Below are 72,089 nucleotides of genomic sequence, written 5' to 3'. Positions count from 1 at the left end.
TGCGCATTGTCCTTCTTTGTAATGTCCGCCACAAAATTAATTACTCTACCAAATCCTTCGAAAATAAATCAGGAAACTCCTGAATCATTTGAGTAATACTTTAGATTGGAAGTAGAAACAGAACGTACTTTGCCCTGTACCCGAATACCAAACATATCAAGTGAATCTAGCGCAGAAACTTTTTCACAGTCTCACGAACACAAAATCGTAAATGTCACTGTTCTTTTGGGAGACTGGAATGTGGCACGCAAACTACATGTACTAAGCGCTGGAATGTTCTGACCGTTATACACAGTACGTTTCATGCAAGATTTTGTTAACTGTGGCGATCCCAGCTGTTCTCAAGTGGCACAGTTAAACAATTTAACAGAAGCGCCAGTGTCTAACAGAAGTCGCACAAAGGTCACAAACACTTTGCTTGATTGTCATTTCACAGTACTTGGGTGGTGTGAAGGCACATCCTGGATTAGGTAATTACTAGTTCCGGTAGCCGATTTAGAAAAAAACTACATTCACTGAGTGAGGTGGTGCTCCGCACTTAAAAGAGCGAACGTGGCTAGAGTTCTTTTTCTGTTGCAGGTACACAGACTGTACATGAGCTGACTTCCCTCAAGCAGAGCGAGCCGTGTTCTGCGATGGGCCGGCCGGGGTGGCCGAGCCGTTCTAGGCGTTACAGTCTGGAACCATGCGACCGCTACGGTCGTAGGTTCGAATCATGCCTCGGGCATGGATGTGTGTGATGTCGTTAAGTTAGTTAGGTTCACGTAGTTCTAAGTTCTGGGGGACTGATGACCTCAGAAGTTAAGTCCCATAGTACTCAGAGCAATTTTTTTTTTTCTGCGACGGGCAGTTTTGTTGTCTATGAATGGAAAGGTTGCAGGGGCATAATTTCACAGCAGACCCACGCATTGACATTTGTTCACTCTGTCCGTGGTGCAGTGGCCGATTAGAACGTGATGGCCAGTCTGCAGCCTGTTTGTGTTACATTGTGGGCAGGAGGTACCTCAAAATTTTCCACGGCACTATCACGCGAGCCTTAACGTTCAACAATTTATAATACTTGTTTCAAAGTAGGATCAGAACGTACAACAATTTGTTCACGAATCCCACTGTGTGGCATATTGTACCTACCTGCATCAAGAATCATTTCATGACTATAGTACTGTCCACAACTGCATTGAAAATGACACTGTTGTGTCAAACATTGAAGTTCAGTTACCCTCTGACGGTACGTGTGTTCTGGCTTTTTCTGCAACGGAAATAAATTGTAATGAGCTGCAGCAATCTGTACCTGGTCCTCGCTATATTTAGTGAGGGCAGAAACTACGAGGCGTATTCCGAAAGTAAGGTCCGATGTACCAACTCTCCAGTACCCTCGTCGTAGAAGACAGCCGCCTGAACTTTTCGCCGATTCTCTACGCCAGGGCTTACCAACTGGCCGGTTTTGAGCGCGAGTACTCGCGTCTGCTCAGGCACGTGCTCGCGAGCAGGTGCAAGGTCGCGGAGTAGGGAGGGAGGGGAGGGAGGGGAAATGCGCGCGCACGTTTGAATGTGATCTCGCGTTCTTGGCAGATTTAACTAGCCATCTGAATGCTTTGAACATTTTACTACAAGGTAAAAATCTGCTAATTATTCATTTTATAGATCGAATACGAGCTTTCAAAATGAAATTGACACTTTGGGTGAGTCAGCTGGAAACAGGAAACCTAGCTCATTTTCCTACATTATCATCCATGCAAGATTTTCACAAGGACTGTGAACGTTATTCACATAGTTTAGTTGATCAGCGCTTTTGAGATCTGACAGCTCTAGACAGTGATTTTGATCTGTTCTCTTCATATTCAGCGAATATTTAAAAGATTCGTCCTGAGCTGCAGCAAGAAATTATTGACCTGCTGTGTGACAGAGAATACAGAGACAACTTTCAGAACAAGAAAAACATTTTGGAATTCTACAGACACTTCCCTCAGGATAGATTTCCTCGTTTGCACAAACTGGCGGCTACAATAATATCAATGTTCGCTTCCACGTATGTTTGTGAACAACCGTTCTCTGCAATGAAATGTAACAAGACGCACTTGAGAAACGAATTGTCTGATCGAAATTTAAACTGCACGCTGCGCCTAAAATGCACAAGAACAATTACTCCGAACATAGACGCAATTGTAAACGGCAAAAAGTACTAGATAACCGAGAATCCCACACTTCAGTGACACCTTTTATTGTGTAACAGTTCACAAATTAATGCGACTGTAGAGGCATACACTAAGCTAATAAAATTATGTGGGAAGTGTACATTCTGCTTTATTTGTTTCATTTGTCGCAGTAATAATTCGTGAGTGATATCCCTGCAGGTGGCCACGGATTTACATTGACTGGCGGCAGCCGTTGTGTGCTCCACGTGACTTTCCCCACTCTCCACTCTGGTCCAGTAGTGGGGGTAGCGTGCTCGCGCTGCTCCGTGCTCGCGCCTTGCTGCTCACAGCTTGCTCCGCGAGCACGTATGTTGTGAAGCCCTGCTCTACGCTGATCTGTAGTTCGTTGTCTGTGCTAAAAGGTTGACTTCATAGCCAGCGGTTCATGTCAGCAGAGGTTAAAATCAGAGGGAGCAAAGTCTGGGCTGTATGGAGGGTGATCAAACACTTCCCATCGAAAACGTTGCAGGGGTGTCTTTATGGCACCTGCACAGTGCCGCCGAGAACTGCCATGGAGAACGAACTGCATGACAGTTATATTGTGTGGGATGCATAAAATCAGGCGAAATCTCCCACTCATACTTGGCGGGAGACACTGTTTCTTAGGCACCTCTACGTGTTCACTATGTGCTCAGAACTGAAGAGACCGACGTGACGCGATTAACGGACGTTCTAGAGACACTGTCCAACGCATCTACGCAAAGCTTTATCGGATTTTTACTGTGGTTTCTATTTCGCGACAAATCGGACCTTACTTTCGGAATACGGCTCGTAAATGTTCAAAGTATGCCAACTCCGTCCTATTAGTCAGGAATGACTTCTGAGCAAGGCGGTTTAATCATGTGCCGGCCGTTGGCAAGAAATAAGAATGTTTTACAGCACCTTGCACTTGTTGTGTAGCACAATGAGCGCCGGTCTGAGCATTCTGTTCGTGCCATTTGCCTTCTTGTTCATAGGAAACTCGGAATGGTGGAAAGCATGGAGGTGGTGCCGCGGATGTGGCTGGGTGTTGTGACGGAGTTGATGCAACCGCGGCTTGCGCATTAATGAGCCGCCGCACAACCGTCACTCCATGCGACATTTGGTGGCTCTGAAACTGAATAAACTGCATTACATCAAAGCCAGCAGCAGCCTGAGGCTTAGGCAGTTTAGAGACCATTTTAATGAGAGGGGCGCCGTAACGATGTTATATAAACAATTCAGATACACCATTAGTAGCAACGCGCCTTTGAAAGAAAAGAGAGAAATATTAGTGACGCGCTGTGACAGGCGAAGGCAGCGTTGGTTCTGGAATACTCATCGCCAATTGTTGTGTCGGTTACTGTGGGAGTGTGCACGGGCAGAAACAAGAAAGGAGAAAAAATTGCCATGGCTGGTGGCAGGAATCCAAAATGATCTGTACCTAACACTTGAAGATAAATGAACACTTTATTTACGGAAATAAAAGAAACTTATCTTCTTGTGCCTTCTACATGGACGTACTTTAGGCTATTACTACTCGCAGAGCACAGAATAAGTGTCGTGTTCGCATTACTCAGCACTGATGCTCTCGAAGACTGCGGCCGAACTGGGGCCGACAAGCGATGGGTGGCTGGTTAAGTCAGCGTTGACAGAGGTTACTAAACTCTCTCCTCCATGAGGTGTGGTGCTGCCGATTCTTTCCAATGGTGCGGTGTCAGCGTTTCGCGGCGCTGCGCTGGTCGGTTTGCAGTCGATGCTTTTAGACTGTACACATGACTGCAAGGGCCCTTTCGAATATTTCCTGAACGTATTCGCCTTTTGATGTTGTTATTTGTGTTATATTGTGCGGGAGAGCTGTGTTGAAATGTTGATATGTACGATGGAACACTGTAAAGTAATACACACATGGTTGTAGAACGGGACCTAAATGACCTTGACAAACACGCCAGATAGGATGTGTAAGGTACCTTTCCATCTATAAGCATGCAATGTTTCAATTCTATAGTGTGTTTTGAGTAGTGGCAGTAGGGAAACGTGTTCTAGTTCTGTGTCAACCCGAGTTAAACAGTGTGTTGTTATCGAATTTTTAACTGCTAAGGGACTGACTCTTTATGAGATTCATCAAAGTTTAATAGTTGTTTATGATGGTGTTGTAGATAGGTCCACTGTAAATCGCTAGGTAACAAAATATCCTGGTTACGAGCCTGTAAAACTCGTAACAAATGAAACACGGAGCGGACGTCCGATCACTGCCAGACACGATAAACAACGCAAATCCGTCAACTACATGATGCTGAATGACAGGCGAATCACTCAAAAGTGTATCGCAGACCATACCGGAATATACAAGGGACGTGTCAGCTTCATTATTTTAGCAATTAGGATGCTCCAAAATCGGTGCACGATGGGTGCCACGCCGTGTCACAGACGAGGACGAACAGCGGCGACTGGAGCGCTTTGAAAGCAACTGAAGAAGCTCTGCCAAACGTTGAGACTTATCTGACTCCACGCTCTCCTTACTCCCCCGATATTGCGCCTAAGGATTTATATTTTTTACCTGTACTGAAGAGAGACCTCAACGGAAATCAGTACACCTGGGACGATAGGGTGAAGGCAACTATCAATTCCTGGGTTCAAGAAAAGTCGGAAGAATTTTTCATTGATGAAATACAAAAACTTGTTACACGTTGAGAAAATGTCTTATTCTTACCGGTGACGATGGAGAAAAATAAATATACGATTTGAAAGCTTAGGAACTGTACTTTAATATTCCTTTCGCTCGATCTTTCTGATTCTCTTTGTTCGTCTTCTACATGCAAGTGTGCATCTTTTTTCCGCCTACTCTCCCTGTAGCTTTGTAACCTTTCTGTACATATAGCTATTTGCGTGGTTCTAAAACAAATAATGTATACGACAAATAAATACACTTGAAGAATGAACTTAAGATCGAAACAGATTTCTTTCGCTAATTTAAGCACTAACTTGGCTTTCCCCCCTGCGGGTTCTGGGGTAAGAAAAGGCCCGCGGTATTCCTGCCTGTCGTAAGAGGCGACTAAAAGAAGTCTCAAACGTTTCGGCCTTTATGTGATGGTCCCCTGTTGGGTTTGACCCCCATATCTCAAAATTCTTCCGAAGAGCGAGCCGATTGGGGAAGGGCGCCTTACTTGGTGCATTGTGTCCATCGTGCGTTGAGACCTTTCGCCAGCTTATTCGTCGTTGCATTGCACTCCTGCCCGCTCTCCATCTCTTGGGAATGGCTACGTTCCTGCGTGCCTTTTCCGCCATGCAATGTGCAGTGCCGCTTTCTGGACTGACGACGAACGTGGACTACTTGTCACCTAATATACAACACGGTAGCCAGTCCGTTGTGGTGGGGCCGCCATGTATCCTGTTGGTTGTACCCCCTGACAACAAAGTGATTGCTCTGCTGATGCCTGCGCTGTTAACTCCCCAAGTATGCCAAGGAGTAGATGCCTATCTCACTGTGGCATCGGGACTCCCGGCAATGACCATCCTGCCAGGTGCCCTTGCTGAGGCTGGGTGGCGCCCGTGGGGAGGGCCCTTCGTCGGAGTGGGTGGCATCAGGGCGGATGACCAGCAATGAAGCGTGGTACGTCATCTATCGCTAGTGGCCAGCCGCCATCAGTCTCTAGGCGTTCTCGGGCTCAATTTAAAGCTCAGAAATACGATCCGTAAACGTTCTCCTCCCTGGCCACACCGTGGGAGGAGCGTAAGTCTCAGGATGGCAGTGACTGTTATTTACCGCGGTCCCTAGTTTGTACGAGAGCTGATGGGAAGTCTTTCATGACCACAAAGCCTCTGTTCTTCGTAGAGCATTTAGAGGACAAGTTTGGGGAGGTGTAGGGCTTGTCCAAAACTTACTCTGAGTCAGTTTTGATAAAAACGGCATCCTCTGCCCAGTCACGAAGGTTACTTGCTTGTGAAAAGCTGGGGGATGGTTACCATCACACCACATAAGAGTCTAAATATGGTCCAGGGTGTTATTTTTTATAGGGACCTACTTTTGCAGTCTGATGACGAGCTGTGCCGCAACTTAGAGCGTCGAGGTGTTCATATCGTGCCGGCCGGTGTGGCCGTGTGGTTCTAGGCGCTTCAGTCTGTAGCAGCGTGACCGTTACGGTCGCAGGTTCGAATCCTGCCTCGGGCAAGGATCTGTGTGATGTCCTTAGGTTAGTTAGATTTAAGTAGTTCTAAGTTCTAGGGGACTGATGACCACATATGTTAGGTCCCATAGTGCTCAGAGCGATTTTTTTTTTGTTTATTTCGTCCGGAGCGTTCATTGGGGTCCGAGGGATAATCAGGTTTCTACCAGTGCCTTCATCTTCGCCATCGATGGTGATACATTACCGGAGAAGGTCAAGGTGATGGTTTACCGGTGTGATGTCCAGCCCTATATCCCTCCCCCGATGCGGTGCTTTAAGTGCTGGAAGTTTGGCCATATGTCTTCCCGCTGTACTTACAGCCTCACATGTTGAGATTGCAGACGTCCATCACATTCCAATACTCGATGTGCCCCGCCTCCCATCTGTGTCAGCTGTGGAGAGCACCTTGCTCGCCAGAGTGCAGGATCTTACAGAAAGAGCGCAAAATGAAGGAATATAAGACTCTGGACCGACTGACCTATACTGATGCTAAGAGGAAAAATGAACGACTGCATCCTGTGCGAATGACTGCCTCATATGCCGCTGCAACGACAACTGTGTTAGCCCCATCTTTTCTGCGAATGCCAGTCGGATCGCCGAACCATACAACACATGCCGTCTTTCCCCATAGGGTGCACCACTCCACCTGTTGCTCCTGCGCCACCTACCTCGGGAGCAACACCCCCCCCCCCCCCCCACACACACACACATATCGTGGATGTCTGTCTCCACTTCTAAGCTGGAGAATTGTCCACCTTCTTCGGGCTTCCATCCCTTGCAAGGGGTCCCTTGGGTCCCTCTCTTCCCTGGTTTCCAAAAGCGGGAAGGCTGACGCCCGACAGTGGCATAAGTGCCTACAACCAGCTGATCGTAGGGCTTTGCGATCCTCCTCCGTCCCGGAGTCTGAATCAGAGAAGCCCTCCCAGCCAGTGAAACGCAAGGAGCAGCGTGAGAAATCCAGGAGGAAGACCTTTAAAGCCAAGGAACTTGCGGTGACACCCACCCCACCGTCGTCGTCGAGCTCTGCGTCTGAGGATGAGGTGGAGATCCTGGCGTCCACTGAGGACCTCGATCTCGCCGGTCCATCAGACACAATGGATAGCACTTACACAGGTGCTCAATCGGTGGCAGCAGGTGACCCAGCGGCGTAATCTGCCTCACCAGTCCCTTCACGCCTTTCTCAGCCATGGACAATATCATCCTCCAGTGGAACTGCAGCGGTTTCTTCCACCATCTTGCTGAGCTCCGACAACTTCTCAGTCTTCACCCTTTCCTCTGCATTGCTCTTCAAGAAATTTGGTTTCTGGCAATGCGAACCCCGGCCTCCGTGGCTATCGTGGTTATTATAGGAATCGGGTAGCTTATGAAAGGGTATCTGGTGGTATCTGTATCTACGTCCTTCACTCCCTTCACAGCGACTCTGTCCCTCTACAAACACCCTTAGAGGCTGTCGCTGTTCGGTTGTGGACGCCACAGGCTGTTACTGTCTGCAGTCTTTATCTTCCACCGTATGGTAATGTCCCACAGCATGTCCTGGCTGCGCTGATAGCCCAATTGCCGCCCCCCTTTGTGTTACTGGGCGACTTCATCACCCATAACCCTCTATGGGGTGGATCAGTGGCAACAGGCCGAAGCGCCACCGTTGAGCATTATTGGCACAGCGCGACCTTTTCGTCTTAAATGATGGTGCCTTCACACATTTCAGTGTGGCACATGGCACTTACTCAGCAATCGACCTTTCGTTCTGCAGCCCTAGCGTCTTACCGTCTGTCCAACGGAGTGTGCATGATGATTTGTGCGGTAGTGACCATTTTCCCATCTTCCTTTCACTACCCCAGCGTCCCTCCCCTGAACGCTTGCCCAGATGGGCATTCAGCAAGGGTAACTGAGAAGTGTTCTCCTCTGCTGCCCCTGTTGAATCTCTCCCCCATGGTAACATCGATGTAGTGGTTGAGATACTGACTACAGCGATTGTTTCCGCTGCAGAACGTACCATTCCTCGTTCGTTAGGATGCCCCCGGCGAAAATCAGTGGCTTGGTGGTCGGCGGAGGTCGCTGACGCCATTAACGTGCGAGAAAGTACCATCGTTCCGGTGCTGAAGCCTGGGAAGGACCCGCTTAATGTGGATAGCTATCGGCCCATCAGCTTAACAAACGCTCTGTGCGAGCTACTGGAACGTATGGTGAGTCGACGGCTGTGTTGGCTGCTCGAGTCTCGGGGTCTCCTGGCTCTGGGCCACAGCGGCTTCCGTCAGGGCCGTTCCACCGCCGATACTTTGGTCTTCCTTGAGTCTGCAATCCGCACTGCTTTTTCCAGGCGCCAACACCTCGTCTCCGTCTTTTTCGACCTCTCCAGAGCATATGACACGACGTGGTGGCACTATATTCTCGTCACATTGCACGGGTGGGGTCTCTGGGGCTCTCTGCCCATTTCTATTCAGAACTTTTTATCTGTTCTGACATTCCGCGTTTTACTTGGCTCATACCATAGTTCCCTTCATAATCAGGAAAACGGCGTTCCAAAGGGCTCTGTATTCATTGTGCCACTTTTCCTTGTGGCCATTAATGGCCTTGCAGCAGCAGTAGGGTCGTCTGTCTCACCGACGTTTTATGCTGACGATTTCTACATCTTTTTCGGCTCCTCCACCATTATTAGTGTTGCGGAACGCAGGTTGCCGGGAGCCATACGTAAGGCGCAGGCGTGGGCCCTCGCCCACGGATTTCACTTTTCTCCTGCGAAGACTTGTGTTATGCACTTTTGTCAGCGTCGCACTGTCCATCATCACCCTGAGCTCTACCTTCAGGATGCCATGCTCAGAGTTGTTGACACTTCCCGTTTTCTGGGATTGCTGTTCGATGCCCAGCTTACATGGCTTCCACATATTCATCAGCCGAAGCGTCAGTGCTGGCAGCATCTGAATGCCCTCCGCTACCTCAGAAACACAACTTGGGGTGCAGATCGTAACACGCTGCTGCGGCTCTACAAAGCCCTCGTGCTGTCCTGACTCGATTATGGGAGTGTGGCGTATGGCTCAGCGTCGCCCTCAGCGTTGCAACTGCCGGACCCCGTTCACCACTGTGGGGTTCGACAGGCGACAGGAGCATTCCGCACCAGCCCTGTTAATAGCCTACTTGCTGAGGCTGGGGTTCCTCCACTTCGCGTCCGGCGTCAACAACTCTTAGCTAACTACGCTGCACACGTCCGTTGTTTGCCCCGTCACCCAAACGACCGTCTCCTTTTCGCTAATGCTGCAGTCCGTATCCCACACCGGCGGCCGCGATCAGGACATACAATTGGGATCCGTGTTTGGTCACTCCTTAGTGAACTCGAATCTCTGCCTCTTCCATCTGCTTTCCAGGTCCGCCCACATACACCACCTTGGTGTATTCGTCGGCTGCAGCTTCGGCTGGACCTCTCAGGATGTCGAAAAGATTCAGTTCCTCCTGCAGTCTTGCGCCGCCAATTTCTTGCTTTCCTAGACGCATCCCGTGACTCGGAGAGTATCTATACCGATGGCTCGATGGTTGATGGCCATGTGGGGTACGCTTATGCTCATGCGGATTATGTAGATCAGCGCTCCTTGCCGGAAGGCTGCAGTGTTTACACCGCAGAGCTAATAGCCATTTTTCGTGCCCTTGAGTGTATTCGTACCAGTACTGGAGAGTCCTTCGTCATTTGCAGTGACTATCTCAGTAGTCTGCAGGCTCTTGACCAGTGCTACCCACGCCATCGCATTGTTGGTGCCATCCAGGAGTCCGTTCACGCTCTTGAACAGCGTGGACATTCGGTGGTGTTCATATGGACCCCGGGACAAGTTTGGATAGCGGGAAACGAACTCGCCGACAAGTTAGCCAAAGAGGCTGCCCGCAAACTGACACTGGAGATCGGCCTACCGGCAACTGATCTCCGATCGGTGTGGCGCGTCGGGTCTTTGGGATTTGGGGAGACGATTGGCGCACTCTGTCTGCACCCAACAACATGCGGCGAGTAAAGGAGACCACGACTGTGTGGGAGTCCTCCATGCGGGCCTCTCGCAGTAATTCTGTTGTTCTCTGTAGGTTCCGAATTGGTCACTCTTGGCTGACGCATGGTCATCTGCTGCGTCGAGATGACCCCCCTCCCCCCTAATTGTCGCTGTGGTGAAAACATGATGGTGGGCCATATGTTATTGGAATGTCCTCTTTTAACCGCCCTCAGGCGAACTTTTAATCTCCTAAGTGATTTATCATCTCTTTTAGGTGACAATGTCTGTATGGCAGATCGTGTTTTAAGTTTTATTCGCGCAAGCGGCTTTTATAGGTCCATCTAATTTTATTGCGTCGCCGTCTTTTGTGCTGTATGTTTTACTTTGTTTTGTGTTGTAATTCGACTCCACTCTAATCTTTTAGGCTGGAGGTTTTAACGTGTTGCAGAGTGGCTGGCTCATCCGTTTATTTTCGTGATCAGCGAGTCACGGTTCTCTGCTGCACAGTTTTACTTCTTTCTGCCTTTCTTCTATAGGTTGTTTTTGACGCTGTGCTCCATTTTCCATGTTGTCTTACCGTTGACTTTAGGGCTTTTCTTCCCCCGAGATTTTTCCTTTTGTTTTAGTGCTCAGCCTGACTGGTGGATGGTTTAAACATGCTCTGTGTGTTTATGAAACAAGGGACCGATTTCCTTTGCAGTTTGGTCCCTTTAATCTTTAAACCAACCAACCAACTAACTTGACTTTCACGAAAAAGAAAAAAAAATCTGTCCATCATCAAACTACAGTATAAATTCCGGTTCATTAACTGCTTGGTACGTGTTTACAATGAAACTGACCAAGTAACCATCGTATGCTTGCTCTTGGTTTCCGAAGTTAGGAGGGTGGGATGACCTCTGTTCCAAGTATTAACCATCGGTTCGGCAACCAGTAAGAGTTTCCCGCATCTGAGTCGCTTACTAATAAAAATTGTGCTGCAATTGATTATTAACAATTATAGCTCACATTAAAAGAAATTGCGTGGTATTACAAATTTATAAGGTTCAGACGTCAGGATGGAACAAAACACTATCCATAAGACTACCACACAGTAACTGTCGCCACATACCTGTTGGAAAGATCATTTTTTGGCTGTGCTTTTTGCGATGGAAGTTGCGAACGGGACACAGCAATATATATGAATTTGTTTAGCGACAAAGCACGTGTGGTAATTTCGTAGAAATGACAGTAGACACGTACCTTCTGTAAAGGGAATCTGGCTGATTTCAAATAAGTTCTCTTTGTATGTCCCTTTCGTTGTCGCTTACGTTCTTTTGTGCTAGGGTATATGAACGAACGATCTCCGGGCGAGTTGTATAACAACGAAAAGCAAACAATCGGTTTTTGCCTTAGTAGGGCAAACCTTCGTAATAGTGCACAGCAGAACAGACTGGAAACTAACATGCGAATAAATCTTAGTTGCCTATTTGTAATTAGGTCATAATGGTCCTATATATTAGAACGGCTAGGAATATATATTTTTAACGTTTGAAAATATGAAGTATCTATTTTTCCAGTACTAATTGTGGACGCCTATTCCTAAATGGCGCTATTAACTGCAATAGAAAACTGCTGGTAATGCCAGAGTGAGGTGCCTGACAGTTCAGGGCAGGCAGTACGTGCTGCAAGTGATGTGTGGCTGAACTGCTTTTGCATCATTACCCCTGTTCGTTATTCCAGTGCCATTACTCAGTGTCTCGAGAGAATGCAGAGCTTCACTGTCTCCCGACAACGGAATGCAGCACGGATTAACTGGCTCCAGAGAATGCGGAAATGCACTGTAGTAAAATTGCTACACCCAGCTTGCAGTTACAATTCTGAAGGAAGTAATAACTAAAAACGGATTAGGAAATTCTACTTTTTATACGAAATTAATCAGTTAGCATCCAAAATTAGTAATAATCATCGCCCACTATATTTCTCATTGATAATTAATAATTATTAAATAGATATAGTGGGAATCAGTGAAGTTCGCTGGCAGGAGGAACATCTGATTAGGTGGAAGCACGATTATAAATACAAAATCAAATAGGTGCGTTTAATAATTAATGAGAATCAAGGAATGAAACCATGAACAGCATAGTGAACATGGACGATAAACATTTTAGACAAAACGCGAACAGAAACTGTAGGAGGTACTGAATAGAATTGGGGAGACAAGAAAATCGTGGCACAACATGACTAAAGGATCGGTTGATAGGACAAATTCTGAGGGCATAAAGGAGTCGCAATTTAGTATTGGAGGGAAGTATTGGGGCCAAAAATTCATAGAGGGAGCCCAAGAGGTGAGTACAGTAACCAGATTCAGTAGGGTGTACGTTGCAGTAGATATTTGGAGACTAAGAAGTTCGTACAGGATAGAGTAGCATGGAGTGCTGCATCAGAGCAGTCATAGGACTGAGGACCACAAAAAACAGCAATTAATAAATGTTTCTGTACAATATAATATCTATTGTGGAGTGTAGGAGGTGACACACACACACACACACACACACACACACACACACACACACACATATATATATATATATATATATATATATATATATATATATATATATATATCACAGTGATTCAATTTCGCTCTGATCGTGTCGTGTTACTGATAAATATTGCAGTTGTAAGTAGTACTGTAACCTACACCACTATCAAAGTTAGTATGCCCAACGAATTTTGTCTGGTGTTAAGAAAGGTTATTGTTAGAAAGTTGTGTGGATGAATGTCCACGGCTTTCTCTGAAGTGAAGTTCACACATGCCTGCTTGTGTGGCAGAGTTTCATGAGGTAAATCATCCTCACGTTTGTATTTGTGTGTTCCGTTGTTGTTTAGTGATGAATCTAAAATGGTTCAAATGGCTCTGAGCACTATGGGACTCAACTGCTGTGGTCATCAGTCCCCTAGAACTTAGAACTACTTAAACCTAACTAACCTAAGGACATCACACACATCCATGCCCGAGGCAGGATTCGAACCTGCGACCGTAGCAGTCGCACGGTTCCGGACCGCGCGCCTAGAACCGCGAGACCACCGCGGCCGGCTAGTGATGAATCTAAATTGACCGGCATTTTCGGTAACTCCCTTACATGATTGGTGAGATGAATTACGACTGCAAGTAAATAATATTACGTGGCACGATGTGGCACCTAAAGTGTGTTTCTCTTGTAGTATTTATAAATCCACTCAGATATAGATTCTCTGACAACTGCAACGCAATTGCTAATTTGGAGTGAAGTGGGGTGACAACGGTCCTGCGTAGCCTAAAACAATTCTCAGACACATCATTTTATCTCTATTACATTGCATTAATACACTGAAGATCCAAAGGAACTGGTACACCTACCTAATATAGTGAAGACCCCCGAGAACACGTTGAAGTGACGCAACACGACGTCGCATGTACTCGACTAATGTCTGAAGTAGTGTTGGAGGAAATCGACATTGTGAATCCTGCGGGGCTGTCCGTATATCCATAAGAGTACTAAGGGGTGGAGATCTCTTCTGAACAGCACGTTGCAAGGCATCCCAGATATGCTCTGTAATGTTCATGTCTGGGGAGTTTGGTGGCCAGAGGAAGTGTTTAAACTCAGAAGAGTGTTCCTGTAGCCACTCTGTAGCAATTGCGGACGTGTGGTGTATTACACTGTCCTCTTGAAATTGCCATAGTCCGTCGAAATACACAAAGGACATGAATGGATGCAGGTGAACAAGCAGTAACCTTACATACGTGTCACCTATCAGAGTCGTATCTAGACATATCAGGCGTCCCATATCACTCCAACTGCACATCCCCAACAACGTTAAAGAGCCTCCACCAGCTTGAACAGTCCCCTGTTGACATGCAGGGTCCATGTCTTCCTGAGGTTGTCTCCATACCTGTACACGTCCAATCACTCGATACAGTTTCAAACGAGACTCGTCCGATCAGGCAGCATGTTTCGAGACATCAACAGTCAAATGTCGGTGTTGAATGGGCCCAGGCATGCCGTAAAGCTTTGTGTCGTGCAATCATCAAGGGTACATGGTTGGTTCTTTGACTCCGAAAGCCCATATCGAAGATGTTTCGTTGAATGGTTCGCAGGCTGACGCTTGTTGATGACCCGACGTTCAAATTTGCAGCAATTTGTGGAAGAGTTGTACTTCTGTCACGTTGAGTGATTCTCTTCAGTCGTCGTTGGTCCCGTTCTTGCAGGATCTTTCTCCGGCCGCAGCGTTGTCGGAGATTTGATGTTTTACCTGATATTTACGGTAAACTCGTGAAATGGTCATACGGGAAAATCCTCGCTTCATAGCTACCTCGGAGTTGCTTTGCCCATCGCTCGTGCGCCGTTATAACACCACATTCAAACTCACTTAAATTTTGATAACCTGCCATTCTAGCAGCAGTAATCGATCTAACAACAGCACCAGACACGTGTTGTGTGATATAGGCTTTGATGACGATAGTACCGTATTCTGCCCGTTTACATATCTCTTATTTGATTACGGATGCCTGTACCAGTTTCTTTGGCACTTCACTCTACAAGATCCATTGAATAACTAACCGGAAATACAAAACTTCGCCTAAGTTTGTGTCTGTTTGTTACTTTTAGTGGTGTACTAGAACAGTTATCAGATGGGTGTTGCATGCCTGCTTCAAGAACAGGAATTAGTGAAAGAAAATGGTGGCACTCTGGCAGGTTTGCACTAACGTGGAGCGTTGGAGTGTCGTTAGATTTCTGTTAGCTGAAGGCTTAAATCCAGACGAAATTCATCGTCGGATGACAGAACAATACGGTGACTGAGATGAACATAAGTGTAAAAATGTACAAAGAAGTTCAATTCAAGGGTAACAAGTGTGGAAGTTTTGGCATACTCAGGACGATCAGTCGGTGCAGTCACGGGGAACAACATTCCTGGAGCTGAGGAGTTGATACGCAGAAACAGGCGTTATTACGTTTGATTGATGTTTCAGCGACGATGAAATAAGTGTTGGATAAGCTCACTATATTGTACAAGACGTAGCCTGTTTTTCAAGATAGTTCATGTGTTGAGGGTTCCAAAACGTTTGACACAAAATATGAAAGAAGTGCGCATGGATGGGTCCTGGACGAACTGACGTTCGTCTGCTTGCTCTACCCCACGTAAGTCCCGAATCTGGCACCTTCAGATTATCACATTTCTAACCCGTTGACAGAAACTCTGTGTTTCAACGTTCGGTAACGGTGAGGAAGTCGAGGCAGCAGTGCATAACCGATTACGCAGACGCAAGTGGACCTGGGAAGCATGTCCAGCGCTGCAGTAAACGCATATAATTTTTTGTAGATTACGTTGAAAAATAAATAAGTGTTGTATCCCGGATAAGATCCAAGTGTAGTATCTGTTCTTATCAGCTTCATATCTGATACGATGACGGAGAGTGGGGACTTGTTCTACCTCTGCAGCTGGTTAGCACATCACTGCAGTTACTAGTAGTAGATACTTCAAAAACAAAATAACCGATTTTTCACTGAATGATCCTTTTATTTCGGTGTGTTACACTACAAGGCATACTATCTTTGAATATAACACTTTTTATAGAAGAAATATCTATGGGACCACTCAGTTAATTATTAACGTCACAGCAGTTTATCCAAAATCTTCTATGACCTTAGTTTGGTTTTTGTGTAGAATAATAGTAGTATTAAGAAACAGATGGTATCTTATTAACCTGTAAAACGGGTTATGCGTCAACAGCAGCTACTAAGATGCTAAAATCTGTTCAAAATAGCTGAACACCAATTGTACTTCATAACGTTAAGCGCAATCTTATTTAAATGATCCGTTACTGCACTATCGGCGGTACAGATACTAAGATCTTCTACCACTTTTACACTCGCGACTACAATAAAGAAAAGTTATAGCCCTCCGATTTCCAAATTGTTACTCATATTCCCTGCATAGTTCGACGTAGTGGATATCCACTGTCACAAACGATCTGCCATAGGTCAAAATACACGGAATTTTTATTCAACCCAAAGAGTTTAGTCAGCGGAACGCAACACGCATGCCCACGCAGTTACCTCATTATTGATGGCCGAGAGACGTCAAGTTTATTGGAGCAATTAACAGCACCAGCAAGTGCGTAACTTCCGCATTGTGCAGGTTCGTTCTCGAAAAAATATTGGACCATATGCCTTCATCCAGAGAGCTTTCCTAAATCATACGATTCGATGAATCTTTTTCAATCCCAATTTATTTTTCAAACATTGTTTCACATACCTATAATGAATGGCATAATTTATCTTGCCATTGAGTGTCGAAAATAATTTCCTTAATTTTTTACTGTTTGATGACGGTGCTATTTTTTTCGCATATAAGGATAAACCTGAATGTAAATGATGAGAAATTTCGGCGTATTCAAGAGCTACTTCCTGTAGGTACCCTGAGGTAGAATGACCTGTTATTTTCAGATGAAAATTTTTGATGATCTCGTAACAAAGTCATTCACAACTGATTAATATCACGTAGCTATGAAGCTACTCACAGAAAGATATATCATGTAAAATTCATCCATGTTTTCGTCATAATCTGTCATGAATCTGTTGCTGCCTATTCCATGTCCCGAAGAATAGTTAACAGTTCCACCTCTGATGCCCCGTTCTACAAACTGCAGTTTTTCTACATCGGTTATTACCTGCAACTCCTCTTTGGCGATTTTCACCAGAGCGTCCCATACGAAACCAGATACGGTAATATAATGCGCAGGGTCAGGTTCACACCGCTTAAGACCAACAACGCGCAAGTTTTCGAAGAGGCTGACGAGGAGCAACACATCAAATTTTAAATATAAATCGGAATAGTCCCTAAGTGTCTTACAACTGTATGCGTTCCACATACGGCATGCTCTATGGTTCTCAGCCTCTGTTATTGTTTCGCCTATTAACAAACTCTCAAACTTGTCGGTTGAAGACAAATAGTCTTGATTGATTCATTGCTTACATTTTCGTGTGGGTCAGCTGCTAACTAAATTAACTCGTGATCGTCGGAAAAAGAATGTGATCTCATTAACATGAAATCAGCTGGTTTCAGGGAAGAGGAACTCTTTTCAAGGGAACATATCTGAAAATTTTATGGGGCCGTGAGTCATAAATCTGTGTTGCATCTCTTGTTTTGATGTATTACAGCAGTGGTTCTCGACGTCTCTTAGACCATTGCCCCAGAGTGCAATCACACAAGTGCCATCACGCTTACCCCATCCCTGCCATCGCTTGCCTGCCCTCCCCCACATTATCACCAGCTTCAGCACATAGCTAAACTGTAGAATGAAAGACTTTTCTTGGAACACTTTCATTTTGAAAATGATGGAATATGAATAATATTTAATATGTGTGTGTTTGTATTTGTGTGTGTGTTTTGTGCTCTGCTAGAATGAATGACGAAGGCATTGGTGGTGCATCGCAAGTGCTAGCCACAAGTTCTTCTCAGTAAAGGAACCTAAGTATCCGCAGTGAGGGTACACACTTGTTACAAAACATCCTGCCCCTGCATTACTCCTCTCCATTGCGGCACTTACTTGACCTGCACACTGCAACCCCATTTAAAATCAAACAAGTTGAGATGTGCGCACTTCACTTATTGTTCGTAAATCACTTGATTGCTTATGAACCGAGAGAAATTGGAATAATAATAATACTGTACAAGCACTATAGTATCGCTTAATATTGCTGTGTTGTGCTGTCAATTAATTCGTTTGTCTGTTACGAACCGAGTAATGAAGTAGTTTCTGGAATTGTGCATCTATAATCTGTAGCTTGGAGAAGACATTTTATTGAGATATTTAGCATTTGTTATGTATATGTCTCACTGTTATCATCAGTGATGTACGGGACAATGTACGAGGTATGTGTGTAGTGGGTGGACTATGTGAGGAACCTATAACCTCCACCGCATTAATGCTGCCAATTGAGAAAAGGTAATTATTGATAGCTTATATAATCAGAATTAGGGTCTTACAAAATTGTGATAGTAACAATGATGTTTCGAAAATAATTTTTTTTCGTGAGTGAAACGGAATCGAATCGTTTTGCTTGTACCCTTCAGAAAATTTCATTCTACCCCTCAGTGGCTACTTACTCCCAGGTTGGGAGCCACTCTTTACAGGAACACTCAAGTGTGAAAGACTTATATCTTCTAAATTTGATGGTATAATGCAAACACGACCCGAATTCAACCTAATTTCTTCATGATCAAGAAATACCAGTCATAATTGCTCAGATGGTGAAACACAGTATAGTGATGTTGTAACCGAACCCACCGATTGCCACGTGTGACCGATTAGATAAATTATTAAAGTAGATGAAACGAGAGTAATAGTACTTTATCAAAATTTTTCATTCCAGGGTAGATATTTCTTCTTATCTACACTGCCATACACAGTGTACGATTGTGGTATCACGTGAGAAACCGAGGAGCCGCCAGCACCACTCGTCTGCAGACTGTTAAATGTCCAATGCCATTTCTCACGATGTCATAACATTGACCACGACAGTGTTATATAAGGTGCCTTATAGCTTCCTGGTCCACTTCAAATAATGTCCTGGAACTCGTTGAAGCTATTTTATAGAAGCCCATAAAAACTTCTTCAACTTGAAGATATTTATCAGTATTTCTGAAATATACGGAGAGCTGTTCCTTTACTGACATTTCAGAAGTCACATCTACATCTCCTTAATGTATTTAACAATGTTTTGCTGTACATCGCTGGTTAGCAACGAGATAATTTCACTCAATATATCGTAATAAACCCACTCGTATGAAGTTCGCTGCAGCCAAGATTTCAAGTAAGGAGCATCTTCTGCCCAAAGGAGCAGCAACTGATGAACGTTTGATGTCGCCGATAGGCACGATGTTGCAATCGCAGTCTGTGCTTTGTTTAATGCAAGAGTGGCGAATGGATCGTTCGTACCTCTCGGGTGCCAGAAAAAGAAAATGTAGTTGTGATATTCTAAAGGAACAACTGCGGTGAAAGGATTCATTAAGTAAATTTTTAAACCGAACTGATATTGCTCCTGTGAAAGTACGGTGTGTAATGAAAGAGCGTAGTGTCATGAAAGCATCATCAGCTGATAATGCAAGTAAGAACTAGCGGCTGATGAAAGTATTCTACTAGAGGAAACACCTTGTGACCGAATTACTGCGGAAGAAACCGGAGCAGACCACTATCACCAAGAAGAAAAAAAAGCCTGAGAATGGTAACGACATTCTAAATATCGATGATCTTAGCGATGAGGGAACATGGACGGATATTATAAACGATAGTTTTAGGATATGAGCAATTCAGAAAGCACTGGACATTAGTGGAAAAATGTAAAATTTTCTCTCTGTAGCGGGATAAGAAAACATTTTACAATTTTTTTTTTGCTTCCATCGCCTTCCAAAAGACGAAAAAGTTAAATGAAACTTTTAGGTGGAAATTCTCTAATTAATTCCAGAACCTGTATGTAGCAACTTTGGTTGCACAAAATTTGGTCAGTTGACCACATTTTCGATTGCACTAGGGCAAGCTTCATCGAAACTGTGGTAAACTGACAAAATGATATGCAACCGAATTCGCTTTATGTACGTTCTGTAATTAAATAGCGTACGGTTGCTGCATGACAACCAATAAAATGTTTAGAATTAGAAATTCTTTCATTTTAAGTGCACATTCGTATATTTTTGATGAATATTCTACTTCTTAACGTGTACCTTTTCGATAATTATGTGCACATTTTAATGCGTAAATGCATACATTTAACTGGGCAAAGCCAGCTGGCAACCTAATCGGGATGGTAGCAACATTCGGAAAAAAGGATGTAAGATTCAATATTTTTTGGTTTACTTATTCTAGGATTGAAGACAACTCTGTAAGCTGAAATGACATGTTTAATGTCGCAATATTAGCACAAAAATACACGCTTTTACACAGTTTTCAATGTGACAAAAAAAACCGTTGTCAGGAGAATGCATCTCGTCAACATCAAAAAGTGAAATAATCCTAAACACAACAATATTAAATATTAACGCTCAGAAGGTTACATTATCCTAAAGACGACAATGTTAAAGTTTAACTAGAAGTTTCTTTACAAAATGGTTCCTACACTTACATTATGATTTTGGTCAGTACTACGAAAATCGTGCAACTACCGTTCAAAGTTCTGTACTATTTTTAGGATGACAAGCAAGTCTACGGTGGATGGTTAGTTAAGTGACAAACTGAGCAAAAGATTGCCCAAGGTCGCTTGAGTTTACAGTGGACACAAGCTGGTGAACCAACAAGTTTACGCCTCAGCACGTGGTATTTACCTTAAGCAGCGATGAGCTGTCATCTGCTAGGCCGCTCTTTTCCGCTGAAATTCCTATGAAACTAATTATATCTTTGCTAAATTTTCCAGTAGAAACTTTCCCTATATTCCTCCTTATGTGAGAGAACATGTACTCATCCCCAGTCCTAGAATGTGGCGATATATACAGCAAAGCAGTGTTCATATTATAATTCCCTCTCAGTTCTCACATGAACGATTAATTAATAGGCTGGTTTGTTTCTCAACAGCTGGAGCTAAACGCTTCAACAGCTAATTTCTAGCTGGATATCAGGCACTCTGAACGCAGTGTCCACACAAATTGCTCCTCTGTGTCGTACAGAGCGTTATGCGCTCCATTCTGCACTTGACGCCAGTTTAGAGAAGAGTCCACGAAAATTTCCATCTTGTCTTAACATAGCCGAACTGTCTCCCCACCTGGGTTCTTTTGTTCTTTACATCATAGCTTTTTTCGCCTAATAGGAGCATTCCTCATATTTTGTGGGAACTCTCTCTACCAATCGCATGGTCCCTACCATTAAATTGCGTCTTTTCTCCTTACTAGGGCATTTCCGCAATTCGGACGTTTTTTACCCATTCCAGATGCCTAAATGCATACATTGGCTCTCTCATGTGTGTACCACTAGCTGGACACGTGTTCGAAAATGTGTCACTGGTCTTCTTTCGTATCCATTTGGAATTCTGAAACGCAGTATTCTAAAAGCTTTCTTTCCTGTCCTCCCTCAGATGGGCCGTTGTACTCGCTCCCCACGTCTGAGTCACCTGGTCGGATGTTGACTTTCCACCTGGGATACCCCTTTAAGTGGTTTCTGTGGTACCCCCTGTAGCGCAGCCTTGCCTCTGCGTTGTCCCTCTGAATTCCTAACTAAAATTCTTCTCACTGCTTGTTTCACTTTCAACTCAAACACACATTATAGGAATGGTGTATTAATTGCCGTTAATTGAATGTCATCCCTTTTTGCATTACATAGTGCAAGGCTAATTTGCTCATTATCGCTGAATTAACTTAGGTGACATATTCACCTTCCTGTAGCGATGTAGAAAGCTCTCATGTAATGTTCAAATTGACCTTCATTTATTCTGCCACCTTACATTTCCTCCTTCTTCCCGATTCAATTTTGTGCTGGGTCAATCAGTGGTTGAGAAATTAATTGAAGTCAATCCAAAATTGGTGGCAACTGCTGTCTATAGCAACTGACGTATTTACTGACCAACTTCTTATTTTAATATTTTGTATAACATGAAATGTATTTCGATTCAGTCTCATTAATTTTCTAGTTTATATTGTACTCGATTTCTTGTTTATGGATTTGACCTTTTAAGTTATTTTCTGTTTTACTTTTAAACTTTAACATTCTTATTAAATTTTTGCTTTTTTCTACAATTCTATTTAACTAACGTAAGGTATTTTTTTTTCTAAATCGTTGTCCACATTTTATTTTTAATTATATATTCAAGCAATCTGAGTTGATATATAATATTGTGTCATAACTATAGTTTTTCTACTTTAATACTGATCTGTTTCTTGCTTCCTTGATTTATGTTAAGTGATGATTGATATGTATTGAAGTTGAGGAAACCTTCATTTGACATTATGCTCCCCTTTTATAATATTTTTTTTTCATATCAGTTATAATTTAAGCAGTTTAATTACTTACACTAAAGCTATATGATCTATAACTCAACCAGTCCCATGACTTTACAGGCATACTCCTATAAATGAAAATATTTAAAGTCCCCAAAACTCTTAGATCTATGCATTATAACTCTACAAGATATTCAAATTTGACTTTACAAACATACTAAATTTCTAATCCTACTATTTATATTACAAAATTTTAAACTGACATCATGGAATAGCTAAATCCTTTCATATTGATCTATCCTATAATTTTAATTAACACATTAGAGTAGAATCTTAATTCTACAAAAGTTTTAATATTAGGTTTTCTAACTTAACATGTTGAAAAACATATACAATACAAGAAAATATTTTTCACATGTCAAGAAAAAAAACATCGTTAGTAAATATCTATTGCTAACACCTAAAAATCTTCAGATTCACATATTTTAAACACAATAAATAATTCACCATTTTTGTATAGTAGTCTGTCACACACAGTTTTTTCTTCTACATCTTTAACATGGTTTATTAAAAATAGTCTTTTTTTTTCTTCAAGTTTTTCGATGTGTCTCCATTGAACATGGAATGATGAGCGTTTGTGTGCGTCGCCATGTCTGTGTTGAGCACGGAACGATGCTTGGTATGTGTCTTGCCGTGTTTCCATTCAGTATGGAATAACGGTCGGCAGAGAGAAAGGTTGCCGGAGGTCTGAGCATGTCGTGAGTGCACGGTTGCCTTTGTTTCATGTTACATATGACCATTGTGACACTGTACTAGAGATCCCTTTTTTAGCAGCATTAACTTTTCTTCATCTTTCGTCGACTCTTTATTTAGGTTCATCGTTGGTCACTTCGTCTCTACGTATCCATACGATTTGTTACCTCCAGTTTTTCGGTATGACATCTGAAGGTGTAGCAATTTGTCATAAAGATCATCGGATGTTTATGTCGTTAGGACATATTAACAGAATCTTCCATCGGTTCTTGATAGAACAACATTATAATAAATGAAAAGCACTATTGAGCTTTTGTTCTACAATATTACTTTTATTGTTAACCGGTCTGAAGATGGCCTTGTAAGCCGAAAACCGGTTAACAATAAAAATAATATTGTGGAACAAAAGCAAACTGGTGTTTTTTATTTATTATCGTTAGAACAGTTAAATTGGATTCTCATTGGTAGTTAAATCCAATAATGGTCTTGTTTGGGAAGGAATTTAAAATGGTTTCTTGATCTCTTCTGGTCCAGGCTCTTCCTTCTTCCAAATCTTCTGCATTGCATCTTCTGTTCTTGGTGCATCTTGCTGTCTTCTCACTTGTATCTTCGCTCTTCTCTGGACCAGGAATTACGATTGAAGACCAGTTTAACCTCGTTCTCGTTTAATTCGTCTTATGGCGTCTTTTTGCAATTGTTGTGAACTCTTAATTGTAATCGGTTCTTCATCTAGATAAGTTGAACATCCTTCCATCATTTTCTTGTTCTGTCCCATGAGTGTTCAGGGATTGTTTCGCCGTTGTCGAATTTCGAATGGTCTAATAACAGTTTCCGCTATTCTGCACACTGAGCTACAGAAATGCGTTTCTTCTTCTTCCTGTGATGAATCTAAGTCTTTGCTCGTCCTCACCGTAATATGTCCGTTTCTGTTCCGGTTAGGTGGACATTCATTATCTCTTCATATGCTGCTTTGAATAGTTCACGATAAAAGTACTACGTATCGAACACTTTCGCAACCATTGTTATAACGCTTGTGTGTGGTTTTCATATGAATAAAGCTCACGTCATGGTACATGTTGATTGTATCCAGGATGCGTTGTAGCTCTCCAAACTTTTCCACACAGGAGCTATCCTCTAGGAATGTTGCTTCCACCAAGGCCTCTTCTTTCGTCATCTCGTAGCTAACGTACCAGCCTCATCTTCATCATAATGTTTAGTAAGAGTGAAATTGATGATGATAACGGTTAATAAGTAAGTGACTTTGTAATTTTATTTCTTTTTTAGTCATCGCACCTTGACTCCGACTCCAGTGTCCTTTTCTCTGCAATTCTGTCTTTTTGTCCTTAGCTGTAACAGAACCTCAAAATACAGTTTGTCTCTGCTTTGTCTTTTGCCTTTCAAAAATCTTCTCTATTAATCTGGTGCATTGTTTTTAAAGCTTAAAGTTCCTAGAATGAGATTTTCACTCTGCAGTGGAGTGCGTGCTGAGATGAAACTTCCTGGCAGATCAAAACTGTGTGCCGGACCGAGACTCGAACTCAGGACTTTGGCTTTCGCGGGCAAGTGCTCTACCATCTGAGCTACCGAGGCACGACTCACGCCCAGTCCTCACAGCTATACTTCCGCCAGTACTTTGTCTCCTACTATCTAAACCTCACAGAAGCTCTCCTGCGAACCTGCAGGAGAGTGCATTCTGGACTAGACGCCACTTAAGAATAGAGTCCATGAGAGTTTCTCTTTTGTCTTACTCTTAGCCAAACTGTCTCCCCACCTGGGTTCTTTCGTTCTTCATGTCACAGCTTTTTTCGACCAATAGGAGCATTCATCTTTTTTGTGGAAACTCTCTCTACCAATCGCATGGTCCCTACCATTAAATTACGTCGATACTGGCTCTTTTCTCCTTCCTAGAGCGCTTCCGCCAATCGCACGCTTCCCAGACGCGTAAATGCATAGAATGGCTGTCTTGTGTGTGTACCGCTAGCTGGACATGTGATCGAAAATGCGTCGCTGGTCTTGTTTTGTATCCATTTGGAATTCCGAAATGCAGTTTTCTAAAAGCTTTCCTTCCTGTCCTCCGTCAGGTGGGCTGTTATACTCGCCCTCCCTGTCTGAGTCATCTAGTCGGTCATTGACTTTCCACCTGTGACAACCCATTAAGTGGTTTCTGTGGTACCCCGGCAGCGCGGCCTTGCCTCTGCACTGACCATTTAAATTCCAAACTAAAATGCCTCTCGCAGTTTGTTTCACCTTCCCCTCGAACATGCGATTTAGGAACGGTGTCTTAATTACTGTTGATGGAATGTCATCCCTTTTTGCATTACATAGTGCTGGGGAAATTTGCTCAAGACCGCCCACTTAAGTTAGGTGCCGTATTCACCTTCCCATTGCGATGTGTAAAGCTCTCATGTAAGGTTCAAATCTGACCTTAATTTATTCTTCCACCTGACAAGGAAGAAAAATAAGAGAATAACGAAGGTATTACAAAAGCTACTTTATACAGTATTCTAACAATCCGAGATTAACACGTTTTACCCCATATAAAATAACACTAAATTAAAATATGTTTTTACCAAGAAGTCCTGAGCCCATGCAAAGTCTCTGGTACGATTGTCCATAGACTCAGACGATCATCAGACCATCATTTTCTTTGAAAATGAAAATACACAAACACACTAATATACACTCCTGGAAATGGAAAAAAGAACACATTGACACCGGTGTGTCAGACCCACCATACTTGCTCCGGACACTGCGAGAGGTCTGTACAAGCAATGATCACACGCACGGCACAGCGGACACACCAGGAACCGCGGTGTTGGCCGTCGAATGGCGCTAGCTGCGCAGCATTTGTGCACCGCCGCCGTCAGTGTCAGCCAGTTTGTCGTGGCATACGGAGCTCCATCGCAGTCTTTAACACTGGTAGCATGCCGCGACAGCGTGGACGTGAACCGTATGTGCAGTTGACGGACTTTGAGCGAGGGCGTATAGTGGGCATGCGGGAGGCCGGGTGGACGTACCGCCGAATTCCTCAACACGTGGGGCGTGAGGTCTCCACAGTACATCGATGTTGTCGCCAGTGGTTGGCGGAAGGTGCACGTGCCCGTCGACCTGGGACCGGACCGCAGCGACGCACGGATGCACGCCAAGACCGTAGGATCCTACGCAGTGCCGTAGGGGACCGCACCGCCACTTCCCAGCAAATTAGGGACACTGTTGCTCCTGGGGTATCGGCGAGGACCATTCGCAACCGTCTCCATGAAGCTGGGCTACGGTCCCGCACACCGTTAGGCCGTCTTCCGCTCACGCCCCAACATCGTGCAGCCCGCCTCCAGTGGTGTCGCGACAGGCGTGAATGGAGGGACGAATGGAGACGTGTCGTCTTCAGCGATGAGAGTCGCTTCTGCCTTGGTGCCAATGATGGTCGTATGCGTGTTTGGCGCCGTGCAGGTGAGCGCCACAATCAGGACTGCATACGACCGAGGTACACAGGGCCAACACCCAGCATCATGGTGTGGGGAGCGATCTCCTACACTGGCCGTACACCACTGGTGATCGTCGAGGGGACACTGAATAGTGCACGGTACATCCAAACCGTCATCGAACCCATCGTTCTACCATTCCTAGACCGGCAAGGGAACTTGCTGTTCCAACAGGACAATGCACGTCCGCATGTATCCCGTGCCACCCAACGTGCTCTAGAAGGTGTAAGTCAACTACCCTGGCCAGCAAGATCTCCGGATCTGTGCCCATTGAGCATGTTTGGGACTGGATGAAGCGTCGTCTCACGCGGTCTGCACGTCCAGCACGAACGCTGGTCCAACTGAGGCGCCAGGTGGAAATGGCATGGCAAGCCGTTCCACAGGACTACATCCAGCATCTCTACGATCGTCTCCATGGGAGAATAGCAGCCTGCATTGCAGCGAAAGGTGGATATACACTGTACTAGTGCCGGCATTGTGCATGCTCTGTTGCCTGTGTCTATGTGCCTGTGGTTCTGTCAGTGTGATCATGTGATGTATCTGACCCCAGTAATGTGTCAATAAAGTTTCCCCTTCCTGGGACAATGAATTCACGGTGTTCTTATTTCAATTTCCAGGACTGTATATGCTGCTGTAAATCAAATTCAACCGATTTCCAGAAATGTACCTCTTCGGTGATACAGGCATTTGCGAACCTGTTTGCTAGGTAGGTATGCAATAGGGTAGTCATGGCAGGCGGTGGTAACAACAGAGCATCTGAAGTCGTTTGAGGTCCACCCTATCTATATGTTTATGTTTCAGCCTCATTCATGTGGCTGTCAGTGTTAGAGCAATATAGCTGACTACACGTTTGCAGAATACACCAACGTGATACTTCAGTATGGCGAAGCTCACAGTAATAGAAAAGCTGCCCATTGCCTTTATCAAGATCCTCCACATCACATACCCTCTCCCCACAGTTTCGTAACGGCTTCGCGAAAGGAGTAGCTTCACCGATAGCAGGGATCACTGTGGTGCTCCAAGGAGAGGAGTTTAAGTGTGAACTACATTGTTTGTCATAAGTGATTAAGTTTGGTTATTAATGAGTGGAATTTTGGGGCAAGTGATGTATTGAATCACAAATAATAAATTAGTTCTAAAAGTGGTTACGTTACTAATATGTTCTCAAATGACTGTAGCACAGAAATAATGCGCTTCCGGACATGGGTTCTGTGCTGGCGTAAGCTGCCACCAGCACACCAGGAGGCAATGAGGTTGAGAGAAGATCGACAGAGGTGAAAGATAGTTTCGCAAGAAATGCGCTGCCAACGCCCTCTCGACCGCCGGTATTTAGATCACCACCTCGGACTGGAGAACCAGTAAGTTCTAGTAAGTCTTCCAGTGAGTCCAGTCGTCAGTCGGAACCCACTGAGAGTCGCAGTAGCGTTTAGCTCAGCCTCTAGCCCAGAGTCAGTCAGTACCTAGTGACCAGAGCTGTGTACATAACGGACTTATGCTTCACCAGCAGAGTGGCTAACGTGGGCAAACAGAAGAGCTTGTACCACAACACCTGGGCTATTTTAAGTAAAGCAACTTCATGTTCTTATCTATGAGGAACCCTGTTAATTCATGCATTCAGTTTGTGTTATAGGAAGAGGATACCGGCCACGAAACATACTCCCCTGTCTTGCCATGGAACGAGCCTATAGTGAAACGAGAGGACACAAAAGGTTTCTCTTCAGAATATTATCTACTAAGTCTCCGATACAAGTCCAGGAAGTTTGTGAAGGAAATTTTAGAGCACTCTCTATGTATATACTCCTAAGAGTCGTCAGCAGCATTTTCATTGGTGTTTCGGTAGATATTTGTAATTTAGTTTTTGCAACGTGTAGCTGGAGCCAACCCGAAAAGTACTGCTGCTCACGTCTTTCATGGTACTCCTAGCGCCGATTTTTGACTATTGCTGTTAATAAATATCGATGAAACGAATAACGCACTAGACTAATTGGGGACTGCTCATGGAATGGCCAAGTAATATTTGTAGTTAAAAATCATTTTGTTTGTAATAGGAAACAAACCGACACTTTTCATCGACCAGTGGGGATCGTTTGTAAGTTTCGATGAGCAGGATTCGTTTGGAATGGCTCTAACTACGTGTTGGATGGAAATTTCAAATACCTGACACCAGACAATATGCACCTAACGACTCTTAGGAGAGGCACCTTGTATATATATATTCATATCAGTTATACATAAATACGAAATAATAGAGAGGCGCCGAATATATGTATTCATAACAGTCATTCATAATTACGAAATAATACAAAGTGAAAAGAAAAGTTCATTCTAGAAAGGTAGTAGAAAGGCCCCGAAATAAGGTTCGAATGGGGTTCTAAAATTCCTTAAAAAACCCGAGTTCAGATGTTGCGGTTGATAATGAAAGCAAGACTGAACAAAAATCGAGACACGTTCATGGGTTTTGTCGATTTGGAAAGAGGGTTTATCAATTACATATGATGCAAGATGTTCGAAATTCTGTGAAACACAAGAGTAAACTACACGACAAGACAGGAAACATACAAAATGTACAAAAACCAAGGGGAAACAATCAACCTGGAAGACCAACAAAGAAGTACCCCGATTAAAAACGTTGTAAGACAGAATTGTTGTCTTTCGCCCCTACTTTTCAATCTATACATTGATGAAGGAGTGACGGAAGTAAAGGAGAGGTTCAAGACAGGGAGTAAAATTCAGGGTGGAAACATAGCAATCATGATATCGCTGATGACACTGACATACGAATGTGAAAAACAATTATTGCTTCTCCTGGATGGAATATGAACAGTCTAATGAGCACAGAATATGGATTGAGTGAAGGTCGGAAGAAGATAAATATAAAGACATGCAGCAGAAATTAGAGAAACGAGCAAATTGACATCAAAGTTTCTGCTAATGAAATAAACAAAGATAAAAAATTCTGTTAGCTTGGAAACTAAGTTATCCATCATGCATAATACAGACTGAAGCGAGAAACGAAAATTTGTTACCAAAGCAGGTATTCAAGCACGGATCTCGTACCGAGCGAGGTGACGCAATGGTTAGCAGACTAGATTACCATTCGGGAGGACGACGGTTCAACCCTGCGTCCTGCCATCCTGATTTAGGTTTCCCGTCATTTTCCTAACACGGTCCAGGCGAATGCCGGGATGGTTCCTTTGAAAGGGCACGGCCGACTTCACTCCCTAATCCAATGAAGCCGATGACATCGCATTCTGGTCTCTTTAGCCAAACAACCCAAATCCCCCCACCCCCCATCCCGATCCCGGATCTCGTGCTCACTGGGCAGATGGGCTACTACTACGCCACTTTGGCAGAATCGCTCGGCACAGCTGCACGGGTTACCGTTACACGCAATTCCTCCAGAAACCAAATTCCGATTTACGCCTCAGCCCTCCTGGTATATCCCCTAAACCAGAAATGCATTGCAGAGGCTCGCCAACTGTATTGGAATAGCATCTCAGACTCGAAGGAAACTGGTTTCTTGCCTGAAACCAAGGTATAGGTGCTTTAAATGAAAAATTTATGTGGTTTCAGAGACCTTGTCTGAAATATCTTTGATGTATGTATGCAGATGGAAGCGATGAATGAAAATTTGTTACTAAGGCCAGGATTCGAAGCAGAGTCCCCCGTTCATTAGGCAGACGAGCTGACCATTACACCACCCTGGCACAGTGCCATTGCACAGCTAAACTGACTACCCTAGCACGTCTCCCTCCACAATTCTAATTCCCACTCGCACCTCAGCCCACTTGGTGTCTTCCCATTCCGTTCGATGCTGAGATACTATTCCATTAGAGTTGCAGAGCCTCTGCAATGCAGTAGGGGGAAAACTAAGAGGGGTGAGGCGTCGATGGGAATCTGGAGGTGTGCTATGGTAGTCCATGCAGGTGTGCAAAACCGCTGTGCTAGGGTGCTCTAGTGGTTAGCAGATGTCCCTTGGCAGCAGGAGGCCAGAGTACGAATTGTGGCCTTGGTATGGACAAAGAGGGTATTCCTGGCCAAGCAAAGTCTACTGGTATCAAACGTAGGCCTTCATTTGAGGCAGATATTTCTGAGAATGTACGTTTGGAGCACAGCATTAAGTTACAGTGAATCTTGGACAGTGGAAAAACCTCAACAGAAGACAATGCAAGCGTTTGAGATTACAGAAAGTATGTTGAGAACTTAATGGACTGATAATATAAGAGTGAGGAGATTGTCTGCAGGATCGTGGAACAAAGGAACATAAGGAAACCACTGGCAACAAGAAGGGACAAGATGACTGGACATGTATTTCGACATCAGGGAATAACCTCCATGGCACTAGAGGAATCTGTAGAAGGAGTATTACGGAAATACATTGATTTGAATACATCCAACAAGTAATTGAGGACTTACAGTGAAAATGTTTCCCTGAGATGAAGACGTTAGGGTAGGATATTATTGGTGGGCCACATCAAACCATTCAGAAGACTATTGACTCAAAAAAATTTAAAAAAAAAACATTTTTTGGAGGTACGTGGGAGCAGGCTAGAAGAATGGGCGTTAGAAAAGTAGGATCATCTGTTGTTTTAATCGTTTTGGAGGTTTAATACTGCACTATGAGATGAGGAGGACGAGCACGTGGGTAGAGCAGGAAAGTGGTCTGGCTATAATTCGACACCATATCAGTACTACACTGTGATTAGTTGGTTGAAAAAAGATGAGGTGGTATAAAATACACAATTGTCCCTGGTTGCATATAAGGAGAGGAGGAGAGTTTTAAATCTGCCATTAAAACAAGAAAGCCGGCCGCGGTGGTCTCGCGGTTCTAGGCGCGCAGTCCGGAACCGTGCGACTGCTACGGTCGCAGGTTCGAATCCTGCCTCGGGCATGGATGTGTGTGATGTCCTTAGGTTAGTTAGGTTTAAGTAGTTCTAAGTTCTAGGGGACTGATAACCACAGCAGTTGAGTCCCATAGTGCTCAGAGCCATTTTGAAAACAAGAAAACTATGTCAGCCATCTTGGATATCACACAATGTTTGGTTGGAGAAAAGAAGTACTGCACTGTGTGGTTGGTTGGGAATACCGGAGAAGGACTTGGTTTTCAATTTACCAGAAACTCAGTTGGCCTATTTCCACCATACTGGATTTCTTTTCATTGGTTGTTTCATTTTTAATACTATGATATGTCTGCTCAGAGACAGAGAGTGAGGATGGGTTTAAATTTACAACTTGTGCAATAGGGCTATATCCGACAATTAGGATTTATAATTCTGTGATAAGATTGAGTGGAGACAAGGAAAGTCGTGGCTCCCCCCGCTCCCCGATCCCACCTCCCACATGTAAAGTAACGCTACGGGACTTTGTATGCTATTTTGGGTTTATAAACTGTGCTATGGTATGCCGAAGTAAGTAGGCGACGTGACGTTCCACGGATAAGATCTAATATTGCACTATGATTGGCTGGGGATAAGAAGAGTGTGCCACCTCCCGCTTGCAAGATGGATGAAGTCACTGCCCCTGCCCCTGCTTGTAGGCAGCAGCAATGCAAGGGTCAAAGTGAAGCATAAAGTACTAGAGCAGTCCACTGGCGTACATCCCATGTATGGTGTGGTTTAGAATGTTTTTGTTTTGGTGTTTCAGACTTGCATGAGGAAGGTTGCTTCTTAATCCACATCTAAAACCTACCAGTATGTAAATACACTACTCACAATTAAAATTGCTGCACCACGAAGATGACGCGCGACAGACGCAAAATTTAACCGACAGGAAGAAGATCCTGTGATTTGCAAATGATTAGCTTTTCAGACCATTCGCAAAAGGGTGGCGCCGGTGGCGACACCCACAACGTACTGACATGAGGAAAGTTTCCAACCGATTTCTCATACACAAACAGCAGTTGACCGGCGTTGCCTGGTGAAACGTTGTTGTGATGCCTCGTGTAAGCAGGGGAAATGGGTACCATCACGTTTCCGAAGTTGATAAAGGTCGGATTGTAGCCTACCGCGATTGCGGTTTACCGTATCGCGACATGGCTGCTCGCGTTGGTCGAGATCCAATGACTGTTAGCAGAATATGGCATCGATTGGTTCAGGAGGGTAATACAGAACGCCGTGCTGTATCCCAACGGCCTCGTATCAGTAGCAGTCAAGATGACAGGCATCTTATCCGCATGGCTGTAACGGATCGTGCAGTCACGTCTCGATCCCTGAGTCAGCAGATGGGGACGTTTGCAAGACAACAACCATCTGCACGAACAATCCGACGACGCTTGCACCAGCATGGACTATCAGCTCGGAGACCATTGCTGCGGTTACCCTTGACGCTGCATCACATACAGGAGCGCCTACGATGGCATACTCGACAAGGAACCTGGGTGCACGAAAGGCAAAACGTCATTTTTTCGTATGAAGCCAGGTTCTGTTTACAGCATCATGATGGTCGCATCCGTGTGTGGCGACATCGTGGTGAACGCACATTCGAAGCATGTGTTCGTCATCGCCATACTGGCGAATCACCCGGCGTGATGATATAGGGTGCCATTGGTTACATGTCTCGGTCACCTGTTGTTCTCATTGACGACACATTTCAGATGTGTTACGACCTGTGGCTGTACCCTTTATTCGATACCTGCGACACCCTACATTTCAGAAGGATAATGCAGGACCGCATGTTTCAGGTCCTGTACGGGCCTTTCGGGATACAGAAAATGTTCGACTGCTGCCGTGGCCAGCTCATTCTCCAGATCTCTCACCAATTGAAATACGTCTGGTCAATAGTGGCCGAGCAACTGGCTCGTCACAATACGCCAGTCACTACTCTTGATGAACTGTGGTATAGTGTTGAAGCTGCATAGGCAGCTGAACCTGTAATGCCTTCCAAGCTCTGTTTGACTCAATGCCCGAAGTATCAAGGCCGGTATTACGGCCAGAGGTGGTTGTTCTGGGTACTGATTTCTCAGTATCTATGCACCCAAATTGCGTGAAAATGAAATCACACGTCAGTTCTAGTAGATTATATTTGTCCAGTGAATACCCGTTTATCATATGCATTTCCTCTTGGTGTAGCAATTTTAGTGGCCAGTAGTGTACTTTATGTAAAAGCATTAAAAAAAACAGCGTTTAATCTTTATATCCTGTTTCATGACAGCGCCCACCCTACACTGCTAGTCGGACGAAGGCTACGCTGCTAAGGTTTGGTTGGGAAACCCTGCAATATCCTCCGTAAACCCCAGGTCTTCCACCGTATGCTTTTCATATCATAGGCGAGCTGGGAAAAGACATGCGTAGATGTTGGTTTCAGTTGGACGCGGGAGGGCAAGAGTGGTTGTGGTTGTGGATCCATCAGTGGCCGATCGCTTTCTACGAAACAGCACCTGATCGTCTCGTCTCCCAGTGAGATAAATGTATGAACACCTGTGGTTATTACTGTCGAACGGCATCATTCCATTGTGCCGTTGTGGCATGTGTTCGGATTTCATTTGACAGCCCGTCATCATCGAGCTGTGTCTCTTCGACGAGTCACACAGGGTCTGAATTTCTGTGGAAGTGACAGTAAAACTGAATCTCAAACCATACAATGGACAGGCCTTGTAACAAATGACATTAAGGAAGGACGAGTAACACGACATACCAAACAGAAAACAATCCGAAAATCCGTAACTGGTTAGCTCGTGCGGCAGAAAAACCAAAGGAAGTCCAGGTCTACTGTAGAAAAAGAGCCGTTAGTAATATAATGAAAATAATGTGCACGTAGACAAAATCTAGAACCAAAATCTTGCAAGACCCTACAGTCACGTATTTCATGCCAGTGTTGGATACTTCCTGTCTCACTCCTTTCGTGTAAAGACCAGAAAAAATTACGGTTTTTGTTCCTTTATACATCTATTTACTTCGTCATTTCTACCGTACAGTTCTCCTTCAATTCTAGATGTCTACATTTACTCAAAAATCATTCTCCAGAATAGAGTCGTCTTTCATCCAACGATTCCCACTGAACTTCCCTGAACAGCATTGTAGAACTTTCCCATGTTCTATAAAGAAGTCTTCTACCACAACTTCTCTGAATTTGTTTAATGTCTCCTGTGATGTCTGCTTCATAAAGGGTTCTAATGCTAGAGAAGGATTTGACATAGCGTTCCACGAAACCCCGGTGTTCCGTAGAAGGTGAATAAGTGCTCCGTGAAAAACTGTCACTAACATAGAGTTTCGTTTTACACATTTTAACCATACTTATTTAATGGATGCAAATTTCATAATCGACCGCTGTAGGCACCATAAAACTTCACTTGCACCTAATTACCATTAACAGCAGACATTCCTTCCAGCTTATATTCTTTATAAAAATACCTTATACTCTGCTGTCGTCTTTAACTTGGTCTCTTCCTCTTTTCACGCAAGGTGGGATTTTGGAGTTTTCATTACTGGAACAACAACCAACATATGCCATCTAACCCAGTTGCTAAGGCTACCTGCCTGCCTGCATGTGGAGTTCACAATGTCATCCCTCCTTTACTCATTCAGTAGCTGTGTAGCAACAGTCTCCATATAAGTTGTTTCATAATCACTAGTAGGAATAAGCAACACTTTTCAACAAGTACGCACTTTCAAGAAACCCATCCGATCTCCGGGCAGAGGTTCTAATCCTCCCTCGGGCATGGGTTTGTGTGTTTGTCCTAAGAATAATTTAGGTTAAGTAGTGTGTAAGCTTAGGGACTGATGACCTTAGCAGTTAAGTCCCATAAGATTTCACACACACACACCCATCCGATCTATAAGGCACGACTGCGTTGTCGGCACAGATTGAAGATGGTTGGAACTCATTTCACCGCACCTCCAACCCACTCAACAATTGCGATCTCTTTTTTGCCTTCGTTGTGCGGAGCAGAAGGCTACTTAGTATGACGCGACAATAGTTTTGACAGTGTTGTTGATAAATTCTTCATAAATATGAATAAAATACGTCAACAGAACAGTTGTTAAATGTTGAGGACACAGACTTCTAAATTATGGAGGAAATTAAGGCCAGAAAAAATAATCCACTATAAGCTTTGCCGAAATTCCATGTGCAGTGTGCTGAATACTATATTGTTTGGAGTATGACTTGGTGAATAACACATTTATTTACAGAATTTTTTCATTGTCCTTTGCTGAGGTTCTGACAGTCAATGTAGCTGAATAATTCTTCCAGATGATCCAAGTCAGTTGAGAATGAAAGAGGGGAACTGCTGATACACTTTGTGATTCTCCATTGAGTTGGTTCATGTTGAAAAGATTTACATTAATGCATAGTTTGGAGGTTAAAGAGAGGAACATGGCGAGAGAGAATTTGTGACAAGTCAACTGCTACACGTGCTATTGAAGAAGAAAGAGATACACAAACCGTATTTTTTTTCAAAACTTAGCATTAAAGACCATGTATTGCATACAAATAGACCTACATAACTCAAAGCGAATGATACAGACTGATTCCTATTTGACTTCCTAAATTCGAATAAGTATTCACTTGAGAGCTGGATTTACTGTTGTTAATACGTGATAAAATTGTGTATCCTGCAGCTGAGTTTTCACACTGTCTTTCTGGTGCAAATGATCTGACTTACATGTCGAGAAAGCTATTGGCGGCGTGCGGCGCTCCGAATTTGCCCGAAGCACAGGTGTGTACATGGTGTTATGTTTTCGACTGTTGCCAACCTCAGCGATCTAACAGATGTGGCGCTATATTGACGAGTACGTCAGTTCAGAAATATGTAACGTAATGGCTGTGTCTGAACATTAACGTCTCTGGCGTGCTTTCACGAAATTTCCTGATCCCATCTGTAATTTATACAGCAGTTGGTGAGGCGGGTGTACGGGTGATCGCCACTGAAAGAGAAACAGAGCAACCTTCCCCTCTCACGTCCGTTCACCACTCGGAGGCCATGTTCTTCCTCCACTTGCTCCACTCTCTAGAGGCCGAACCTTAGCTTGATAAGTTATAGACCTATATACATTTGTAAACGTATTACTTAAAGCGTAAAAAAAGGCTTTTCAACTAAATGTTTCTCTTTGTTACACAATTTAATACTGCTGAAAGCTATTGATGATTTCATGGTTAAAGAGAAGAACTTTGAGGAGAGGAAGTTGCGGTAAGTGAACTGATAAATCTGTTACTGCAGAAGAAAGAGTTATACTAACCGGGATTTCTTCAAAAAATAATGTATAAAGACCATATGTCGCGCACAAACAGACGTAAACGGAAACGTGATTAAAAGTATTTAAAATGTCGGTTCAAGTGGACTGACGAGCCTCATGCTTGTATTGCAATGTGTATTTTATGTCAAACAAAGCTCGCAAACAATTCTTTAACCCCAGCCAAACCTCGTACACACTAATAAACAATGCATTCTGATAACAAAACAAAAAATATTTACTTTTCTAAACGACAGCATGACTCGATATGAGAGTTTAAACCTGAAATAATTACTTTTGAAAAAAGTGAAAATGAAAATTTAACAGAAGCATCTCACATGTAAGTTACGGTATATCGCTTAATAGTGACGTTCATTCAGTTGGAGAAATAACGTATTAAGCCATGTGTAAATGACATAGCATCATCCTCAAAGTTTGCTCTACAACCAATACACCCCGCGTCCTGGGGATGGATAAGTCGCTGATTATTAAAGATATTTTTTCTAACGGTATAAAATTAATGTTTATCTTTAAATGAAGTGGGTTAAAATCAAATACTAAGTTTGGGTAAAGTATGTAAGTTCACTAAAGCCGTATTGATGGAGAAATTGTGTTCCGCGAATGTAATAGGATGGGAGGCGGCAGATGTCTAGATAGAAGCACGAGGGAAGGTAGAGAGCGGGATCGTGTTGGTGCACTTCCGTCCTTCATGGGTCTGCAAACTGAAGATGCAGAAGGCAGATCCCCACTCCACCCCACTACGTTAGAAGAAACACGTAAAAGGGGTTTCACAAAGTTATACGGGTCTTACAAAGCGCATCTTAAGGAGCACTGCCAACGCAGTGCAAATATGTGTCCGGGAATTGTTATCCTGCACAAAACGGCTTAACTAATAGAATTCACATATGAGCTTCTAACGATATTAATGCAGGTAATGCATATGGACAGAATGTACGAAGAATCTGTGGAGACTGTTGAACACTGCTAGAGCAGAAATTGATTCCTAGTCATCTTCTAAGGGAGCTGTAGTGTTCTTCCGGGACACACATCTTCCCTCCTTCCGGAGCGTTACTCGATTTTCAGTTTACAAACAGACTGTACCTCCCCAGTATATCCTGACCAGTTCTCTTATGTGAGGAGCCAATAATTTCACTGAGAATGTTATGAAGCAGTGAAGTTATGTTATTAATTGCGGCCCGCATCTCGTGGTCGTGCGGTAGCGTTCTCGCTTCCCACGCCCGGGTTCCCGGGTTCGATTCCCGGCGGGGTCAGGGATTTTCTCTGCCTCGTGATGGCTGAGTGTTGTGTGCTGTCCTTAGGTTAGTTAGGTTTAAGTAGTTCTAAGTTCTAGGGGACTTATGACCACAGCAGTTGAGTCCCATAGTGCTCAGAGCCATTTGAACCAATTTTATTAATTGCGTCGTTATTTGCTGTTTCTAAGTCACCCACCCTTTCCTACGTGTTCAGTTTGTAAGTGTGCTGTTGTCAGCAACCTGAGTAGTGTCGGTGAGAAGGAGATTGAATTGGTAAATGTTGCACCTTGCTGCAGTCCATCGCTGACAGCGTATTGTAACGCTGTGTAATTGTGTGGCAGCCCCTTGGTGGTGAATGAATGAATAACCAGAAAATTACTCCACCTCTCTCGACAAAAGTGCGTGATTGCTAGGCAGCATGAATCTTATCAAGTAAGGAATCTGGCACCTGTACTGGAGCTGCACTCAGTGGAGCCACTTACCACACATCCACAATATACCTTCCAAGAAGGGTATGAATATGAATGGTGGAATGGGCCTGATCATGTTCCCGTCTACGAAGTGCATTCAAGTTCTAAGGCCTCCGATTTTTTTTCTCCGGACTGGAAAGAGATAGAAACATGCGCATTGTTTTGAAATGTCAATACGTCCCAGAGATGGCAGCACTGTACGGCAGATGGAATTTTACCGCCAGCGGCGTGAATGAGAATTGTTTTAAATACTTAAAATGGCGACGTTTTCCTTACTTGAACAGCGTGCAATCATTCGTTTTCTGAATTTGCGTGGTGTGAAACCAATTGAAATTCATCGACAGTTGGAGACATGTGGTGACGGAGTTATGGATGTACCGAAAGTGCGTACGTGGGTGCGACAGTTTAATGAAGGCAGAACATCGTGTGACAACAAACCGAAGCAACCTCGGGCTCGCACAAGCCGGTCTGACGACATGATCGAGAAAGTGGAGAGAATTGTTTTGGGGGATCGCCGAATTACTGTTGAACAGATCGCCTCCAGAGTTGGCATTTCTGTGGGTTCTGTGCACACAATCCTGCATGACGACCTGAAAATGCGAAAAGTGTCATCCAGGCGGGTGCCACGAATGCTGACGGACGACCAAATGGCTGCCCATGTGGCATGTTGCCAAGCAATGTTGACGCGCAACGACAGCATGAATGGGACTTTCTTTTCGTCGGTTGTCACAATGGATGAGTCGTGGATGCCATTTTTCAATCCAGAAACAAAGCACCAGTCAGCCCAATGGAAGCACACAGATTCACCGCCACCAAAAAAATTTCGGGTAGCCGCCAGTGCTGAAAAAATGATGGAATCCATGTTCTGGGACAGCGAGGGCGTAATCCTTACCCATTGCGTTCCAAAGGGCACTACGGTGACAGGTGCATACTACGAAAATGTTTTGAAGAACAAATTCCTTCCTGCACTGCAACAAAAACGTCCGGGAAGGGCTGCGCGTGTGCTGTTTCACCAAGACAACGCACCCGCACATCGAGCTAACGTTACGCAACAGTTTCTTCGTGATAACAACTTTGAAGTGATTCCTCATGCTCCCTACTCACCTGACCTGGCTCCTAGTGACTTTTGGCTTTTTCCAACAATGAAAGACACTCTCCGTGGCAGCACATTCACCAGCCGTGCTGCTATAGCCTCAGCGATTTTCCAGTGGTCAAAACAGACTCCTAAAGAAGCCTTCGCCGCTGCCATGGAATCATGGCGTCAGCGTTGTGAAAAATGTGTACGTCTGCAGGGCGATTACGTCGAGAAGTAACGCCAGTTTCATCGATTTCGGGTGAGTAGTTAATCAGAAAAAAAATCGGAGGCCATAGAACTTCAATGCACATTGTATAACAGTAATCTGCTGTTATGTATTGCTTTACTTACATTGAAATATCTGAGGTTCTAGAACACTCTGTTGACCTACTACTTCTGTTACAGAGGGAGATGAGTTAAGGCTCTGGGCCACTTTAGATTTTTAATGTACTGACACTAGGGTGATCAATTTGATACCCGTCATGCTCGAAGGTATTCCAGACCGAGCTACTCGAGGCAATGAAATTTACATTGTCATATACATACTGACAGAATATCACATTGGGAAACGGCTGTTTAGTAAATGGTTGACAGCCCCGGTTGTTGAACCTTTTTTACACAGTTTCTCACTGATCAACTGCGAATAAGTACTTACTTAAAAAATTGAAAATAACTCCACTATATAAACATGAGCTCAATGAAGTTATTTGGTCTACTCACATGAGACATCTGAAGAGGATATGGTGGAGAGGTGTAGTCTCCTTGTACACTGAAAATCAAGCACCGCTCATGGTGGCGGAAGTCGACTTTCCCGCATGAACACTACAGGGTGACCAAGCATCAATTTACCCTCTAGCAGTGGAGGACAGTTCGCAGATATTTACATAGACTATGTGCATAGGCAATACTTGTGCTAGTGTTATTAGTATCTCATATTTCTAGTCCATGAAATGTTAATGTGCTTTGTCGAAAATAAACACATCCTGGGCATGTCTGCGCACTGCGTCGCCAGTGATTTCTGAAGAACGCTGTGGATGGTCGGCGTTACTTTGCAGGACACCTTGTAGTAGCTGCTTGTAACGTAGTGGGGTGCATAGAGTTGAGAATCATCTACTCCATCTTTAGTTTGCTGACCTATGAAGAAAGAAAGTGAATGAACACAATCTGACGACAAATATTCCCTCGCGCTTCTATTCACCACAAATGCCACCCCCCTTTCGTCCTACTACGTCCCCAGAGCACAATTTATCCCTTAATACGGCTCCATTGCTTTTAGGGGTGGTACACATATTTAACACTTTTTGTTAACTCATTTCATTTAAGGATAAACGTTAATTTTATACCGTCAAAACTGTTTATACTAGTCTGTCATCATACCATCCTAGTCCAAGAGAAAATATGAACAGAAATTTTTTGTCGTAAAATTAATTTTGTGCCGAGAAATATTTTGGCTAGTAACCGAGGCTTTAGGTATATTCCAGCAAACCATAACAGTAATTTTATATCATACTCCGCTGGCCATTTAGTATGTTACTCATGACATTCCCTCCCAGCACTTTGCGGAAATTTGCTGTTACACGAATTTTTTCCTCTGACTTTCCTTCGTGACTGAACTAACTGGCAGTAATTTGAATACGATCTTCTGTCCATAAACAGTTACAACTGTACTCTACAATACCTATTCCAGAAATAAGTTTTTAATTATTTCAGCCAAAAAAATAAGTAAAAGTCTTTATAAAACGTCCTTCATATTTGTAGAAACCCTCATTATTATTAGGGATTAAATCACACAGAGAACACATCACTGCTATGCCCGCTATACCCGTGAAAGTACTACCATTCAACGAAGACGCGCTGAAAACCTCCTCGTCGTCAACAGAGCTATCGGAAAGCGATAGCCGCAGCAGAGATGCTAGACAGGTAAACTGCAAACTGTGTCGAGGCTGAAACATCGCATTCTGGCATCGTGTGCAACGTAGACTGTCGGCGAGTTTATTGGCTGAAAGGGAGGGATCGAGACCGCTTCAGTTGTCACACAGGAAGGCATTGATGTTTAATATGGAAGCTGTGACGTCACTAAAGGTACTAGCCTTGCGAGTGGTGGCGTAATGAAACTTGTGCGAGGCAGTTTGCACCATGTAACAAGGCTGCTAATCGATTTATTGGTATATTCTCAGTCTTTGGGATAGGTGAAACGTTCCAGAAAATTCTCCGATCAGCATTCTGTATGTTCTAAAAGAGAGGCAGAGCGATTTCCTAAACGGAGTAACGACCATAATTCCTTAAGAGTTCCTACGACCATAATTCCTTAAGAGTTCCTATTGTTAGTAAGATGGAATTCTCGTTTTGATTTTTGTAAGTTATCGACTTGCACGTTGGAGAGAGAGAGAGAGAGCAAGTTATTTTAGTGTTAAACACTCTTTGGCCTTGTTGTGCCACAGTGTTTGCTCTGCGCAGTCTAATACACAGTCTAATACACTCTTAGTTGAAGTGTGGTAGATGATGGACGTATTTAGTACTGCTATGTTGAATTGCGATTATATTTGTTAGATGAAGAACGATTTATTGTAGAGGACAGCAAGGCCAAATATGATGCTTATTTTGGAAGGCGAAAAGAATATAAATTTCGAATAATGTTATTATTTTTGAAGATAAGAAGTTGGAGCAGCTAATTAGTTAGAATAATTATTGTCAGCTAGTTAACTTTCTCAGAGCTGCGAGAAAGATCGCCTAACTTCCCTAAGCTGTGTGGTTGGTACAGAAATTCCCTGTTAACACTGTACCCTTTTCAAATCATTGTTCACTTTGTTAAGCGTAGTATTGTTCGGACCAGTGTTATGTACGAAGATCACGTGAAGTTTTACTATGTCTTTTTGGGCACGTACTCGTACTTCATTCCGTATCATATCATAGGACAAGTTACTCTCACCATCCCACTGTTTAAAGAACGTTTATCGTTACTCATTACCACATAAAACCATCTAGTATGGAACAGCTTGAAAACTGTTTGGAAATTTTATTTCTGAAAATAGAAATATAGGTTAGCCGCTGGCTGCTTGTTATTTGCTGATGTGTTTTCGTGAAAAGTACAACTATGTTGTCAAAACGAGAGGTAAGTGCAGTTTTGATTAGAGCTATATGTTTGTTTAATTTCTTTTGCGCATTTAGTATAAAGATGAGTTGTAATGAGACCAGTTACAGTTCCGTTCAAATTAGTTTCGGTTTAGTTAAAGGTTAGCGTACGAATTTAAGTTGGATAACAGTTTGTGAGCACATAGGTTTTTGGTGATATATAGACTTTTCATTCAGTGGGAGGTAAATTTGGGTTGATCTCATATGGAAACTTGTAGTGGAGAGGTGACATGTTTATTCTAATATTCACATACAGTGGACTTGGAGAGCACATAACAAATTTAACGAGTTCAGATATATGTACGTACTCTTCGTAGTTATGGTAGGGCTGCTAGTACGCTAGAGAAGAGTTTGTATTAATCTGATGTGGTACTAATGTTACTAGGGCAGAAACGACTGTACATTTATACGACCACAAAGTTAGAACTCCCATTTCTATCAGGAAGTGACTGGAGAAGATTTGATGATTGAGAGTACATGAAGGTACATAGCTCCAAAAGTGAGCAGAGACACCAGACGTGTTTCGACTGATACGCTAGTCAGATGCACAAAACACATTTTAATATAATTTAAATCTATTTTAAAATGCCATTTCGAGGAAATATTAAGAAATTTGAATGAAGTCCCACACAATGTCATTTTTTTCATTTTTACGTACACTTTAATCTATATGGTATTATCCCTATAAAGGATATGTCAGAACCAAATGTTAAGTAAAGAAGCCGATCGTAAAGGACGAAGTTTTATCCTCTGCAGCTGATAAAATGGCTTCATTTAGATTTACATACTCCAAATGAAGGTGTATTCAGATCAAAATTCCACGTTAATATTAGACTGTAGACAAAACCACCTTTTTGATGTGTGCTGTATATATTGCTATGCACATTCTCTGTGATGCTTTATCTTACTAAAGGTTTCGATCACTAATTGCATAGAACCGCTGGAAACTGGCAAAGTGATATGAGTCTACAAAGGAGACTTCTTACAAACAGTTCCATCCTACGGTAGAATATTGCTAAAGTGCGTGAGATCCGCACCAAAAAGCTTTAACAAAGAATACTGAATGTATACAAAGATAGGCGGTAAGAGTGATAGAAGGTTGCTTGAATCACAGGACTGTGCAGATCTCAGTTTGAAAACTCTTGAGAAATGGAGGCACATTATTACGAATTTTCAAGAACCAGTAATCGCAGCATCTAGAGAGAATCTTCAGGTTGTTGCGTATCGCTTCAGTAATGATCGTGAGTGCATCATGTTGATTCATTAGAGCGCGCAGAGAGGCATTTCAGCAATCACTCATCTCGCGTTCCATTTTCAGTTGTAATCGGAAGACACACCAGCATCTGGTGTAATACTACGTACTTTCTGACATATGTTTCACAACGCTTTATAGAGTCCATTCCGCCGTGTAAACACAGCCCACGCCATTACCCAGCCACTACCAGCTTGCACTGTCCTTGCTGATGGCCCGGGTCAATAGCTTCGTGGCTGCCACACTCGAACCCTATTATCAGGACCTGCTAACTGAAATCTTGAATCATCTGAGCAGACAACGGTTTTCCTGCCGTCTGGGGTCCAACTGATGTAGAGCCAAGAGCCCAGCAGATGCGCTGCAGGCGACGTCGTGCTATTACCGAAGGCACTCGCGTCGTTTGACAGCTGCCATAACACATTAACGCCAGACTTCGCCTAACTGTCCTAAAGGACACGTTCGTCTTACGTCCCACATTGATAACTGCGGTTATTGCACGTAGCGTTGCCTGTCTGTTAGCACGAGAACTATTCGCAAAAGCCGCTGCTCTCGGTCGTTAAATGAAGACTGTCTGAACGCATTGTCCATGGTGAGAGGTAATGCCTGAAAATTGGTATTGTCGGCACACTCGTGGAAATATTGATCGGGGAATACTGGATTCCCTAACGATTTCCGAAATTGAATGTATCGTGTGCCTAGCTCCAACTACCATTCCACGTTCAAAGTCTGTTAATTCCCGCCTTGAGGACATAATCATATTGGAAGTCTTTTCACGTGAATCACCAGAGTTAGCTCCGTCAACGCACTGATGTCTTATCTCTTGTGCTCGCCATACTACCGCCATCTGTAAATGTGCATAGCGCTATCCCATCAGTTTTGTGACCTAACTGTACTATCCCAAAGTTCTCCGTATGTAGATGTACATATATGAATGGACTACTTAAATTCTGACAGTGTAAAAGATGCTAATCGATATTTCATAATTCATAAAATATGTCATCGTAGTCATTCATTATTGGCTCGAATTCATTGCAAAAGTAGTGTCCGAGACCATGAAGTTGCCACATAAATATTCCTTGTATTGAGCTAGAAAGCCTGTGTTATTTGGAAAGCTAACCACTGACTTTGATTTTCTTTTTTATTGGACTCTCTTCCCCGATTTCCCCTCACTACCGTAAAAAGGCTCTTTTACATTAAAATTACACGAAGCGCTGAAAATGTGAATTGCACCCTACTTTGTACATGTGTCAATTTTCATAATTTCCAACTGGTTTTTGCAATTAGTAAAAAAAATACTACCGGTTCTCTCGTAAATGTGTGCACTATTTCATCAAAGCTGCAAGAATGTGCTACAAGCGCTGAATAATTCGAACTCTACTGGAAGGGTAAAAATTTTTGTGACTATGGAGAAATCACGAAGAGAGTCTCACAATGTTCAATTTCAGGTCCACTCCTCTTTCTTAATAACGCGCTGGTCCACCTCTGGCCCTTATGAAGCAGTTATTCAGTTTCACATTGATTAATAGAGTAGTAGCATGTTCTCCTAACGGATAACGCGCCAAACTGGAGCGTCTGCTCGCCAAAATCCCGAGATGATTGGAAGGCCCTGCTCAATATGCTCCAAAAGTTCTCAGTTAGGGAGAGATCTGGTAACCTTGCTGGCCAAGGTATGTTATGGCAACCATCTATACAAGTAGTAGAAACTCCCGCCGTATGCCGGCAATCCATATCTTGCTGGCATATAAGCTCAGGATGGCTGCCATGAACGATAACAAAACATGGGGTAGAATATCACCGAGTACTGCTGCGCCATAACCGTGCCGCGGACGAAAACCAAAGACGTCCTGCTATGAAAGAAATGGCACCCCGAACTATCTCTCCAGGACACATCTCTCCTAGACACAGAATGGAATATATACCGCAAGGATAGGATAAACGCCAATGGTGGAGGAGTATTTATAGCAGTAAAGAATTCAATAATATCCAGTGAAGTTATTAGCGAATGCGAATGTGAAATAATCTGGGTTAAGTTAAGTATCAAAGGTGGGTCAGATATGATAGTCGGATGCTTCTATAGACCACCTGCATCAGCAACCGTAGCAGTTGAGCGCCTCAGAGAGAACCTGCAGAACGTCGTGAAGAAGTTTCGTGATCATACTATTGTAATAGGGGGAGACTTCAATCTACCAGGTATAGAATGGGATAGTCACACAATCAGAACTGGAGCCAGGGACAGAGACTCTTGTGACATTATCCTGACTGCCTTGTCCGAGAATTACTTCGAGCAGATAGTTAGAGAACCAACTCGTGAAGCTAACGTTTTAGACCTCATAGCAACAAATAGACCGGAACTTTTCGACTCCGTGAATGTAGAAGAGGGTATCAGTGATCATAAGTCAGTGGTTGCATCAATGACTACAAGTGTAATAAGAAATGCCAAGAAAGGAAGGAAAATATATTTGCTTAACAAGAGTGATAGGGCACAAATCGCAGAATATCTGAGTGACCACCATCAAACGTTCATTTCTGAGGAAGAGGATGTGGAACAAAAATGGAAAAAATTCAGAAACATCGTCCAGTACGCCTTAGATAAGTTCGTACCGACTAAGGTCCAAAGCGAGGGGAAAGATCCACCGTGGTATAACAATCATGTACGAAAGGTACTACGGAAACAAAGAAAGCCTCATCATAGGTTTAAGAGTAGTCGAATCATAGCTGATAAGGAAAAGCTGAACGAAGCGAAAAAGAGCGTAAAGAGAGCAATGAGAGAAGCATTCAACGAATTCGAACATAAAACATTGGCAAACAATCTAAACAAGAACCCTAAAAAGTTTTGGTCATATGTAAAATCGGTAAGCGGATCTAAATCCCCTATTCAGTCACTCGTTGACCACGATGGCACCGAAACAGAGGACGACCGAAGAAAGGCAGAAATACTGAATTCAGTGTTCCGAAACTGTTTCACTGCGGAAAATCGTAACACGGTCCCTGACTTCAGCCGTCGCACGGACGCCAAAATGGAAAATATTGAAATAAACGATATCGGAATTGAAAAACAACTGCTATCACTTAGTAGCGAAAAAGCATCCGGACCAGACGAGATACCCGTAAGATTCTACAGTGATTATGCTAAAGAACTTGCCCCCTTTCTATCAGCAATTTATCGTAGATCTCTGGAAGAACGTAAAGTACCTAGCGACTGGAAGAAAGCGCAGGTCGTTCCCATTTTCAAGAAGGGTCATAAATCAGATGCGAATAATTATAGGCCTATTTCGCTTACGTCAATCTGTTGTAGAATAATGGAACATGTTTTATGTTCTCGTATTATGACGTTCTTAGATAATACAAATCTCCTTCATCATAACCAACATGGATTCCGCAAACAGAGATCATGTGAAACTCAGCTCGCCCTATTTGTCCAAGAAATTCACAGTGCCGTAGACACTGGCGAGCAGATTGATGCCGTATTCCTGGACTTCAGGAAGGCATTTGATACGGTTCCGCACTTACGTTTAGTGAAAAAAAATACGAGCTTACGGAATATCGGACCAGGTTTGTGATTGGATTCAGGATTTCCTAGAAGAAAGAACACAACATGTCATTCTTAACGGTTCAAAATCTGCAGATGTAGAGGTAATTTCGGGAGTACCGCAAGGAAGCGTGATAGGACCTTTATTGTTTACAATATACATAAATGACTTAGTTGACAACATCGGTAGCTCCGTGAGGCTATTTGCAGATGACACGGTTGTCTACAAGAAAGTAGCAACATCAGAAGACTCGTACGTACTCCAGGAAGACCTGCAGAGGATTAATGAATGGTGCGACAGCTGGCAGCTTTCCCTAAACGTAGATAAATGTAATATAATGCGCATACATAGGGGCAGAAATCCATTCCAGTACGATTATGCCATAGGTGGTAAATCATTGGAAGCGGTAGCGACCGTAAAATACTTAGGAGTTACTATCCGGAGCGATCTGAAGTGGAATGATCACATAAAACAAATAGTGGGAAAAGCAGGCGCCAGGTTGAGATTCATAGGAAGAATTCTAAGAAAATGTGACTCATCGACGAAAGAAGTAGCTTACAAAACGCTTGTTCGTCCGATTCTTGAGTATTGCTCATCAGTATGGGACCCTTACCAGGTAGGATTAATAGAAGAGATAGACATGATCCAGCGAAAAGCAGCGGGATTCGTCATGGGGACATTTAGTCAGCGCGAGAGCGTTACGGAGATGCTGAACAAGCTCCAGTGGCGGACACTTCAAGAAAGGCGTTACGCAATACGGAGAGGTTTATTATCGAAATTACGAGAGAGCACATTCCGGGAAGAGATGGGCAACATATTACTACCGCCCACATATATCTCGCGTAATGATCACAACAAAAAGATCCGAGAAATTAGAGCAAATACGGAGACTTACAAGCAGTCGTTCTTCCCACGCACAATTCGTGAATGGAACAGGGAAGGGGGGATCAGATAGTGGTACATTAAGTACCCTCCGCCACACACCGTAAGGTGGCTCGCGGAGTATAGATGTAGATGTAGATGTAGATGTAGATGTAGGACTGTATGTTGGGCTACTATCACTTTGGTACCCCCACTGTCCAGGGCGCTTCCAGATACGTATTCACTGGTCACCGGAGCTCATTTCGAAGCGGGACCCATTGCCGATGGCCATTCTACTCTAGTCAATAAGGTGCTAGGGTGAAGACGTGTTTGGAGATGCCCTGGTAGCGAAGGGATACCAACCTAACTGTCGCCCGCCATACTGCTCAGTTACCAGGACTAGTAGTTTGGGGCGCTTTTCCTATAGGGCGCCCTTCCCTGTGGTTGTCATTCGCTGACTCTTACAGCACAGCAGTATGTCGATTACGTTCTACGGCAGGTTCTATTGCCGTTCATGTCAAGCCATCCTCGGGGGGATATTGCCCGCTCGCGCAAGGTGAGAGTTTTTGCTGCATGTCTTCGTGCTTGCCGAAACGCTACTGTGGCCAGCAAGGCCGCTGGATTTCTCCCCAGTTGAGAACATTTCGAGCATTATTGTCAGGGTCTCCTACCAGCTCGGGATTTTGACGAAATAATGCGCCAGTCGGACATGATCCGCGACGATATTCGTGAGGAGGACGTACAACATCTCTATCAATCATTACCAAGCTGAATAACTGCTTGCAGTAGCACCAAAGGTAGACCACCGCGTTATTGACGTCCTCACATTGCGAAGCTCTTCCTCTTGAAAAAATCACCCATTTTCCCTGAAACTGTAATACACACTTAAAAAAAATTGCAACAGCCTGGTTCACAGAACTTGAAGATAGACGTTGACTGTGGGTATTGTATCACAGACACAGTCTCTTTGACTATTCAGAGATATCACTAAACCCGCCCAAAGATGTAAACAACCATGCATGAGCAGCATCTATTAGACGGAGGGTGTCTGACAGCCCAGCAGTTCCAGGCATCCCACCAGGAAGGAGGTACAAGGTTCATGTTGTCTGTAGTCCAACAATGCCTAGACGGTCAACACCGCGGTTCGATCGCGTCCGCATTGTTACTTTGTGCCAGGAAGGGCTCTCAACAAGGGAAGTGTCTAAGTGAACCAAAGCGCTGTTGTTTGGACAAGGAGGAAATACCGAGAGACAGGAACTATCGATGACATGTGTTGCTCAGGCCGCCCAAGGGCTACTACTACAGTGGATGACCGCTACGTAGGGATTATGGCTCGGAGGAACCATGCTATTCGTGCAGCCAGAAGTTCTTTAGAGAACTGCGTTGGGGCATTTCCAGATGGATACAAACAGACCAGCCACGCAGTTGATCACTGGAAATGCTCGTGGTATGCTTGTTATGTACGTGTGTCACTTTTAGGCGTCAGGAGCGGGCACAAAATGTCCGATTGGCTGCAATAAACTCGGAAGGAGAAAAAGTGGCGATGTTTCGAAACAGTTAATAAAGGTATGCCCTCTGCGATTGACAGGGGTAGTTTCGACAAAGTGAAAGTAACGCTCCCATTGGTTCAAAACAGCCGTGACGTGAAGCACGGAAGGGCACAGGTGGAGGAAAGTTTGCTACGAAATACACAATACCGAAAACTTCGAGGACTCTCCATTGAATCTTCGACAAGTGTAGAACAGGGCGCATCACACTCTGTACGGCGCCAAAAGAGGAAATTTGTGTGAACACTGTGTTCACTTTGGCTTTCAGCTAGAAATTAGTTGAGGAGTCGTTGAGCTCCGATAGCGGAGAAGGGAAACAGCCGCGTAATTAATTGTTCTTGCAAGAACTTAGAGGGCATTGAAGTATACACGCTGCACCATCTATGCACGTGTATATCGCCATATTTTTCAGACTAGGGATGAGTGCATGTTTTCTTGACTAACGAGAGGAATAGGACAGTTTCTGTTTATAAAATCAGTAAGGAATTTGATTAGCTTTTTACCGAGTTTTCAGAGGGCGAGAGCAGCCATGCAGCCGACAGACAGCACACTGCAGCTTGTTGGTTCACCAGCTTGCACCCAGCGTGAACTCGAACAACACTGAATAATCCTCTGTAGACTTGATTGTCACCGGCCGTTGTGGCCGAGCGGTTCTAGACGCTTCAGTCGGGAACCGTGCGACCGATACAATCGCAGGTTCGAATCCTGCCTCGTTCATGGATGTGTGTGATGTCCTTAGGTAGGTTGGGTTTAAGTAGTTCTAAGTTCTAGGGGACTGATGACCTCAGATGTTAAGTCCCATAGTGCTCAGAGCCATGTGAACCATTTTGAACTTGATTGTCATCCTAAATAGTACCAAACTTAGAACCGGAATCGGATTAGTCGTAATATTGGCCAAATTCACGGTGTATAAGTAAGAAAACTCTTGTAAAGAGCCTGCTATTCAACTTTGTTATTTTTGTGTTCAGTGCTATTTCTGCTAAACAGGATGTAATGCGTTATATTGACAACTGTACTGTAAGTGTCATTTACAGTCTACGTAAATTCGTGTACTTCTTTGACAATAATTGTGAAATTAAACAAATTGTGTACAGCTAAACACCGACGTGCTCTGTCATAGAAGAAGGGTCCACTCCTAATACAAGTCATTTATTCTAGTGACGCTAACGCTTACACAGGGTGTTTTTCCTGATGTCTGAAGAATGTGAAAAGGAATGGAGTGTCACAACGGAAGAGATATTTTTCTAAGAAGTTTTAAGTTGTTCACAGGAAACAGAATCTCCTCAAATTTTGAGAAAACACGCTGCAATCAATTGTGTACAACAAGTACAGTGATACTAATAATCGGTGTACCACATGAACAGGAATTAGTAAACATGATCATATGTTTCTTATTTTTGGTTGTACGTATTGATAAAAACTCGAAGAGCCGTATTCCAGAGCTTCTCAAAGAATGACTTTCAGTGAGTATTGTTCTTCGCGTGATTACTAGTCTTAGAGACAAACGAATCATTTTCATGATCATGTTGTGCTTTACTCCTTTCAGTAATGTCTTATGGAATAATTTTTATGTTATGTAACCAGTTACAAAGAATGTACTGATGCACAAGAGGGAGCTATAGAAGTAAATTGTGGTGTTCACCCTCAGTCGTCGTTTATGTACTTTCAACGAGTGTTGGGCATTTTAACTGCACCGTTTCAATACGTATATTGTCTAGTCACATGCCTTATAAACAATCCATCACAACCTGCGAAGAGCAGTGTCGTACATATTTCAACTCTAGAGGAAAAAAGACCTATATTGCATGTTATTAAAGCTGTCAGTGGCTCGGAAAGGAGTTCCATGTGCAGCAACAATAGTTTTCATATTATTTTTATCCAGTTCAAGATTTAAGCGAACATAAAATCATATCTCCTCGACAAATGGTTCTATTCCAAGCACGAACTCAAAATTGGTAGCCTGTAAAAAAAATCTGTTTTAAGTGTAGTTGCTTGACTATCCATTAATGGTAACACTAATCACGCATATATATCCTGTAAAGTGTATCATTACACACCATTTGCATAAAAGACTCGTTCAAATGATCTACGAAACGTGTAACTAACTAACTGATATCAAGATCTGGAAACTTATTATATCACACCATGCGGTAAATGTTTCCTCTAAAACGAACACTTCACTTACGGAATTTGAATCTGTTGTGCCATTTAGCTACAGTATGGGGCATTTCATTATTATGCCAAAGTATGCTATTTGGGACAGTGGTCATGAAGGGAGTGATAAGGGATTTGGCAGTCTTGCCACATACGGATGAATATTCAGCCTCCCTTCATCAACTACGAAATCAGTCCAGCAATTATAGCCATCAGTTCCCCGCCCTGTAATTCCAATAGTTGACGAACTATAGGTTCCGAGAACTTCAGAGAAAAACTGGAACGGCTGAAGGGAAAGAGAGATAATATACAATATCTAAAAAATGACAGCAGGGGACAATGTGAACGGATGACTAAAAACGAAGTAGTGGGATTAAAGTGGATATGAGACAGCTCCACATCGAAGCAATAACGGAAATACAAGAAAATATAAAGAACTGGATTACACCTCTGGGTGAATGGATATGAATGACAAAATTCACTTAAGACATTGATATCCTCAGTGAAATTGAAGAAGAATTATAGGACGTGTTGAATGGAATGTATAGTATAATAAGTACAAAATAAGGATTGAGAGTAAACGAAGGAAATATGAGCGTAGTGCGTAGTAGCAGATATGTGATCAACGTTAAACACTACATCAAAACTGGCGGCCACTAGGTTGACGAAGTTTATCACAAAGCGAAAAAAGTGGTCCAACTAAAACATTCATATTTCTTTACGTACTAAACGAATATGTAATACAAAATGGGGGTTTCTATTGAAAAAAACGTAGTTGATATCCGTTTGACCTATAGCATTACCATCTAGCGGGCCAACCATAGTGCCATCTGGTTTCCCCCTTCAAGCTAGACAAGTTTAGTTCTTGTAGTTTTTTCGTTCGACGCTTATTTCGTGAGCTATTCGGCCCGGTCACGATCAATGGACCACCCTGCGTAGGCGTCATCGTCAGCAGAGCCATATTCTGCCCGTTCACATATCTCTGTACATGAATGCTCATGCCTGTACCAGTTTCTTTGGCGCTTCAGTGTATAACCGCTATAGGCACATTTGGCATGATGAACTGCCATATTCTATACTATCCCGTTAGAATTTCTCGTTCTCTATGGAGTTAATTTAGGCATGCCACGGCTGAAGTGGATTTCCTGAAATGAGAAATGATATGCTGCACCGCATTCCAACTTTGAATTAAACTTGAGATTACCCTTATGACAACGTACAGCTTCGTTAGAAGCATCTCGTCTGAATAACGACTTCGTGTAAATTGCTACTTTCTCCTAAATTAGAACTTTCTCCTCACCTGAGACCCTCAAAAAGAGTAAGTTCTCGTTTCATTTCCATTGTCAGTTCCCTTACCGCAGGTTCTCTCACAATTATGACTCACAATTCGTAATATGTCTGTCTCATTTTCATCAGAGAAGACAAGGACGCATTTCTTCAATAAAATGCTGTGAATAAATTTTCTGCGAGAGCTAATTTCGTCTGGTGCTGCAGCCCCCGCAGAGGGTTCTCTGCGATGTATTTAGATTAACAAATTTCACGACTCAATGTAGTTCCACTCAAATATGACTGTTTTCCAGATCAGCTGTAAGGTAAGGTACATAAATTTATGGCCAAACCTGACCAGACCGAAAATATTACCAAATTTGTTTTCTATTTACTACAAGACAAGATGAATAGTTTGTCAGAAAGTTATTTCAAAAGAAGAGCGGGAAAAAGCCACCTGTATTAGGAGGGCAAGTCAACATGTAAGTTTTTTTCGTACTCCATAGGTAGGTGTCACCGAATCTGCAATAACATGCCACAATTTCACAGTTGTTCCTTAGGCTTTAGTGATGCTGCTTCAATGAATATCTCTTTTTTGTGGTATCTTAGCATTTTATTATGAATTTCCCGTTTCTCCGATGCATTAAAGAAGAGATGAGGCGAGCTGCAGCTGCTTGTTAGTAACTGTTTGACGTGTTTTTGACAGGAGAGCCCTGTTAAGGTTGGTAGGGACAGGCACAGCGATCTGAAGCCTGAAGCGATTTGTAAAGAGATGTCGAGTTTCTACAGGTTTGCTTAAACAAGACATAGGAAAGTCCTATTGGTTTAGAGGGGACGGAGTTACCAGCTTATACTGTATGTATTGTATGTTAAATCTGAATTGTATCACAGAAGTATGCATAAGAGCAACCTTTCTTTCATTACCCGACAGGCCATCAACAAAAGATAAGTCCACGTTAAAAACTATTTTATTAGTAAAAGTGACATACAGTTATCGTTAATTTCTGACATAGACACCGTAGCGACTAAAGCATTTGTCATACCTGTGGACAACCATTCCAGCACTCTCTTTACAAAATGTTACCACAAATGACTTGACATTGTCTTAGAATTGCTTGAACCTCCTCGCTTGTCGGAAGCCCTACCCTCCTAGTCGCTTCTACATTTCAGGGTTGAGGGAGAAGTCACTCGGCATTACACTGAGTGACGAAAGAAACGGAATAGCGATGTACACGTATAACAGATCGCGGTAGTATCGCATACATAAGGTATAAAAAGGCAGTGCGTTGGCACAAGAGTCATTTTTATTCAGGCGATTCAAGTGGAAAAGTTTCCCACCCGATTCTGGGCTGGCCTCTGTGGTCGAGCGGTTTTAGGCGCTTCAGTCCAGAACCGCCCTGCTGCTACAGTCGCAGGTTCGAATCCGGCCTCGGGGAATGGCTGTGTGTGATGTCCTTAGTTAGGTTTAAGTAGTTCTAAGTCTAGACTGCATTTCCTCTGAAACGGGTAGATGTATCAAGCAGAAGCTTATATCGCATACTTATGTCGGTGGTGTCGTGGCTTTCAAACAAACGACGGCCTAAGAGTTCAAATGGTAGAAATGTTAGCTAACTCACACTGAGTAGACGATTGCCAAAAGTTAAATCACTATTTATAAACTATGTGAATTACTATCGAAATATCAGATATGTTTCCCTAGTAGTTAGTTAGCCGGTGTATAGTTGTAGGTACGCTTAGAGATTGTAGTGCCCCGTGTCACTTTTATAACATATGAAAAATACTTATACTCCTGGCGCCTTAAAACTTGTTAGAGTAAAACAGGTACAAGTGTAAAATCATTTTATTTACTGTGCCACGTTTTGAAGAATATTTTCGTTCAATACACGTGAAATACATAGTACAATACCTGTTCATTGTAAAACAGGGATATGTAAGTAATTAAAGTGAAACCAATGTACCAAGCTGAAATATTATTGGTAAATAGGCTGCAAAATACCAAGCGAAAATGCACAGACGTGTTTCCAGCACTTAGAGAGATTACTCATAGTCACATTTTATAATCTCCTCACAGTCAATTTGTAAAGAATCATGGTTATTTCCTTCTGTAGTATATTTTCAAGAATGTCGTTCTTGCGCAACATTCGTGATGCTGTACCCTTGGTTGAGCATTTTTCAGTCATTCTCAGCTGGCCGCGGTGGCCGAGCGGTTCTAGGCTCTTCAATCCGGAACCGCGCGACTGCGACGGTCGCATATTCGAATCCTGCCTCGGCCATGGAGAGTGCGATATCGCTAGGTTAGTTAGGTTTAAGTAGTTCTAAGTTCTTAGGAACTGATGACCTCAGATGTTAAGTCCCATAGTGCTCAGAGCCATCCAGTCACAGCCATTCAGTCTTTCTCATCCCCTTCGTTAATCACGTCCTCTTCTTTCTCCACTCTCCCTTCTTACAACCCATGGTAATTTCTGTCTGGGAACGGGATTTATTATTACAGAACTAACACTGAAGTAAATGGTTGTATTTGGTCATCTCCTGAATATTATTCCGCTTCTCAAATTTCTTTCAAACCCATCTTGAAGTAAAGGCTGCAGAGGGAGTACTGATCGGGGACCAATCTGCATCTACATCTACGTGATCACTGGCAGAAACTGTCTCTGAGCGGGCCGCCAATCGAACCCAGAACCCTTACATGGCATTTTGTCGCGCTGACACTCAACTATGGACACGGACGTTCCCTGCATTGAAAAATTCACTCTCAGGACGTCACTTCCAAACCAGTCTTGAGGTGAGAGGCGGGCTGTGTGCCAATTCCTTGCGCCACCGGATACCGAGTCTTACCAGAGACGTTTCTTCAATCTGACTGAACGTTACCACAAATGTCTTATTGTCGATGGCGACTTTGTGGAAAAATAGAGCAACGTGGATCGTTTCTGATGCCATGGTGTATTTGTTTTAGGTAATAAAACTTCCATGTGAAAATCAATAACAAAAATTACATTCGAATTGCCCTCGTATTACTAACGTAAAAAAAAATGGTTCAAATGGCTCTGAGCACTATGGGACTCAACTGCTGTGGTTATCAGTCCCCTAGAACTTAGAACTACTTAAACCTAACTAACCTAATGACATCACACATATCCATGCCCGAGGCAGGATTCGAACCTGCGACCGTAGCAGTCCCACGGTTCCGGACTGCGCGCCTAGAACCGCGAGACCACCGCGGCCGGCTACTAATGTCAGTATGTTTTAAATCGCTCAGTTTCTGCAGCTATTACTTGACATGAGTTTGAAAATATTGCTGCAAGTGACCAAAATTTTGTCTGAAGATAAGGGATTATGACTTTCTACGGAATTTACTTACTTTCTTTCCTTTTCGCATAACTCTCGTAAATCTCTAGTCTACTTTTTTAAGATGCTCGTAGTCAGGTGTGATCCGATTTATAAATCGGTGTAGCAACATTATGAGCATTGTAATAGTGATGAGATGATGGCTGAGAGTAAAATCAGCCACTTTACGGCTATAGAAAAATGCTGTCATGTGTAATAACAGATTTCGGCTTCTCGCAGTTGACAAATGTATCGTATTTCACAAACGACAATTTTGTGAAACTTTCAGCACTTAAGCCACGATTCGGCTAATAAATGAACTTGGTCTGAAAATGGTAGTCCAGCTGAAAGGTATCCGTCACAGTGAAAACACTGTACTCTTATAGCAGCCATTTGGGTGTCATTACATAATGTCTGTAAGAGATAATTTCAATGTTGCGGGTCCATTGAATCGTTAAGGCTATATTGTAAGATTAGATTAATCAAACTTATTTCATTGCATTAGCGCATGCACATGCCTCCTGTATGTGACGTCTGACAGAGGAAAGCCGTGCACTGTCTTAACTTCCTCGTTACCACTGGGTCATACACACCCTTTGATGCGTTATTAGAATATCACTGGGAGTTAGTTGTGCGTATCAGTATCGCACTGTTAAAGGGAAGACAGCTGCTTGTTTAGAGAATTCTTATAATTACAGAGTACCGCTGCAGGTAATGCTCTCTCAAGTGCACTATAGCATTGAATCTTTTCGTGCCTTCAAACAGGCAACCCGATCAACACATCCGAAACGCGGGCTGCAGCACCCTCTCCCCGAACTGTTTTTATCGATGAACCGAATGCCCATACTGATGTTTGCCACGATACAAACTGCACCCATGTTGAGCACTTTAATAAGTTTAAACATTTGAGAGACGCTGTCTGCACTGATGTGCGTCTGATTTTGGTATATCGTGTATGATTTTGAAATCTCAGTGTTGCCTTTCAATAGCTCTGTGTGTCCCACCCCTCTGACCGTTTTAGAACGAAACGGCAGGTAACATTTTTTTCACACGGGAACTATTGTAATGTCTGATTGCACCATTAATTGTTATAATCATACAGTAATGCCTTCACTCGGAAAAAAATTTTGTATAACCAAATGAAAAGGATCACCCACGAAGCAGAAATCAAATGCTCATTTCCAGAATCCTGTGTTAACTGCTCTGGCGCTCTCTTAAATAGGAAACTAGATTTCAGTATGATTCAGGTTGGAACAAGGGTTCAGGTGATTTATGTTTCCAATCGAGTGCCGGACGGTCACGTAAGTAAATTATAATATAAATTGATGCAACTATCCACATTCAAGACATTCTTTGCCACAGTGGGTAAGACGTCAGCCACCAACGCCTATCAGCACACTCTGTCATGGAAAATGGCTCTGAGCACTAAAGGGACTTAACATCTAAGGTCAGAGCCGGCCGAGGTGGCCGAGCGGTTCTATGCGCTACAGTCTGGAACCGCGTGATCGCTACGGTCGCAGGTTCGAATCCTGCCTCGGGCATGGATGTGTGTGATGTCCTTAGGTTAGTTAGGTTTAAGTAGTTCTAAGTTCTAGGGGACTGATGACCTCAGAAGTTAAGTCCCATAGTGCTCAGAGCCAGTTTTTTGAGCCATCTAAGGTCATCAGTCCCCTAGAACTTAGAACTACTTAAACCTAACTAACCTAAGGACATCACACACATCCATGTCCGAGCAGGATTGGAACCTGTTACCGTAGCGGTCACGCGGTTCCATACTGAAGCGCCTAGGACCGCTCGGCCACCACGGCCGGCCAGTTCTTTCATGGACCAGCTGCGAGAACACATATATGTGCTTCTGTGTGTAAACCAAACTTTATTTTCACCCAATAATCAAACGTGAAAGAAGCAATCAAAAATTAGTTGTTGCGTCACAACAAAGGGCACCATATGCACATAAAGTAGCATGCCAAAACGCCCAAACCGGCGATATCGCCACTGAAAGTAAGATGTGAGAATAAAGAACACGTAGAAGAGTTGATTAAAAACTGACGTGGCGGAAGTGATAGCACATGAATCGTCCAGTAGGTATCAAACATTCCCTCTCCTGAATACCTGACTGTCGTATTTTTGCAATTTCGACAACGTGAAAAAGAGATAGACATCAAATCTCAACCATAAAAAGCCTCACGCATTACCGTAGAAGCCGAATGGGCACATAAAACACGTGAAGGGACTGAAATTACTGGCGAACGGACGGCTCATGAGGCCACTTCTGCGAGAACCCTGTTTTATGCATGCTGATGCTAAGAGGATACTGTGCTAAGAGGATATAGGCTGCTCTCACAGGACGACCGTACTGGGAATAAGGTTAAAGGTAGTGCATTGGTCTTTGTTTATGAAATATATATTTCACCTCACCCACCTCCCTCACCACAAGCGTGCAAGCAGTTTCTGTAGTGTTGTGGCGTAACAAGCTAGTCACGCCACACTGACGAGGAAGCCGAAAGGCACGCGTACACACACGCCGACTGGCGTCAAGTCTGGAACAGGATACGTATTGAATACTATAAAGAAAATACGTATCTTTGGAATATACTTAACTTTTAATCAATCCTTGTGATACATCTCTCTTGACTATACAAATGAGACTCGTAAGATACATGCACTGTGACAATTGGCGCCTTGCTAAGTCGTAGCCATTAACTTAGCTGAAGGCTATTCTAACTGTCTCTCGGCAAGTGAGAGCAAAGGCTTCGTCAGTATAGTCGCTAGCAACGTCGCCGTACAACTGGGGCGAGTTCTCGTACGTCTCTCGAGACCTGCCGTGTGGTGGCGCTCGGTCTGCGATCACACAGTGGCGACACGCGGGTCCGACATGTACTAATGGACCGCGGCCGATTTAAGCTACCACCTAGCAAGTGTGGTGTCTGGCAGTGACACCACATGTAGCACCATAAAAAGCAACTGAATTTCTCCACCACTTGCTCGTCACTGTGAACGCTGTCTGAGAACTCATTCCAAAGCTCCACCAACCATTCTCGTTCTGCGCACGAGGTGTGGCTCTGTTAGCATCTGAACGAAGTGTAGAATTATCTAAAGTCTCTTATCATTGGAGAAACTGCCTCTGATGAGTGACATCATTCATACTACTGCTCACAACCCCTTAGAATGGCAGCTTGTGTTTTGGTGTTGTGGGGAAGTGACACAGTAGGAAAACTATGTAGGAGGAGAACGGACGAGTGGGAAATCATGATAGCCACGAAATGGGCCGAAAATGGGGATAGGTGTTGCGTAGGAGACTGTGATAGGTAATTATGGCCCGGCACCTGAGATCGGGCGTATCGGAAACACCGGAGCTGGCCCGCTGTTCACGGACTACTGTCGTGAGCGGCTGTGGAAAGTGACTGAAGGAGAGAGAGAGCCCAAGCAGACGAGAAGGTCTCGAATATCCACACCTCACCACAGAACGTGGAGCTTGGAAGCTTCCCCATCCTGTCAAGCACTACATGTGTCAAACTCAGGGAGATCTGATGTCACAATACAGATACAAGTATTTATGAGTAGACACTTTAGAGTACTTTGTTGAATATGGGAATCCGCAGCTGACGACCACTAAATGTTCCCATGGTGAAATAAATTTTGACATCGAACGCAGAGTCTATACTTTAAAGTACAAGTGGGCACTTGAAATTATCTTAACGGCAGCAAGCGAGAATTTGTGTGTGGCGTAGGACTCGAACCGAGATATTCTCCTTTACGTGAGCGGTCACCGTAACTGCTTCGGCTATCCGAGCACACTTTCCGTCAGACCCACTTCTCGCGGAGCGACTTACGTAGCTCCCCCTGACCACCACATTTGTTTTTCGCCACTGGATTCCCGCAAGAGTTCTGGAAAGAGAGTGTTTCCGCACTCAAATGTCTTTATTGATCGTCAAGTAGTATATATTTATATACACTACTGGCCATTAAAATTGCTTCACCAAGAAGAAATGCAGATGATAAACAGGTATTCATTGGATTCATATTTTATACTAGAACTGACATGTGATTGCATTTTCACGCAGTTTGGGTGCATAGATCCTGAGAAATCAGTACCCAGAACAACCACCTCTGGCCATAATAACGGCCTTGATACGCCTGGGCATTGAGTCAAACAGAGCTTGGATGGCGTGTACAGGTACAGCTGCCCATGCAGGTTCGACACAATACCACAGTTCATCAAGAGTAGGGACTGGCGTATTGTGACGAGCCAGTTGCTCTGCCACCATTGACCAGACGTTTTCAATTGGTGAGAGATCTGGAGAAAGTGCTGGCCAGGGCAGCAGTCGAACATTTTCTGTATCCAGAAAGGCCCGTACATGACCTTAAACATGCGGTCGTGCTTTATCCTGTTGAAATGTTGGGTTTCGTAGGGATCGAATGAAGGATAGAGCCACGGGTCGTAACACATCTGAAATGTAACGTCCACTGTTCAAAGTGCCGTCAATGCGAACAAGAGGTGAATGAGACGTGTAACCAATGGCACACCATACCATCACGCCGGGTGATACGCCAGTATGGCGATGACGAATACACGCTTCCAATGTGCGTTCACCGCGATTCGCCAAACACGGATGCGACCATCATGATGCTGTAAACAGAACCTGGATTCATCCGAAAAAATGACGTTTTGCCATTCATGCACCCAGGTTCCTCGTCGAGTGTACCATCGGAGGCGCTCCTGTCTGTGATGCAGCGTCAAGTGTAACCGCAGCTATGCTGTCCGAGCTGACAGTCCATGCTGCTGCAAACGTCGTCGAACTGTTCGTGCAGATGGTTGTTGTCTTGAAAACGTCCCCATCTGTTGTCTCAAGGATCGAGACGTGTCTGCACGATCCGTTACAGCCATGCGGATACGATGCCTGTCATCTCGACTGCTAGTGATACGAGGCCGTTGAGATCCAGTACGGCGTTCAGTACTACTCTCCTGAACCCACCGATTCCATTATCTGCTAACAGTCATTGGATCTCGACCAACACGAGCAGCCATATCGCGATACGATAAACTGCAATCGCGATAGGCTACAATCTAACCTTTATCGAAGTCGGAAACGTGATGGTACGCATTTCCCCTCCTTACACGAGGCATCACAACATCGTTTCACCAGTTAACGTCGGTCAACTGCTGTTTGTGTATGAGAAATCGGTTGGAAACTTTCCTAATGTCAGCACGTTGTAGTGGCCGGCGCCAACCTTGTGTGAATGCTCGGAAAAGCTAATCGTTTGCATATCACAGCATCTTCTTCCTGTCAGTTAAATTTCGCGTCTGTAGCACGTCATCTTCGTGGTGTATCAATTTTCATGGCCAGTAGTGTATGTATGGTGTCTGTTCTTGCGTACATGTCCGATGGAACAGACACCAGCCATACATAAATGTTTCCGTGTTGACACATCGACAACAACAATTGCGTTTGCTGTGTGCACGGGACCGTCAAGACTGGATCAATGGAAACGTGTCGCCTGTTCGGATGAGCATCGTTTGTTATTATGACAAGTGTATGGCTGTGTCCAGATATGCCGCCAACCAGACGAATGGCTGCTCGAAACATGCGCTATGCCACAGACGCAGGCGCGAGGGGGATATTCTTATGCTATGCAAGACTCTCACCTGGCCTTACATTACATCTGTGGTAGTAATCGAAGGCACCATGACAGCACTGGACTAAGTGAACATTATTGTGTACCGCCAGCATTCCTTCATGCTTGATGTCTTTCCCACGGGCGATGGCATCTTCCAGGAGAATAAATATCTGTATCAGGAGGCTATAATCATGCTACATTGGTTTGAGCTGCGTGATTGTGACCTCACATTAATGTCTTGCTACCAAATTCGCCTGATAGAACGCATATGGTACGATGTTGTGCGCCAGCTCCACGCTCACAAACCTCTGTTCGTAGTTTGCGAAAACTGCATCACCTGTGGATAGACATGTAGTGCTACATGCCTACGGAAACCATCTAAGCACTTGTCGATACCATGCCACAAAGAGCTGCTATTTGTCATGTTCTTTGTTTGTCTGCCGAATATGAGATGGAGCACTCATTTTACCAATGGCAGGCTGTTGTTGCCCAATGGAGAGTGGTAGATGACTTGCACTCCAGTGTTACATCCCTCCAAAACACATTAAAATAGATGCAATTAACAGCTGCTATTGAAATAAAAGGGCAAGATGGAAGTAGTATTAGTGTTAATGATGAAATCAACAAGGTCAACAGAGATTGTAGTATATACCACTGCAATTACCTTCTTTAAAGACAGCAAATGTTAAGAAAAGTTTATAAATAAGGATAAGAAATTACTTTTTGAACTGTTTAAAACTCATCAATTCTTTATAAAAGAAAAGCGCTATCCATTGCATCTTACTTTTGGGTTGCCCTTGCGTTATGAAGTCGACGGTCGTTAGTTGGTTGGTTGATTTGGGGGAGGGGACCAGAAAGCGAGATGATCGGTCCCATCGAGTTAAGGAAGAATGGGGAAGGAAGTCGGCCGTGCCCTTTCAAAGGGATCATCCTACCATTTGCCTGTAGCGATGTAGGGAAATCACGGAAAATCTAAGTCAGGATGGCCGGACGCCGATTTAAAGCGCCGTCCTCCAGAATGCGAGCCAGTTACGCTAACAACTGCACCACCTCGCTCGGTGAGACAGGCTAGTCATAGGTGCTGGGGGCGTAATTTTGTTCCATGAGTGGTAATATTGCAGGGGATGCATCCTCTTATAATTTGATTGGCTGGGCAATAACATCATCCTTCGGGCACTCCTCTTATCTCAGGCTGTGGCTCAACGTCCCTACACAGTTTTAAAACAGTATAAAATTCATCTTGACTCGCTGATCGCGAAACTATTCATCCGCTTGTAGCAATCGCGATCGCGTATTGACAGTACCTCTCGTCATAAACAGTTCGATAGTTTCCACGACGACAGTCAATGTTTTAACGCGCGATGCAGTCGTTGTGTTGGAAACAAAAGTTAAAGTACATTTCTTCATACAACTGCATACACGCAAATATTTTGGTTCTAGCAAAGACAATCACTGTCCAATCGCGAGTACTGCCGTTTATGGTACTCCACAAGATAACAACATTGACACCAGTGGAACATTTTGTTTCCCAAGCCACACTTATAAATTTAGTATTAACAATAACCGAAAAATAAGAACGCGGCAATAAATTTTCGCGTTTTTCTCCCTAGCATAATTATACAATATACGCCCGCCCATAGTAATTACACTGCACACAAGTGACTGTCACTGTTGACTGCAACTATCGATACCGCTTTCTTAGAACCCTTCTGCATGTCACATTTAATTCTACACAATTCATTTAACAAAAGCGTTTAAAATAAGATCAAACAGATGCTAAAGTCTCACTACTGAAATAATAAGAAATTCATGTAGCAGAATTAATAAAGCAGAACATAGTTATATTTCATGTTACGGGGGGAAATAAAAAATATTCTAGACCATCAATAAAACACGCTGATGAGCCAAAGAAACTGGTACACCACTCTAATATCATGTAGGGTCCCCGCGAGCACGCGGAAGCACCGCAACACGACGTGACATGGACTCCACTAATGTCTGAAGAAGTGCTGGAGGGCAGTCACACCATGAATCCTGCAGGGCTGTCCACAAATATGTAAGAGGACGAGGGCGTGAAGATCTATTATGAACGGAAGCTATCAAGGTATGAACAGAAAGTAGCAGGGCATTCCAGATATGCTCATTAATGTTCGCGTCTGGGGAGTTTGGTGGGCAGAGGCAGTGTTTAAACTCACAAGAGTGTTCCTGGAGCGATTCTGTGGCAATTCTGGACGTGTCGGGTGTTGCATTTCCCTGCTGGAATTTCCCAAGTCCGTCGGAATGCACAATGGACGTGAATGGATGCAAGTGATCAGATGGGATGCTTACGTACATGTGACCTGTCAGAGTCGTATCTAGACGTGTCAGGGGTCCCATATGACTCCAACTGCACACGGCACTAACACCATTACAGACCCTCCACCATTTTGAACAGTCCTCTGCTGACATGCAGCGTCCATGGATTCATGAAGTTGTATACATACCCGTACACGTCCATCAGCTCGATACAATTTGAAACGTGACTCGCCCGATCAGGCATCAGGTTTCTAGTAATGATCAGTCCAATGTTGGTATTGACGGGCCCAGACTATGAATTGGAAATTTGTGGTAGGGTTTAATGGCAACTGCTGAGGTCATCGGTCCCTAAGCCCACACATTACTTAATCTAACTTAAACTAATTTAGACCAACGACAATACACACACCCATGACCGAGGGAGTACTCGAACCTCCGACTGGGGGAACCGCACGGACCTTGACAAGGCGTCCTAGAACGAGCGGCTACCCCACGCGGCCCCAGATGAGGCTTAGAACTTTATGTCGTTCAATGATCAAGGGTACATGAGTGGACGTTCGGCTACGAAAACCCGTCTGACACTTCTTGTTGGCCCAGCACTGAAATGTGCAGCAATTTGCGGAAGAGTTGCACTTCTGTCACGATGAACGACTCTCTTCAGTCGTCGTTGGTCTCGTTCTCGCAGGATCTTCTTCCGGCCGCTGCGATGTCGGAGATTTGATGTTTTACCGGATTCCTGATATTCACGGTACACTTGTGAAATGGTCGTACGGGAAAATCCCCACTTCATGGCTAGCGCGGAGAGTTGTGTCTAGTCGCTCGTGCGGCGACTATAATACGACGTTCAAACTCGCTTTAATCTTGATAACTTGCCATTGTAGCAGCAGTAACCGATCTAACAACTGCGCCAGACACATGTCTCATATAGGAGTTGCCGACTGCAGCGTGTATTCTGCCTGTTTACATATCTCTGTATTTGAATACGCATGCCTATACCAGTTCCTTTGGCGCTAGCGTGTATTCTGCCTGTTTACATATCTCTGTATTTGAATACGCATGCCTATACCAGTTCCTTTGGCGCTTCAATCTATATGCAAAGTAAAAGTAAACAAACGAGAAGAAATCACAAGAAAATTATCTCTCGCCATTACCAATATGTTAGCAGTTGGGAAGACGAATACTATGAATTAGAGGCTCCCACGAAGGTTCCGTGAATCCTGGTGTTCGGCATATATCGCTTTGATTATCAGTTATGTTTACCAACTTTACTGGAGGACGGAGGACGTCAACATTATCATCCGCTTTTACCACAGGAGTTTGGTATTCATTTACTGGCCAACAAAACCTGGCCCTGCCATATCATATCAGTACAGAATGTGTCACCAGAAAGTGAGCTACATCGTAGGAGCTGGCGTAGTGAAAACCGAGCACGTGTGTTTCATTGGCTGCAATGCCGCTGAACTCGCCGACTTGTCGACCCAAAGAGGTGGGTCGCGTCATAGTGTATGCCATTGAGGGCAGTTTTTTTTTATCTTAACCTGCTTTTACTGTATCTCCTGATTTTCTTGCTTTTGAGTCTTATATATGTTATTTAAATGCATTTGATAATATACAGAGAACAGATTTCAGTTGTTTATTACAGATAAACTGTGAAAGATACACTCCTGGAAATTGAAATAAGAACACCGTGAATTCATTGTCCCAGGAAAGGGAAACTTTATTGGCACATTCCTGGGGTCAGATACATCACATGATCACACTGACAGAACCACAGGCACATAGACACAGGCAACAGAGCATGCACAATGTCGGCACTAGTACAGTGTATATCCACCTTTCGCAGCAATGCAGGCTGCTATTCTCCCATGGAGACGATCGTAGAGATGCTGGATGTAGTCCTGTGGAACGGCTTGCCATGCCATTTCCACCTGGCGCCTCAGTTGGACCAGCGTTCGTGCTGGACGTGCAGACCGCGTGAGACGACGCTTCATCCAGTCCCAAACATGCTCAATGGGGGACAGATCCGGAGATCTTGCTGGCCAGGGTAGTTGACTTACACCTTCTAGAGCACGTTGGGTGGCACGGGATACATGCGGACGTGCATTGTCCTGTTGGAACAGCAAGTTCCCTTGCCGGTCTAGGAATGGTAGAACGATGGGTTCGATGACGGTTTGGATGTACCGTGCACTATTCAGTGTCCCCTCGACGATCACCAGTGGTGTACGGCCAGTGTAGGAGATCGCTCCCCACACCATGATGCCGGGTGTTGGCCCTGTGTGCCTCGGTCGTATGCAGTCCTGATTGTGGCGCTCACCTGCACGGCGCCAAACACGCACACGACCATCATTGGCACCAAGGCAGAAGCGACTCTCATCGCTGAAGACGACACGTCTCCATTCGTCCCTCCATTCACGCCTGTCGTGACACCACTGGAGGCGGGCTGCACGATGTTGGGGCGTGAGCGGAAGACGGCCTAACGGTGTGCGGGACCGTAGCCCAGCTTCATGGAGACGGTTGCGAATGGTCCTCGCCGATACCCCAGGAGCAACAGTGTCCCTAATTTGCTGGGAAGTGGCGGTGCGGTCCCCTACGGCACTGCGTAGGATCCTACGGTCTTGGCGTGCATCCGTGCGTCGCTGCGGTCCGGTCCCAGGTCGACGGGCACGTGCACCTTCCGCCGACCACTGGCGACAACATCGATGTACTGTGGAGACCTCACGCCCCACGTGTTGAGCAATTCGGCAGTACGTCCACCCGGCCTCCCGCATGCCCACTATACGCCCTCGCTCAAAGTCCGTCAACTGCACATACGGTTCACGTCCACGCTGTCGCGGCATGCTACCAGTGTTAAAGACTGCGATGGAGCTCCGTATGCCACGGCAAACTGGCTGACACTGACGGCGGCGGTGCACAAATGCTGCGCAGCTAGCGCCATTCGACGGCCAACACCGCGGTTCCTGGTGTGTCCGCTGTGTCGTGCGTGTGATCATTGCTTGTACAGCCCTCTCGCAGTGTCCGGAGCAAGTATGGTGGGTCTGACACACCGGTGTCAATGTGTTCTTTTTTCCATTTCCAGGAGTGTAGAAACAAACTGCGCATGTCACTGGATAGAGGTAGCTTCAAAGTTTTCTGTTCGCACAGACAGTATACCATACACTCTACATAAGCACCCTACGTTGCTCGAGAAATATAGAAGCGGTTGACCATTCCATTCTTTACACGAATGTTTAGGACCCTTTTTATTGAATCGTCAGCGTCAGCAGTTCCAGTTCTCAGATTTTGAAGGATAGCTGCGATAGGAGGACAAATGTGAGGTCTGCCGACGTGGGAGGAAAATAAATCAATGAACATGGTTTTGTTGTCAACCTTATCCAATCCACCGTTGTGCGACAGTATTGTTAAGATAACGCCGTACTTCAAGGAGAAAGTGAGACGAGGCGCTATCACGCATAAAATGAATTCACTTCGCTCTTCCTGAAGTTGACGAAATAAGTAATTTAGCTGAATGTCCAGATACGACATTCCTTTCTTTCTTTCCTTTGGAAAAAAAATCAAAGGTCCATAAACTTTGTGAACAGAAATGGCACAAAACACATTCAGTTTCGGTAAGCCTCTTACATGTTCGACGACGACGCCAGGATTTTGTGATCCCCAAATTCTTACATTATGGCGGTGTACTTTACCCTATAGGTGAAACGTCTATTCGTCCGAAAAGACGAGTCGTGTCCTCTGTCATATCCTGGAGAACTGAAACGCAAAATTCGAAGCTTCTGTTATGGTCGCCGGGACCCAAATGCTGCAGTAACTGCAACTTGTAAGGCGGAGTCTCAGAACGCGCCACTCCGTTGTTTGAGATGATTAAGTTCCCGGCGTGCCCGTCTTGTGGACTCCCGAGGGCTTCGTGTGACCGCACCTCGGATACGGTAGACATTTTCATCGGATATGCGTGGCCGACCAGTGCTCTCCCCTTTGCATGTGCAACCAAGAATCTGTTAGAGCAGAGGCAACTTCTTGCTGAATCGACGGTAGAATCCACGTTGCACTTCAACAATGGATTGAATTCGCCCATATTCCAAAAATTGAAAGTTATTTCTCTGGTGGTGTAGTCGCTGTTCGCTACAAACCAACAACAGTGCAGCTGCGACAAAACTTTTAATCTTCTTTTATCCAATGACAGGCGCAATGTGTTTTTATCTTCTATAGTTCGTCTGTAACAGGTAATTGAAATGGGTTCTTGATTTTTGAACCATCCCATATTAATAATGAGGAGCATCGTTTTGCTTACATATACTTCCGGTGTTTGTGAATACATTACGATCTTACAGTATTTTCATTCTCATTGGTTTCTTCAGCGTTCACGTCCTATATATGTTTATATAACTCGCAGCACACTCTTTCCAGCACCACACCTACACTGTCCTACACATTGTCATCAAAAGTATCCAGACACCCCCAAAAACATACTTTTTCATATTAGCTGCATTGTGCTGCCACCTACTGCCATGTACTCCATATCAGCGATCTCAGTAGTCATTAGACATCGTGAGGGAGCAGAATGGGGCACACCGCGAAACTCACGGTCTTCGAACGTGGTCAGGTGGTTGGGTGTCGTGTCATACGTCTGTACACGAGATTTTCACACTCATAAACATCCCTATGTCCACTGTTTCTGATGTAATAGTGAACTGGAAACGTGAAAGGACACGTGCAGCAGAAAAGCGTACAGGCCGACCTCGTCTGTTGACTCACAAAGACCGCCGACAGTTAAAGATGGTCGTAATGTGTAATAGGCTGACATCTATTCAGACCATCACACAGGAATTCCTAACTGCATCAGGATCCGTTGCAATTACTATGACAGTTAGGCAGGAGGTGAGGAAACTTGGATTTAATGGTCGACCTGCTGCTCAAAAGCCACACATCCCGCCGGTATATGCCAAACGACGCCTCGCTTCGTGTAAGGAGCTTAAATATTGGACGTTTGAACAATGGAAACACGTTGTGTAAAGTGACAAATCACGGTACATAGTGTGACGAACCGATGGCATGGTGTGCGTGTGGCGAATGCCCGGTGAACGTCATCTGCCAGCATGTGTAGTGTGTGTAGTGCTAACAGTAAAATTGGGAGGCGGTGGCGTTATGTTGTGTCATGTTCTTTTTTTTTTTTTTGAGTGGAGTTGCACCCCTTGTTGTTTTGCGTGGCACTATCACAGCACAGGTCTACATTGATGTTTTAAGCACCTCCTTGCTTCCCACAGTAGTAGAGCAATTCGGGGATGGCAATTGCATCTTTCAACAAGATCGAGCAACTATTCATAATGCACCGCCTGTGGTGGAGTGGTTACACCACAATAACATCCCTGTAATGGACTGACCTGCACAGAGTCCTGCATACTATAGAAAACCTTTGGGATGTTTTGGGACGCCGACTTCGTGATATGATTTACCGATCGACATCGATACCTCTGCTCAATGCAGCACTCCGTGAAGAATGGGCTGCCATCCCCAAGTAACCTTTCACCACCTGATTGAACGTGTGTGTGCTGGAGTAGAAGCTGCCATCAAGGTTAAGTGGGCCAACACCATTACTGAATTCAATCATTACCGATGGAGAGCGCCACGAACTTGTAAGTCATTTTCAGCCAGGTTTCCTGATACTTTAGATCACATAGTGTATATGATGACAATTAAAATCGCTCAAAAGGGGAAAGGCCGCTGGACCTGATGGGATACCAGTTCGATTTTACACAGAGTCCGCGAAGGAATTTGCCCCCCTTCTTGAAGCGGTGTACCATAGGTCTCTAGAAGAGCGTAGCGTTCCAAAAGATTGGAAAATGGCACAGGTCATCCCCGTTTTCAAGAAGGGATGTCGAACAGATGTTCAGAACTATGGACCTATATCTGTAACGTCGATCAGTTGTAGAATTTTGGAACACATATTATGTTCGAATATAATGACTTTTCTGGAGACTATAAATGTACTCTGTTGGAATCAGCATGGGTTTCGAAAAAGACGATCGTGTCAAACCCAGGTCGCGCTATTCGTCCACGAGACTCAGAGGGCCATAGACACGGGTTCCGAGGTAGGTGCCGTGTTTCTTGACTTCCACAAGGCGTTTTAAACGGTTCCCCACAGTCTTTTAATGAACAAAATAAGAGCATATGGACTAACAGACCAATTGTGTGATTGATGTGAAGAGTTCCTAGATAACAGAACGCAGCATGTCTTTCTCAATGCAGAGAAGCCTTCCGAAGTAAGAATGATTTCAGGTGTGGTTCAAATGGTTCAAATGGCTCTGAGCACTATGGGACTTAACATCTGTTATCAGTGCCCTAGAACTTAGAACTACTTAAACCTAACTAACCTAAGGACATCACAAACATCCATGCCCGAGGCAGGATTCGAACCTGCGACCGTAGTGGTCGCGCGGTTCCAGAATGTAGCGCCTAGAACAACTCCGCTACTCCAGCTGGGTATTAGAAGTGATTTAAAATGGAATGAGCATATAAAATTAATCGTCGGTAAAGCAGATGCCAGACTGAGATTCATTGGAAGAATCCTAAGGAAATGCAGTCCGAAAACAAAGGAAGTAGGTTACAGTACACTTGTTCACCCACTGCTTGAATACTGTTTACCGATGTGGGATCTGCACCAGATAGGGTTGATAGAAGAGATAGAGTAGATCCAACAGAGAGCAGCGCGCTTCGTTACAGGATCATTTACTATTCGCGAAAGCGTTACGGAGATGATAGATAAACTCCAGTGGAAGACTCTGCAAGAGAGACGCCCAGTAGCTCGGTACGGGCTTTTGTTGAAGTTTCGAGAATATAACTTCACCGAGGAGTCAAGCTGTACATTGCTCCCTCCTACGTATATCTCGCGAAGAGAGAGGATAATATCAGAGAGCTTACGGCCCACACAGAGTCATACCGCCAATCTTCATTTCCACGAACAATACGAGACTGGAATAGAAGGGAGAACCGATAGAAGTACTCAAGGTACCCTCCGCCACGGACCGTCAGGTGACTTGCTGAGTATGGATGCAGATGCAGATGTCATCGTGATGCCGTCAATGAAAAGTTGCTATCAAGCAGCTAACGACGGTGCCTTCCGGTATATACTGTACCCCCGCTCAGCATCCACGTGACACACCGATGGGTACAAACATTCCATATTGCAGTTTCATAATCTTATAACATATCTGTGAATAATTTATGATATATTTTTGTGGTTCTTGTAGTCTGGAGGTTGTCTGCCAAGACTTAATTCGGTCTCTACCATTAAAAACCTCTTTTTTGCGATCGAAACCGTTTATTTTAGCCGGCCGAGGTGGCCGAGCCGTTCTAGGCGCTATAGTCTGGAACCGCGTGACCGCTACGGTCGCAGGTTCGAATCCTGCCTCGGTCATGGATGTGTGTGATGTCCTTCGGTTAGTTAGGTTTAAGTAGTTCTAAGTTCTAGAGGACTGATGACCACAGCAGTTAAGTCCCATAATGCTCAGAGCCATTTGAACCATTTTTGGATTATTTTATTAAAATTGAGATTGTGTGTGCCTGTTGGTTGGGTTGCCTCCACTGTAGAGCGGCGCCATGTTGCATGGACACATTTTGTTTGTACTTTTTGTGTTGGCGTGAGCTGTCGCCAGCACACCAGGCGGCAAAGAGGTTACGAGAAGATCGATA

Source organism: Schistocerca nitens, chromosome 5 (assembly GCF_023898315.1).
Source record: "Schistocerca nitens isolate TAMUIC-IGC-003100 chromosome 5, iqSchNite1.1, whole genome shotgun sequence".
Lineage (NCBI taxonomy): Eukaryota > Metazoa > Arthropoda > Insecta > Orthoptera > Acrididae > Schistocerca > Schistocerca nitens.
This window is presented reverse-complemented; position numbering follows the sequence as displayed.